The sequence below is a fragment of the Nycticebus coucang genome, unplaced genomic scaffold, assembly GCF_027406575.1.
Source record: "Nycticebus coucang isolate mNycCou1 unplaced genomic scaffold, mNycCou1.pri scaffold_75, whole genome shotgun sequence".
Classification (NCBI taxonomy): Eukaryota; Metazoa; Chordata; class Mammalia; order Primates; family Lorisidae; genus Nycticebus; species Nycticebus coucang.
The window spans coordinates 59,858-131,946 of NW_026515590.1; the positions used below are offsets into that span (position 1 = coordinate 59,858).

Sequence of the window (72,089 nt, forward strand, 5' to 3'; positions counted from 1 at the left end):
TTGAGATATTTTACTAACATCTTACCCTCCTACATAGGTATTATTCATCTCTATTGTACGTAGGCAAATAGAAATTCAGTCCTTTGTTCAGCTTAGCTGGTAAGTAACAGACTTGGGATCTGAACCAGGTTCTTTGACTCCAGAATTGATTTTTTTTTTTTTTTAACAGCTGATTTTTTGTTCTTGTCTCAATCTTTTCTTACTTAAGCTTACTTAAGGTTTCTGTTTGTCTATATTATAAAAGTAAGGAGAATTTAAAAAATCATAAAAAATCACATCTACTCTTAAACATACTGGAATAGAATTACAGATAACATAGATTTATCCTGAATACCTAGCAGAATCAGGAACAGATATTTAAAGTAAAGCCCTACCCCCCCCCACTGTGATGTTCTTTTATTTCTGATAAACATACTGTCACGATCCATGCTTCAGAGTATTACCTTTCTCTTAAGGTTCCATTGTGGGAGTCTTGTGCTACTATTTCCTTGAAGCAGTATGTGAGCATAAATTCCTCTCCACTTCTCAACATAATCAAACATCCTTCCTGTTAAATCACAGCTAAGATAATCTCTCTTAACTTTTCCTTTGATAAGGCATTTTTGTTGTTGTTATTGTTGCAGTTTGGTCGGGGCTGAGTTTGAACCCACCACTCTTGGTATATGGGGCTGGCACCCTACTCACTGAGCCACAGGCCCTGCCAGATAAGGCATTGTTCTTCATCAATACCAGTAACCCTCACGTTTGGCAAGTAACTAGCCAGTCTCTGTCTCAGGTTCCCAATGAGTGCATGTGAGAATACCAGCTAATTCCTCTTGTTCTCTAAGTTTTGCAAACGTTTTTCTTCTTTTTTTAAAAAGTGTTTCCTGCCTAACTACAGGGACCTGTATCCACAACCCTAGTACGCTCATCTCACCTTTCTTATGTATTGTCTTTTATAAAAGTGCCAATTATAGTTTTCATTCCCAGTGGCTATAGTGGAAATGTGGTCAACAACAAGAGAGCACCTTTTGTCAAGGCAATTCTTACTGCAACATTAGCTATTTTTTTCTTCTTGTTGGTGTTGTATTTGTGGCCTCTTGATAATTAATTAACGGCACCCATCTTCTTCTCATGGAGGTGGGCATGTGGACTGTGTATTTATCAATCACCGTTTTCCAAAAGTCCCTGTTCATTTCTACGTGACTTTCCTTGAACCTTGGGTCATAAGAAATCTACTTTATTTTTTCCCCAAGCTCCTTGTCTTTCCAATTTTCCTTACTTCCATGCCATTTATATACATCCCTGTGTGTCGATCCCCTTTATGATTTGTTTAATGTGGAGGAAGAGAGATGTTTTAACACAGTATCATGTTTTCAGACACCCAACAAGCCAAGTTCTACAAGGCCATTTAACAAGCTAAGAAGAGCTGCTGGAACAAACTCTAAATTTTGTGACTTAAAATAACTTTACTTCATGCTTATGTGGGGTAGTTCTGTTTCCACAGCACACTTCTGATGGAGTGGCTTTTTGTGTGGTCACTCAAGGAATCAAGTTTCTTATACTCCTGTGGTTTTGTCCTCCCCTTCATCCCTAGAGTCCTCATCATTCAGCCAAGGTAAAGAATGTGAGGGGAGAAATTACCTAGAGAGGTCTCCTGGGGTATGTAATAGCAGAGAGGTCTCCTGGGACGATGTATCAGGCCCAGCCTGAGAGGGGTTATCATGACTTCCGCCCATGCTCAGTTGGGCTGAACTCAGTCACTAGGGCATTCTTTGCTATAAGGGAAGCTGAGAAGTGGAGTTTGGCCAAGCGCTTGAGAGGAAAGGAAATGAGTTTGGCAAGTAACTAGCCAGTCTCTGTCCCAGGTTCCCAATGAGTGCATGTGAGACTAACAGCTAATTCTCTATTTATTTTTCTAATGATAGGAAAAGGAGAGTATGCAGATACTGGTTATTTGCCTAACCAAAAAAAAAAAAAATACCCATACCCTTTTTCCTTTTAACTTTGGTCTTTATTACAATCCTATTCTTAGTACGTATGGTCTGGGTGAGACCTTATTCCTACTTAAGGATTGGAAGATGCAAAACTGGTCTTTGCAGAGATGAGTGTTGACTCTTCCTGTCCACAGTAATTGTTTTGAGAACAGAATGAGCATGGAGCCCACTGGGAACCACTATGGAGCACTGAGATGCTTTGCTGCTTCTCAGTGGCTCCATTGGGCTGCATGCATGTCCTTGAACCAGTTCCTCTGGTCCAAGGACATCTCTCTGGACCAGGTGACTGGAACCACAGAGATGTCAGCCTGCCACCGAGGCAGCTGTTCTGCCACCCCAAAGTAAACCAAGAGCTACCAAGTGCCACCACATGTTACATGAGATTGAAGCCAACAGAAGGGACTGTAGGGGTGTGGTGGAGAGAAGCCAGGTCCTCTTGCATTGTTTGAGCCCATTGATCTAGCTATGCCTAAGATGGGTTTCCTGCCGATTTTATAGCTCTCTGGACTTAAGCTGGTTTGGGTTGGATTTTTATCACTTAAAGTCAATACTAATTAATTATATTAAGGAAAAAAGAGGAAAAAATTCTAGGTAAGAATATGAGGGGGCATCTTCTTGTCCCCTCAAACATGAGCTCATCTTATGTGTTGCTTTGGTTGTGAGGTTAACAATTCCACTCCCTTGCATTAAATCAAATTTCAGTCGAGACCCATTTGGAATTCCCCTACTGAGGCAAGTTCATTGCCTCCCTAAATCACAAACCCAAAGTGCTTATTTCCCCCAAAGCCTATCTCTCTTTATAGAGTTGTGGAGGGGAAATGGCTTAATTCTCTCTTCCTGGATTTATTCTGGTTTCTCCTAGAGCATGCTTTCCTTTCCAACCTCGCCACCCCTTTCTTCCCTCAGGCCTGCATCCCAGCTGCACCAATCTAGTCACCAATCGTGAAACTTGTTGTAAGAGTTTCCCCCCCACCTGCACGCCTTTGTTTACATTGCCTTTCTATTTGGTCTACACTGCATTTTTTTTATTAAATCATAACTGTATACATTGATATGATCATGGGGCATCATACACTCGCTTCATAGACCATTTGACACATTTTTATCACAGTGGTTAACATAGCCTTTCCGGCGTTATCTCAGTTACTGTGCCAAAACATTTACATTCTACATTTACCAAGTTTCACAAATACCCCTGTAAGATGCACCACAGGTGTGATCCCACCGATCCCCCTCCCTCTACCCACCCCTCCCTTTCCCACTTCCCCCTATTGTTAAGTCTTGATTTCTTCATGGAAGTTAGATGTATTTTCTCAAGATAGGAGCTATTCAGCTTCACTTTTTGTTTGCATATCAGGAGAAGATTTGATTCCTCCATCAAATACAAACTGTAGTTTGCAGGTTAAAGAATGCTACATTGTCAGAAATTTGTTGAAGTGCATTAAAGATAGGAACTCTTCATCTGGCCTACAAAGTTTCTGCTGGGAAATCAGCTCCCAAGTAGCTAGGGTGACAGGTGAGCCACAGCTGTTAATATGATAGAATTAGCCTTGTAGATCAGGTGGAGCGTATACAGGACAGCTTACAGCATTTTCTATTTTTTTTTTTTAACATATGATGCAGCTGTGGACAATGCCAGACAGAATCTTGGCAGGATTCTGTGGTGGAATATGTCTGCACATTGTTACATCCATCGGCTTGTCTTTAGGAGGCTGGTCCACCTGAACTAAAAGTCATACAGGAGGCTCTGAAGCTCATTTAGAATTCAAGGGCATCAAGGCCAGAGTCCAGAGACATTATAAGCGAGTCAATGCTTCCCTTCAATTGGACGCATTTTCTTTGGTTCATCACACTGTGGGCCAGCAGCACAGTCGCTTTTTTCTTCAAGCTCTCATATGAGGAAGCATTGCTGTCTGGAAAGCTAGATGTATCTGTCAAAAAATCAAACAGGATTAACACTCGTACTTAGCACAAATAAACCCATATTTCCTTAGAAATGAACTATAATCCTTAGTTTTATTGTCTTTTTAGGTAATGTATTTCAATTCCTACTGCCAATAAAGAAACTATTACAATATTACCACAGGTGTTAAAATGGGAAATGCCTGTTGAGATGTACTAGATTTATCTTAGGTCCTGATGAATGGTCTTTCTCTATGCAAAATTTTCCCAAACAATGAAAATGTCATTAGACTAAGTGGTAATAACAAAATAAAAGTAAAAAAATAATTCCATATACGTAGTACTGCATAATAATGTACCTTCTAACATGGGTTGCTGGATGTTAAACATAGCTTACTCTTGGGAAATACATTGACTTAAGTCTATTAGTTTCTTTTGCTCAAGTTTCTGTAATATCCATTACCTCATTTCATATTTACAGTAATCATAAAGAAACTTTCATCCACATTTTTTAGATTAAGATATTGATGCTCAGTGGCATAAAACAATTGGCCAAAGATAACATAACTAGCAGCTAGTGATATAGGAATTCATAACCTGGAGGTTTCTTTTGTCTTTGATTTTAACATCTGCCTATCTGCCAATAATGCAAATTGTTGTCAAATGATCTCATAGCACAGTAAAATGCTGAGAAGTGTCTCAAGAATCAGGGGGCGGAAAAAAGAAAAATAAGAACATCAGTCCTGCCTCTACTACTTCTGAGATTTCTATTCCAGTTTCAACAATATATACTACATAATTAGAATTCCTTAGCTGGGCATTGTGGTGGGCATCTGTAGCCCAAGCTACTTGGAAGGCTGAGACAAGAGAATCGCATAAGCCCAGGAGTGGGAGATTGCTGTGAGCTGTGATGTCACAGAACTCTACTGAGTGTGATAAATTGAGAGACTATCTCAAAAACAAAAATTTCTTATAAAGTTTAATTTTTCAAAAAAAAAGTTCAAACCATCCTACTGTAGCATGCTGCCTCTGATAACTTATGAAAGCTAGGAACTTATCACACACCTTATTTAACCCTACCATCCTGTTAAATACCCTGACCTGTTAGCAGGCCTTCTAAGAAATGATGGGAAACCCAGGGCTCTGTTGAGCCACATACCAGGCTTGCTTTCCTTCAGCTTGCATGGCTCTGAAGAAAACAACTGTGCCAGCATCTTCAGAGACATGAGTCAATTTTTCACAAAAAGCAACCCAATTATTGACAGTACCTGAGGGTTTTTCTTGAGTATTTTATATTCTGGATGACTCTCCAAACAGGGCAGTGACGTGTCCTCCAAAGATGTTGCGGCAGTTTTTTACCACAAATTCCACAAGCTGATTAACGTATAAAAAAAGAAGCATTTATTTTCCTATAACATGTTGATAAATTCCATTTTGTATAGTAAACTGAAATTTAAGAAAGTGTATTCTATTTAACTTCTATAAGACATTGTCTTTAAGACTAAATACCTTCCATTTCCTTTACAAATGGTGATTCAGTTCCCCAGCAAGTATAATACAAAAACTTCATTACCTTTTCTGCAGAGGCCATTTCTTCTCTGCCTGCAGAAGGATGCCAAATAATACTTGGAGCCATACACACCCCTAAGTGTAAAGCATCCATTTCATTTGCCGCGGAGAGTTCAGCGATACTACTTAAGACCAGGAACACGTACCATAAGAGCACAACGTTTGCTCTTGGTAGCTGGTCTAATAGCCTAAATACAGAAAAATGCACTCGGTAAGCAAGGCAATTTATTTCAATCTTGTAAAGGCAGGCAACACTAACTTTGCATGAGGTACAAGGCAAATAGGAACCCAGCTCAGATACCCAAGTTTCAGTTAATGTGGAACCCAATGAAGTGAGAACTGCAGGGAGACAATGAGAAAAGTAACACTGGAGATTGGGGGGGGGGCATATTTCTACACTGTCTTCACAACACAATGAAAACTTAGTAGAATTCAGATAAGTGTCATTTAAAAACGAATACCCTTCATGAAATACTTCCCTGAAACTAGCTCAATATGCTGAAGCTTAGGTAAATCTTGCAACATTTAGATTACTCTCAACCACAACCCACCAAAACCTTTCTGATGAAATTAAACAGTAATTAAATTTAAATTGCTCTTTTATTTTTAACTGGCAACACAGAAATGCTGTCTCAAGGTGAAGAACCAAATCCCAGCTGTAAAGACCACCCGGTCCATTCTGAGAGTTCATTGTCTGCTCCACCATCTTCTGTGGTTGATTTTGTTCCAAATATTGCCTCATTCCTTTTTTTTTTTTTTTTTTGAGAAAGAGCCTCACTATGTCACCCTGGGTAGAGTGTTGCAGTATCAGTTGTCAGTTGTCACAGCAACCTCAAACTCTTGGGCTCAAGGTACTCTCTTGCTCCAGCCCTTTAAGCAGCTGGGACTACAGCCACCTGGCACAATGCCCAGCCATTTTTTCTTTTTTTTGGCAGGTGTTTCGCCATTGTTTAGCTGGCCCAAGCCGTCTTCAAACCTGGATCTTTCAGTGCGTGTGTCCGGCGCCATAACCACTGTGCAACAGGATGCCGAGCCAAATCTTACCTCCTTTCTATCACTTTTTACATATGTGTCACGTTTTCATTACTTTCTTTTCTACTATTCTCATTTGGTAATTGCTAAGAGATTCTTTCTTTCTTTTCTTTTTCTCTCTCTTTTTATCTCTTAACAATTTTTTTTATTAAATCATAACTGGGTACATTAATACATTTATGTGGTACAATGTGCTGATTTTGTGTACAATTTAGAATGCTTACATTAAACTGGTTAACATAACCTTCACCTCACTTTCTTAATGATAGTGTTAAGACATTTATACTCTACTCTTAATTGATTGACACGTACCCTTGCAATATACACCCTAGGTGAATTTCCACCAATTACCCACCCTCCACACGTCCTCTTCCCTTCCTTCTCCTCACTCTCCTCTTCCCTCTTTCATTCTGGGCTACAGTTGTGTTTTACCTGATTATTTACCAAAATATTGTATTACTCCTACTCAGAAAACATGGACAAGCTGATATTCACGATTGTTGCTTTTTTAATAAAAGAATCTGCAACCTGAGGAAAACAAGCATGTCTGACTCCTGTTGTACAAATCCCAGAAAAGACTTTCTTCAGCATAATAGTCTGAAAAGAAGTATAATTCCTCTGAGGAGGAATTATGCAGGACTTTCAAATGGACCAAAAGATTACTGGGTGTATTCTATATAAAATAAGGCATCTAGTAAACGCTTTGGGGATACTATGGGATCCTTAAGCCTTTTCACAACCAGGACTGTTTACATCTCTGTCAGTTGAAGATAACTGTTAGCAGTGTACATAAAACATGGCAAAAGAATTGAAAACTCTCTGGTAGAGAGTCAACAGATTTCTCTGAACCCTTGCTCTGGTAGAAAGGGGGATATTTGCATCATTTTGTAAATTTATTTCAGTATTTCTGGCTCAATTTGGTTCAAATACGGAAGGTTTCATAATGTGCAATCTATAAAGATGGCTAAACTATCTTACTGATTCCCTTATTAATTATTAATTTAACTAAAAGCATTGATATGCATTTATTTCATATTTTCATGAGAGACATAGTATTTTATTTTATCTCACTTTATTTTATTTGTGTATATATGTATTTATTTATTTTGAGACAGAGTCTCACTATGTCGCGCTTAGTAGAGTGCTGTAGCATCACAGCTCACAGCAACTGCACAGCCTTGATCTTAAGCAATTCTCTTGCCTCAGGCTCCCAAGAAGCTCCTCAGGCACTCAACACAATGCTGGGCTATTTTTGTTGTTGTTGTTGTTATTGTTGTTTGGGACAGGCCAGGTTTGAACTTACCATTCCTGGTGTATGTGGCCATCATTCTGGCCTCTGAGCTACAGGGTCTGAGCCAACATAGCCTTTTAAAAAATATTTATCTTTTAATGGTACATAGGATAAATACATATATGAATGATATGTGTATTATAAATATAGATAAATGATATTGTGAACAATGACCAAACAAATATGTAGAATTTGATACTATCTAAATGGCTTACACCAAACCCTAATGGAAGTGGAGTTATGATTATGCCACATGGCTTAGTTTCTGGTATCTTCAATATCTGTACTATGTTCCAACAATCCCGAAAAGTATGCATATAATTCATATTTAAAAGATGTTTTTAAAAGATGTTCAAGGAAAAATATCTATACTAAACAATAACATGTACGTAAATGATAATGAGTATCCTGAATTTTCACAGAACGCACACTCTTTAGTCAGAGTAAATAAACATTTCTTTTCTATTCTCTTATCATGTAGGATATATCCAAGAAAGGACTATTGAATTGGTCCCAAAATTTCCCTTGACACGAGAAGAAACGATTTACTTTTTGTGATCATACTGACACTGTACAACTCCCTTTTTTACTGACATGTCTCAAGAAGCTGAGCTGAGTGATTCTCTGCTTTGTTCCCACAATATTCTCTAAATATCTCTTTTATAGGACAGATTATACTGCACTGACAGTAATTTCTTGGTTTATCTATCTTTCTCAAAATGAATTTCTTGAGAAGAGGAAATAAGTCATTTTCTCTCTATGATTGCAGTTCATGAATTAATAAAGTTGTTTAATTACTTTGATATTTACCAAAATTAAGATCATAAATTGTAGCCTGTGTTATGCTGCATTAATTCACTTCCAAAAACCACAGTTGACTCCCCTTTCTGACTCTTCCACGCAAGTTTCAATTTGCAAGTCTTATTGGGGTTTCTGGCAGGGTTCCATTTGATTCTGTCTGTAGAGATTTTACATTTCTTCATTTTTGTGTCTCTTAAAAATTTCATAGTGACTCACATAACAGCTAGTGAATTAATGAATAATAGCTCTTTTTATTCGTTAAAAGTCAGGTACACAGAAGGGGCACAATGTTCAAGCATTTCATGCTTATTGGATTAGTGAGAAAACAATGACAATGACAAGCTAATAAAAGCCAACTTCTAACCTGCTGCCCATGAATATAACTTTGAGTTTTAGTAGACAAATTATAAAATGTAAGGTATAAAATTAATTTTTGAGACAAAAATGTCAAAATAATTACCTTTTAATTTTTTCAATTTTCTGTCTGTCGCTGCTTTTCTCCATTACGGACAGCCACTCGTGGTAGAGCCTTTTTGAAAATATGCTTTCCGGAATGTTTTTTAGAAAATCCTTACACAGAGGAAAAGCAAATGTGTTAAGGCATTATTCTCATATCAAGTATATGCTAGAGAAGCCAGAAAGAATATAACTTGTTTCAAAGTTTAGTGAAGTCCTCCCTTCCACGAACTACACAGAATTCTGTGCCAATTCACCACTGATTTTTCAACAAAGAAATGAATGCTTTGATTTTTTTTTTCCAAATAAACCCGCAGGAATAACTAAAGTCAGAATAACTGTGAGAAAGCTAAAGGACTCTCTATTTGGGTGGAACCTCCTCTGTGTACACATTTTAGCAGACTTGTACGACATCCTATGTTCTGGTGTTAAGGTGGTCTTCATGCCATCAGTATATGATATGGGAATGTTAAAAGAGCAAGTTTGACTCCACTTTACTGTTTACTCTTTTTCTGTTATGTTCCATTAGCTTCAAAACCGGTTCCTCTTCCGTGTCCCTCCATTGTATAACTATGAATGCACCCCTCTAAAATTGTTAGTGATGTAAGTTACCAACTACACTGGTGATTATATCCTTGGTGATTATCCCTTTTTATGATCATGTTGTTTCTGATCCTCACCTGCGAGTCCCCCTCCCTACATTACCTTAGGAGATTGTAGATTGTATTTTTTTGTGAAAATGAATTACTAAGTGCTCTTGTGATCATAGCCTAATAAACTAACATACCTCACTGTCTGTTGCTTTCGCTTCTGGAATTATGCATGCTTGACCCCTGGAAAAGTTTTGTGTTCTAAAATTCAGAGCCTCACTCAATTCAGGGTTGCACTCAGAAACTTCATTTTAAGACACTGGGGCAGTTGCCAGCCCGCTCTTCAATAAAAGTTCTCCTCTTTAATTTGACTTGTCTGGTGGTGTGGTCTTTGAGGGGACTCCTGGACATAACATTATAGAGATTCCAGGGAGGGTCTCCAGACACTGACACTGCCGATACTCAGGCGGCCTCCAGGGTGAGCTTTCATTAGAAGCCCCCTGGAAACTTTCTAGGGACCCTATAGTACCCAGTGCCCTCAGGAGAAAAGCTGACAATCACTTATAAATTCTGCCAAAGTCCACCTCTGGAGGTAAGAAATTTAAACACCTATATCTGCCTAGTGTCTGCAAACATGAGTGTAACAACTTGTTGTGTACATTTCTTGTTGTGCTTATTTGTTCTTGTAGACCACTGTGATAATATATAACTTTTTGTTGTATTTGTTTCTTGTGAGTTGTGTAGGGCCTTTAGGAATCTCTGAGGGAAAGCCAAAGGGGATGGAGCTGTGGACAGGAACCCCAGGTTGCTGGGCTATTGGCCTGTAAGAGACTGTCAGAAGTGTGTGTCAGTAGAGCATTCCACCCCTGAAAATGCTGGAAGAAAAACCAATGGTGAGTTTTTTAGCCCAGCCAGAGACAGCAAGACATTTCTGCTGCTGAGACATCGTTGCTGTGGCCTCAGTGGAAATTGGGGTTCAGAGGGCAGGTGAAAAGGGACTTTGATTTCTATCCTCAAGAATGATGCCTGAGGTTGGTCCTGTAAACCTGTGAGACAGTGACCTCATACTCCCGGGCTTTGGGCCTGTCAGAAGCAGGAACCCTGGGTTACTGAGCTATTGGCCCATTGGGGGCTCCCACAGAACACTGGGATGCTGATGGGGACCCCACGCCACAGTTACACAAAAGTACATATTTTAGTTCATTCCTGTTCCATTTATGTCTTATGCATTTAGTTAATATATTTTAGTTTGTACTTTTGCTTTTTTACAACATAGTGTTTTCATCACCAAAACCAGACTCACCCCTAAGCTGTCTTATCAAACATTTGAAGGATATTTTTCCACAGACAGAGTTCTCCAAGGAACACCTTAGGACCCTTTGTGAACTTGAGTGATGAGCTTTTAATGTGGGATGCCCCCCTATCCATTCACAGGTGCTTTTGAGCCTTTTCTCTAACAAGTTTAGAAAACAGCCTCAGAGAATCTAGTCAAGATGACTGGTGGAGATGGATGAGACCACCTTGGGAGGGAGAGTTCAGATGCACCTGGTGGTTTCTGCTAATCCTCCAGGTCCCCTTGATGAGTCTTCGGGGAGTCAAAGACTGGGAGGAACTGGCATGCAGGAACTGGCACTTACACAGGCAGACGTCCAAGACAAGGTAAGATCCATCTGGGGTTCCCACAATTTGGGTGGAAGTGGGGGTCTGATCAACCTCTGAGTCTGTTGAGTGGTGTACGAGTGTGTGTATTGGTTCTGAGCGTATAGAAATGTGAGAGTAAGTGTGGACTAATAGACATAGTTCATGTCAGGCCCTTGTCTGTCTTGTTGTTTTATGTCATTTGTTCAGGGTTCATGGGAAAATTGGTCTTGGCCTGAAACAAACAGTCTTGGAGACATTTGTTGGTGGATTGCAGATCTTTTCATTCAAGGGATCCTTCAAGACTTTGCTCCTTCTGAGATCTCCTTCTTTACCTACTTGCTCTTATGTATCCTACAATGCTCACCACTTGGTGTGCCTTTGACCTGGCAATCACTGGTCTCTTCATCCGTATTATTGCTATTTGGCCTGGTAGTGCTGCCCCTCCAGAGTAGTCCTCCAAATGGTGTGTGGCTCTGACTACTTGTTTTGTCTCTTTGTGGCGACCTTGTTCATACTTCTGTCCCCACCCAGTGTATTTTTCTCAGCTAGTTCTAATTCTTCTGCATCTCCCTAGCTCATTGATGCCTCATCCTCACCAGACTTTGGGTCCCTCTTTTTTCCATCACCTGGGGAAGACTCTTCCATCATAGCAGTAGCTCTCGACATGAGGCCCTCTCTTTTTCCTAGACTAAGGAGGTCTCTATTGCAGGAAGTGATGACACTCTTGAAGTACATAAAGACCCTGGAGACTTGTCTGTTCCATTCTCCCACTATGCAGAGTTATTACTCAGAGTGTCTTTCCTTCCAGGATTCTTACTCTTAGCATTTGCCCCATTGTGGTACTCTTGGTTCCCATCAATCAAGAGAAAGGAATTGAGTAGTTTTTATAATATTATTATCCCCTGTTGGCTCCAAAATTTCCATCCTGTTGACTTGTTAGTCATGTATTTTGTCATCCTATCACATTTCCTGTAAGCCTTCATTCTTATGCAGGCAACAGGGTGGTTGCCGGAATGGCAATGACGACTGGTTAGAAATTCAGACATATTAAAAGGAATTCTGATTCCTTTCACTGCCTATAAAGACTAGCCCACTCCTTTTAATTGATACCTGCTATTAAAGGTGCCAATAAAGGACAAGAGAAGGCCACTCAACCTCAAGTGAGAATCTAAGGTATTTCAAAAAACATCAATGTCCTCATGTCACTCTAGTATTATACTTTTATTCTTGTCAGAGAAGTAATAAGAAAAAAAATAGATCGATTCCAAGGCATTGCCTGTTCTATCGTATCTTCCACTAGACATGTGCCTGGATGATTGTGATTCAGGCTTATTGTCACAAAAGCTAACCATTTGGGGGTTAGGCTATTGAGTTTTCTAATTCCAAACTAATTTGAACTATTGCACCCATTTTAAAAGTCAGATAGAGAAGGGGAAATTTTGTGATTGCAAAATAGGGCAATTCTTTTAAAAACCTCCATAGAGAACATACTCATGATTGCTCTTGAAGAACAACATTAAATCTTACAACTATCCTTGAATGAAAATAACTTGGAACCATCTTAACTAACTCTGCCACAGTTGGAATAACAACTTAGGAGAGGTTCTGAATTGCAGTCATGAACCCCCAGCACATGACTAAACATCTCTTGTCTTCAAAGCAGAACTTAGGCCTCAGAAGAATTTCACAATTCATTTGGGCTGAGATTTCACAGAACTAAAGAGAAATGTCTCCTGAAAAGTCAGATGTATCCAAGTTAGCAAATCTCAAGCAATTTTTGTCCAATCACACTGGGAAGACTTATACTTCTATTTCAGTAAAACCAGAAGACTATGTTAATTAGTCGCATGTAAGCACTCCAATTTCTACAGATAATCAAGACATTGAATCCCATCATGACAAAATTGTATTCACGATTTGTGTACAAATGACTTAATGAAAAAAAAATGAGTGAAAATCTAAAAGAATACTTAAGTACCATTTCAAAACAGACTTAAAAATAAGAAAACAGAAGTTTACAAAGTTGTGGTGAAAAATATATCCCTTTTCACAACCACTTAGAGAAAATGGGTGTAAAACGCAGTTGTACAATGAAACTTCAATTACCCAAAATCCATTTAACCAGATTCTTCAATCATTATGATTCTTTTTTTTTTGCCCCTTTAAAAAAATAATATTCTTGTCATTCGAATCACAATTTAGCACTTAAAATACCATTGTTCTTTGCAATAGCCTCAGCAATTTAGTACATTTTAAGAAGTGTATTTTTATGAAAAACAGCATGCTGAGACTATAGTTGGAGACAGCATGATTTTCTTAAAAAAAGAGATGGAAGGAAACCTAATTTCATGAAGAACAACTATTATGCCAATGTACATGCACAATATACATATCCTTGGCATATATAATTTACTTAAAGGACCATGTATGTCTGTATTATATCCAGGATGAAAGAGTAAGTACAAACCCTTTGCAAAACTGAATACATGACAATAAATCAAGTTCTCCATTTTTTTGAGTGATATTTATTTGAAAATGTCTAAATCAGGATTTGTTGAAGAAGAGACATGGCCCATGTATGAAGAAATGTGATTGATCATAAAGTCTTGAAGTAAGATTGTCTAACAAGAGGGCCACTCTGCTGAACTAGAGGTAGGCAAGATTCATTGTCATCATGTTTCCCTGAGATTCAGGCTGAGGGCTGGTCTCTACCACAGGCTATGGTTGATTCCAATCCTTTGGGAGATGAAGGCCTAAGAAAGTCCTGTAGAAGTTATTGCCAGGGACAGAAGCTGTGCTAAAAGCTGATTTTAGGTCTAGGTTTTCAAAAAATAAATACATGATCGACTTTTAATCTTCTAAAACAAACAAACTTTCAATGCCAAATCCAATATCCAGGTAAACTGAGTTTCATTTATGATGGAGAAAATAAATACTTTAATGACATTCACATGTTGAAGAAATTTGCCATAACCAAACCAGCTCTTCAGGATATTCCCAGAACTATCCTCCATAACGATAAGCCCAATCCTGTACCACAAAAGTAAACTCATTCAGAAACTTTTGATCAAACTCCAACTTCCACAGTGGTGAAAGGATTAAAAATGTCTACTGGAATTTTGAAAAACTCAATACCCAAAATTTTACCAGACTTATCAATATTCTCCATTAATGTGAATGGCTTAAACTGTCCTCTAAAGAGGCAAAGGTTGGCTGACTGGATACAGAAACTCAGGCCAGATATTTGCTGCACACAAGAATCACATCTTACCTTAAAAGATAAATATAGACTCAGGGTGAAAGGATGGTCATCCATATTTCAGGCAAATGGTAATCAGAAAAAAGCAGGTGTTGCAATTCTATTAGCAGATACAATAGGCTTTAAACCAACAAATGTAAGGAAGGATAAGAATGGTCACTTCATATTTGTTAAGGGTAATACTCAATATGATGAGATTTCAATTATTAATATTTAAGCACCCAACCAGAATGCGCCTCAACTTATAAGTGAAACACTAACAGACATGAGCAACTTGATTTCCTCCAGCTCCATAATGTCGGAGATTTCAACACTCTTTTGACATTGTTGGATAGATCCTCCAATAAGAAGCTGAGCAAAGAAATTTTAAAATTAAACCTAACCAACATTTGGATTTAGCAGACATCTACAGAATATTTCATCACAACAAACTGAATACACATACTTCTTATCAGCCCACGGGACATACTTCAAAATCAATCACATCTTAGGTCACAAGTCTAACCTCAGTAAATTTAAAGGAATAGAGATTATTCTTTGCATCTTCTCAGACCACCATGGAATAAAAGTTGAAATCAGTAACAGCAGGAATCTGCATATTCATACAAAAACATCGAAGTTAAATAACCTTATGCTGAATGATAGCTGGGTCATAAATGAGATTAAGAAGGATAACCTGAAATTTTTAAAACAAACGACAATGAAGACACAAATTATCAGAACCTCTGGAATGCTGCAAAGGCAGTCCTAAGAGGGAAATTTATAGCACTGCGAGCTTTCCCCAAGAGAATGAAAAGAGAGGAAGTTAACAACTTAATGAGACATCTCAAGTAACTGGAAAAGGAAGAACATTCCAACCCAAAACCCAGTAGAAGAAAAGAAATAACCAAAATTAGAGCAGAATTATATGAAATTAAAAAAAAGAATTATACAACAGATCAATAAATCAAAAAGTTGTTTTTTTGAAAATGTCAATAAAACAGATAAACCTTTGACTAACCTAACCAGGAAGAAAAGAGTAAAATCTCTAATTTCATTAATCAGAAATGACTAAGAGAAAATAACCATAGACTCCTCAGAAATTCAAAAAATCCTTAATGAATATTACAAGAAACTTTATTCTCAGAAATATGAAAATCTGAAGCAAATTGAAAAATACTTGGAAGCACCTCACCTTGCACAATTTAGCCAGAATGAAGTGGAAATGATGAACAGCCCTATATCAAGTTCTGAAATAGCATCAACCATACAAAATCTCCCTAAAATGAAAAGCCCGGGACCAGATGGCTTCACATCAAAATTCTACCAAACTTTAAAGAGGAAGTAGTATCTATATTACTCATCCTGTTCCAAAATATAGAAAAAGAATGAAGACTACCCAACACGTTCTATGAAGCAAACATCACCCTGATCCCCAAGCCAGAAGAAGACCCAACAAGAAAAGAAAATTATAGACCAGTATCACTAATAAATATAGATTCAAAAATATTCAACAAGAGCCTAACAAACAGAATCCAGCAACACATCTAACAAATTATACATCATGATCAATTTGCTTTTCTCCCAGGGTCTCAAGGATGGTTCAATATATGTAAAACTATAAGTATAATTCAGCACATTAAACAAATTAAAAAACAAAGAACATAGAATTCTCTCAATTGATGCAGAAAAGCTTTAGATAATATCCAGCATTCCTTCATGATCAGAACACTTAAGAAAATTAGAAAGGGGAAAGGGAGGGGAGGGAGGGGGGAGGAAGGTGGAAGGAGGGGCATTAATGGGATTACACCTGCGGTGCATCTTACAGGGGTATATGTGAATCCTAGAAAATGTGGAATGTAAAGGTCCATTTTCTTAGGAAAATAACTAAGAAAATGCTACAAAAGCTATGTTAACTAATGTGATGAAAATGTGTCAAACGATCTATGAACAAAGTGTATGGCGCCCCACGATCACACTAATGTACACAGCTATGGTTTAATAAAAATAAATAAATAAATAAATGAAAAGAAAATTAATATAGCAGGGACATTTCTTAAACTGATAGAGGCCATCTACAGCATACACACAGCCAATATCGTATTGAATGGAGTTAAATTGAAATCATTTCCACTCAGATCAGGAACGAGACAAGGCTACCCATTGTCTCCATTGCTCTTTAACATTGTAATGGAAGTTTAACCATTGCAATTAGGGAAGAAAAGGCAATCAAGGGTATCCATATAGGGTCAGAAGAGATCAAACATTCGCTCTTTGCAGATGATATGATTGTCTATATGGAAAACACCAGGATTCTACTACAAAACTCTTAGAAATAATGAAGGAATACAGGAGTGTCTCAGATTACAAAATCAACATTTCATAAATCAGTAGCCTTTATATATACCAACAATAGTCAAGATGAAAAAACAGTTAAGTACTCTATTCCATTCACAGTAGTGCCAAAGAAGAGGAAATATTTGGGAGTTTATCTAACAAAGGACGTGAAAGATCTCTGTAAAGAGAACTATGAAACTCTAAGAAAATAAATAGCCGAAAATGTTAACAAATGGAAAAACATACCAGGCTCCTGGCTGGGAAGAATCAACATTGTTAAAATGTCCATACTACCCAAAGCAATATACAATTTTAATGCAATCCCTATTAAAGCTACATTATCATACTTTAAAGAGCATGAAAAAAATAATACTTAATTTTATATGGAATCAGAAAAAAACCTCGAATAGCCAAGACGTTACTCAGAAATAAAAACAAAGCATGAGGACACATGCTACTGAACCTCAGACTATACTATAAATCGATAGTGATCAAAACAGCATGGAACTGGCACAAAAACAGAGAGGTAAATGTATGAAACAGAATAGAGAACCAAGAGATGAACCCAGCTACTTACCATTATTTGATCTTTGAAAAGCCAATTAAAAACACTTAGTGGGGAAAAGATTCCCTGTTTAACAAATGTTGTTGGGTGAACTAGCTGGCAACCTGTAGAAGACTGAAACTGGACCCACAGCTTTCACCATTAACTAAGACAGACTCTCACTGGATTAAAGATTTAAACTTAAGACATGAAACTATAAAAATACTAGAAGAGAGTGCAGGGAAAACGTTTGAAGAAATCAGTTTGGGTGAGTATTTTATGAGGAGGACCCCCCGGGCATTTGAAGAAGATACAGAAATACACTACTGGGACCTGATCAAACTAAAAAGCTTCTGCACAGCCAAGAACACAGTAAGTAAAGCAAGCAGACAGCCCTCAGAATAGGAGAAGATATTTGCTTGTTATGTTTTCTACAAAGGTTTAATAACCAGAATCCACAGAGAACTCAAACGTATAAGCAAGAAAAGAACAAGTGATCCCATCACAGGCTGGGCAAGGGATTTGAAGAGAAACTTCTCTGAAGAAGACAGGCACACGACTTACAGACATATGAAAAAATGCTTATCATCCTTAATCATCAGAAAAATGCAAACCAAAACTACTTTGAGATATCATCTAACTCCAGTTAAGATTATCCCATATCACAAAATCCCAAGACCAGAGATGTGGGCATGGATGTGGAGAAAGGGAACACTTCTGCATTCCTGGTGGGAGTGCAAATTAATACATTCCTTTTGGAAAGATGTTTGGAGAACACTTAGAGATCTAAAAATAGATCTGCCATTCAATCCTATAATTCCTCTACCAGGCATATACCCAAAAGACCAAAAATCACATCATAACAAAGATATTTATACCAGAATGTTTATTGCAGCCCAGTTCATAATTGCTAAGTCATGGAAAAAGCCCAAGTGCCCATCGATCCATGAATGAATTAATAATATGTGGTATATGTACACCATGGAATATTACGCAGCCTTAAAGAAAGATGGAGACTTCACCTTTTTCATGTTTACATGGATGGAGCTGGAACATATTCTTCTTAATAAAGTATCTCAAGAATGGAAGAAAAAGTATCCCATGTACTTAGCCCTACTATGAAACTAATTTATGGCTTTCATATGAAAGCTATAACCCAGTTATAGACTAAGAATATAGGGAAGGGGAAGAGAGAGGGATGGGAAGGGGAGGATTTGTGGATTGAGGGTGATTGGTGGGATTACACCTATTACAAGGGTACATCTGAAACTTAGTAAATGTAGAATATAAATGTCTTAACACAATAACTAAGAAAATGCCAGGAAGACTATGTTAACCAGTGTCATGAAAACATGTCAAATGGTCTATAAACCAGTGTATGGTGTCCCATGATCACATTAATGTACACAGCTATGATTTAACAATAAAAAATAAAAATAAATTAAAAATAAACCAAAAAATAAATATATGGCACTTCCGAGATTGTGTTGCAGAATGATTAAGTCCCAACTCTAATTATGAGGTTATAAAGTTTTCACTAATCATGATTGAAGCAAAAGAACCATATAGAATACGAAATGTCATAAAGGTAAAAGAAAACCCAAATGTTCAAAACATTCTGACTCAGCATTCAAGGGAAAAAGAAACAGGGGAGAAAGTATGAAGAAGATATTTGCATGATAACTATGTACATGAAAGAAATTGTCAGTGATCTCAGCAATTTTTGGCTTGTGTTGGTAGAAGAATATTTCTGTATTAAGGTACAATTCTGTATCTATTTTCAAAAGTTTCACCCAAGGGCGGCACCTGTGGCTCAGTGAGCAGGGTGCCGGCCCCATATGCCGAGGGTGGCGGGTTCAAACCCAGCCCCGGCCAAACTGCAACAAAAAAATAGCCGGGCGTTGTGGCGGGCGCCTGTAGTCCCAGCTGCTGGGGAGGCTGAGGCAAGAGAATCGGGTAATCCCAAGAGTAAGAGGTTGCTGTGAGCTGTGTGATGCCACAGCACTCTACCCCAGGGCGGTACAGTGAGACTCTGTCTCTACGAAAAAAAAAAAAAAAAAGTTTCACCCAAGATTAATTTTGAAATCTTTACCTTCACCAGGAAGAGAGTGCGATAGTGGAGACATCATCAGAAGCAAGGTGTTGGTTTTTGCAACATCTGTGAGTGGGTTTGGATTATTTTAGATTTGAATAAGATTGTGTTTTGTACATGGGGTAGGAGTAGCAGAAGTAAAGATGGGTTATTGTGAGATGATAATTTAAAAAGAACATTTGATATGTCGTATCATTGGTGGTGGCTTTTAAGGTCTAAGGTTCCTTTATGATAATTTTTTCATACATATTTGATTTTCAGTTTGCTATAGGTCTTTACAGACAAGAATAATTTTCATAAGGTAACAAAGAAAAGAAATATGCTGCTTCAGAGCTACACGGGGGGTGACAAACAGAGGATTTTTCCTACCTTTAGCACACATGCTAAGACATAGGGATTTTCACGCCCAAGATCAATTTCAACTCCTGCATCCAGTTTTTCAATAATGTCTTTGCAGGAGTCACTGTCACCAGGGACCCAGAAGATGCCAGCCGTCAGGGGTCCCTTGGCGTTGAGGAAAAAAAGAACATCCTATGGGGAAGCAAGGGAAAAAAAAGGCACTTCATCTCCATGAACAAGGGGACAGGTACATGCCCTCTTTGGCCCCCAGAGTCTGGGATGTGCTAAGATAAAGGCACTGTAGGACTAGATCCAGACAGATGGCTAGAAGGATTAAACTCAATTTCTTTTGAGAGCAGAATGGTAGTTACCAGGGTGAGAGTGGTAGTGAGGTTAGGGGGATTTTTGGTCCAAAGGTACACCATTTTAGTTAGATGGGAACATTAAATTCAGGGGCGCTACTGTCTAGCAAGGAGACCTCAGTTAACAAGAATGTGTTGTATTCTTAAAAATTGCTGACAGTATTTTAAAGGTGTTCTAGTTTTCTTTCCGTCTTCTACTTGTACTGGAGGAAGAGAATGGCTTTGGAGAAAAGCAATCCATGAGATTCAAAACATAATTATTCTATGTTATGTACTATGGAACCTAGGATAAAGTTTGGAGGCTCCAGAACATTTCTTATGTAGGGAGGATGATCTGATAATAACTGCCCCTTAAATGTCTTGTGAGAGCCAACGCCTAGTGGCTTGACTAGTGCCCAGCACTCATAGCTGTGCAATGTGGCATGCCATGCCATTGGTGTAGCACAGTGCTCACGGGTCACTCCGTTGTGTTTAGCAGTGATCCACTTCATGTATCCATTGCAGAGAATATAAACTCAGGGGCTTTCATTTCACCCATTTTGTGTTCAAAGTATAATTTCGAGAGACTGTGCTTTTATGGTTAGACACTTGAAATACAAACAAAAATGTCTTCAGTCTTAAGAATAAGATTCAGTAGTCACTGCTCCTAATGTGATAATAGAAAACTTTCACAACCATGAGAGTTCATGAAAGGATTTCTGAGGGATAATGAAACGTCTCTGTCTACAGAGTCAACTCATTAACACAAGCAAGTTTATGTGACTCTTTCTTGTGGTCAGTTGACTAGATTATCTTTTCATATTATGTCTTCCTCATGAATTTCCAGTATTTAAATCATATTTTCTTTCTTTCTTTCTTTCTTTTTTTTTTTTTTTTTGTAGAGACAGAGCCTCACTGTACCGCCCTCGGGTAGAGTGCCTTGACATCACACGGCTCACAGCAACCTCTAACTCTTGGGCTTACGCGATTCTCTTCCCTCAGCCTCCCAAGCAGCTGGTACTACAACGACCACAATGCCCAGCAATTTTTTTTTGCTGTTGTTGCAGTTTGGCTGGGGCTGGGTTCGAACCTGCCACCCTTGAAATTAGGGGAAGGCGCCCAACTCACTGAGCCACAGGCGCCACCCAAGATTCTCTTTTTGAACACAGAGTCTCCCTTTCTCACCCTCGGTAGAGTATTACAGCTTCATAGTTCTTAGCAACATCAAACTCCTAGGCTGAGGGAATCCTCTTGCCTCAGTTTTTCAATTTTTAGTAAACACAGGCTCTAAGTCTTCCTGAGGCTGGTCTCGAACTCCTTAATCCATCAATCCACCTGCCGAACCCTCCCAGAGTGTTAGGATTACCATTGTAAGCCACGAGGTGTGGCCTCCTACAACATTTACAACAGCTTTTTTTCCATTTATTGGCTGGGGCCGGGTTTGAACCCGCCACTTCGGTATGAGGGCCGGCGCTCTACTCACTGAGCCACATGCACTGTCCTACATCAGATTTTTATACTCAAAATTATTATTAATACAGATCCTTAGACAAAACTAAGAGTTTCTACACTTTATCCATTTGGGGAAAGATTTCTCTCCCAGAACTCTCGCTTGCCAAATCTCCTTCCATTATTTCACTATGAAAATGAGCCTTACGTAGAGAGGTAAAGGAATATCGCCATAGTCGCAAATGTTCGGCAGGGCAACTCCGAAGAACTTCCCTGGGGCAGGAGAAGAAGATGGTGGTGACACAGGTGAGTTCTCCAGTTCAGTGCCAGAATGACAGCAGCAGGCCCAGTTGATGATACATGTTCTTGTAGATATCATGTGATCCAAATCTAACAATGGAATTGGATATCATTAGCAAAACTAGTTCATCTCACTTTCCCTTAGTACCACAGTTTCCATTTGGAAGTATGTTTGCTACAAAGGCTCAAAGACAGAAAAACTTTCCTAGATCTTTTGTTGTTGACTAGTGAAACACTCAGGGTACATTACAATATTGTATAAATGAAAGAAGGCTCATAGAAAACATAATCAAATATTTGGGTTTCCCCTTTATTTCAGAAGCATCGTCATTCTGTTTACTTGAGTTTTGGTGGTAAATTGTCAAAGGTGAAAGAAAAGTTTTCCTTCGGGCTGAAACAACTTAAAAAGTGTTGCATATAAACACACGTTTTCCCATTTAAATGAGGACTAAGCATGTGAAAAGGTTTGAATTTGATCATAAATAAATAATGGGAAAAAGAAAGTGAGAAGAGAACTTGGGAAGGACAAGATGAAGGGAACAAAGAATTGAAGGAAGAGAAAGACAAAATGAATGGGAAGAGAATAAAGAATAAGAGGAAGAGGAAGGGAAGGAGGAGATAAGTTATTTCTGCTAAGATGTTCCACGGAAAGAGTGTTTTGTTACCTGATGTCCCACTCTACTATTAACAACACAGACAGGAAGTTAACGTCCTACAATTTTTTTACTTCCTTTGATACTACAAATACTTTCATGTTTCTTTTCAGTTACCAACATTAAAAAGTATGTTTCAGGAAGCAAGAATGGATGCAAACTTGAGACTTGCCGTTATAAATGAAGTTTTTTTATTTCACAGAAAAGGAGACTAATCATGGTGGGAATAAAAGCAAACATAGGAACAAATAAATTTTCATAAGGGAAGAACCCACTACCAAAGGCATTCAGAGGGACGTGTATCACCACTACCCAGTAGCACACAGAAGCACAATCTTGAAGGCATTTGCATGTGATTTGTATTTGGAATGGACAAGATTTCAACTGATAGAGAATCTACCATAGTGTCTTGCATAGATGAAATACTCAAGAAGTTACTATTCAACAAAACTAGAAAAGGAAGTGAAATTTTATTAAAAATATACAGCATAAACAAAATAGGCAGAAGGAAGAAAAGTCAACTGGAAGATATAATTTTGGGATGCCATAATGTAAAAGTGTTTTTGGTATCATCTGTGCCAAATTTTATTTTATCTGAAACCTAGAAGATATGCACAAGATTTGATACATAAAAAGATAGCTCTCTTGAGGTGCCACTTCCTGGAAAAGTGGGTAAGCCCTGCTACTTCCCCACAACACATAGAAACAGGTAACAAGTGCACGCTCTTGAAAACAAACACAAATCAACTCACTGGAAGGCAGTAAAGTGACCCAGACAACGTAGAACTAGAGGTGTAAGTTTGACACCTAGACAGGGGAATGTGATATCACTGGACGTATATTACATTTCTAGAGGTTTTAGTCTGAAGGCAGGCTTCAGGGTAGTGAGAGTGAATAAAATGCAGAGAGACCTCTTCTCTTGCAGGCTTGAAGATCTTGTGAAGCAAAACAGAGGTACCCACAGCAGCTGCAAAGGGAGGGGGGACCCCAGAAAGAGAACACCTGATACTGAAAAAGACAAACATTGTGAGTACATCCTGCCCAAAGCTCTGGATGACCCTTGAAGCTTGCATTTGTAGAGCAGATTCAAACTAGCCTGCAATTATGGTTCTTGGTACGAAAGTGTGAGGAGCCATATGACGAGGCTGTCCCCAGTCATGGGTGGGCCCTATTTCGCCAGTAGGAACGAAAGAAATGTTCAGTCATGAAACTCTGGCTGTGTGACATTCTTCTTTATGACACCAAACAAAGCTACCCAGAGAAGATCTTTAGCTACCACCATTCTCTGATAATAAAACAGTGAAGGAGATGGTCTTTCGGTGCAGGACATAGCCAGCAGTGTCAAATGCTAATCTTAAGAAAGTCTTCCGTATTGTTCAGAAGACTTGTTAATGTGTCTTAGCATTTCATATCCTCAGAATAACCTACTTAAATCAAATACTTGAAATGCCAAGTAGTGAAAAGATAAACATATTAATGTCATTTTGGTAGATGGTTTTAACATCATTCTGCCAGATCATCTGCACTTCCCTTTCTTGGGATGCAGTAAGTGCATCACCGTATTCATATACTCTGGTGTGTAGCTCTTTGCCCCTGGGTAAGGAATCCACATAGACTCCTGATTCAGAAACTTGTTTGGGCAATCGACTTACCCTCATTCCTCATTATTAAAATTAATTTTGAAAAGCAATTCTTCAGAGGCTTAATGGTAGGATTATTTTAAATATGTCTAAAAAGTACTACTTTGCCCAGGGCAAGGGTCACAGCAATCTTTCTTTCAGCTGTCAAGATAGGAATCTTCTCCTCATAAGACGACTTCCCCTCAGCATCCATTGGATTTCACAGCCTTCAAGAGCAATGCAGACAGGAAGGACTATCAAAACTGCTAATCCAAAGTGCTTTCCTCCTGCCTTAATATTCCTAAAAGCTACCTTTTCCAAAAGTAGAAAACAAAATCTTCTCAAATACAATAATGGGTTCCTGTGTCTGCAGCAATGTCAATCTGTGTAAATGTCTGTTTTCATATGTACATTAATGTGTACGTTTAATAGTTGTACTCAGTCTGGTTAGCTCATAGTTAACCTCATTTTGTTCTTTCTACAACTGTCAGAGTTGATCTTCTTTAACTTTCACAAACTTTTTAGGAAGAATGCTCTGATAACTTCTATGGCAGTGATAGCGTGAATGTTGACAGAAGATAAAGTGGAAATTGAATCCTTTCCTTTATCTTAAATATCTTTGCGGTATACGGTATGTGTTCTGAGAGTTCAGTTTGCCTCTGGGACTGAGAAAAGCATTCAGTAACATTCACTATCTTGCATAGTTTCTAATGCACAGCCTTTTCTTTCTCATTATCAACATTTGATAACAACTTGCTGTTACTATAAACATCATTCAGCTAACTGAATTCATGTAAATCTAGATTCCTTGAATAAATCTGGTAAGATTGAGAGTAGTGTTTGCTTTCATGTTTAAATAAGGGTACTGAATATTAGACAAGGCTTAAAACTTCATGTTTACATGACAATAATCATAAAAATTACAACTTTATTTTGGAAATTTATTCTGGCCATCTAAATCCCCAGAGGAAGAAAATCTCCAATTTTCTTAAAAGTGGAAAATACGAAAGAGAACCCTGCAATGACAGGGAAAGTAGATCCAAGGAACAGGTGATTTTATGCTAAAAGACAAATATTAAATGAGGAATCTAACAAAATTCTACAATCCAAGAGAGAAACATGCTCAACTAATGGTCAATTCTTGTAAAATGATATCAGTATTTGGCAAATCCTATGGGTGAAAGGTGTTTGCAAGATGAGGTTTCAAAAACTCATTACAGATGAGATTATTTGCCATCAATGTTGATGATTAGATCAACATTGAAACTCTACCTCACAAGCATTCACTTCTCATTTGTAGACCCATGCTATAAAAAGTTGCACAAAATGGTTAATATATTTTAAATTCCATCAAGCAAAGAATTGTGTAAGTATTTAGGTAAAATAGCTTTGATATTTTGTATTGACCTGCAGTTTTACAAGCTAGTTCTACACGGAAAACTTTGCCGACTTTGATTCAAATTGTGTTCTATAAAGCATTCTCTACCCAATGGCTTTATATTAAACAATGTGTAAGTGGCTGTATGGTTTTGCAGTTGCACAGGAGATGTGATCCTCTGGGAGACCTTGGCAACATCAGTCTATAAATATTCCATCCCTGAACCCATTTAGCATCAATCACCTAATGTGTGGTCACTATTATCCTAATTTCCAAGAGAGAGAACCAAAGAGAGGATGCTGTCAATTTACCAAATCATCAACAAACCTGAGAAAAACTCCTACAGTCCCTGACCCCCAGTTATTAGTCAAACTCATTAAAATAAAACTGACAAGGGATCTAAAAAGGTAGTTTTGGACAACATAGGTATTAAGGTAGAGGAGTAGGAAAGACTATTCTTCTGAGGCTAGCTATTTTCTTTGTGTGTCTTGTGAGCATATGGCAGGTCTATGAATTTTTTCATTCAATCAGTAAGTCCTTACTTGTATGTGTCAGGCACTGTTCTAGGTATTTGAAATATAGGAGTGAACAAAAAGGCCGAAACCTCTGCCTTCTTTGAGCTCACAATTTCATGGATGAAAAACCATAGTATCTCTATAATATCTCATCAAATGACCTAATAATACAAAATGACCCAAGAATGATAGGAAAAAAGCTAATGGTCCAAAAGCCCAATATGCCATCTATAAAAAAAGATGGATACTGCAAATTCAATGAATGTAAATATAGCTGAAGTCCGCAAGATGAGGACGTCCGTGATGGCTGATCTACTGATTTACACATGGCTTAAGTGAAACATACAGCATGAAGTCAGACCATCAATAGAAAGTGGCAGGTAGCTGAGTGTTTGGAAAGCACCTGTGTTCCCAGCTACTCAAGAGGCTGAGGCAAGAGAAACACCTAAGCCCAAGAGCTGGAGGTTGATGTGAGCTGTGATGCTACGGCACTCTACCAAGGGTGAAAAAGTGAAAGTCTGCTTGTACGAAAGAAAGAAAGAAAGAAAGAAAGAAAGAAAGAGAGAGAGAGAGAGAGAGAGAGAGAGAGAGAGAGAGAGAGAGAGAGAGAGAGAGAAAGAAAGAAAGAAAGAAAGAAAGAAAGAAAGAAAGAAAGAAAGAAAGAAAGAAAGAAAGAAAGAAAGAAAGAAAGAAAGAAAGAAAGAAAGAAAGAGGCAGGAGTTGGATGTGCATGTGTGTGGGGATGTGTATAATGAAGTCGATTCAAGTAGTAGGAAACTGCCTCAAAGAAATCAAACTAAGAATACCCAGTGGATTGTTCAACTAAAATTGGTCTTTAGTGATACCAAGCTACCCTGATATTGTATAATTTCTTCTAGTGGTGCTTAGACTTTAACCAGACATAGCATGTTTCCAGAAAATAATTAGGAAAGCAAGTCAAGAAAATACAGGTTATCTGGAAGACATAGAGTCTCATGATAATATTAGAACTCAAGCTGGCTAAGGAGGGAAGGAAAGATGGGAGAGGCTCACTCAGTAATTCAAGGGGCCACCTGGACCTTGTGATTTATGAAAGAAGAGACTGGTTGAAGAGGACAGATGTCTTTCTACATCTTCCCCAAGACATCTACATTTGTACTTCACACAAGTGAGAAATAAATAACTGCTCTGTCAGATAAAATAAATATGAGGGAACTAATGGGTGTAGAAAATGGTAGAGCTGAGTAGGTTGAAAAGGAGGCAGACGGAATCCAGTCTTTCCATAAGGAATAAGTCAGGGAATGACATCTGAGTGAAGAGAAGAGAGGGCACTTACAATGCTCTTTGTCCAATAAAATGTTAAAAACGTGGGGGGGGGCAGGGAATTAGATTCACTGTTGCTAATTATTAGATTCAATAATTGCTGTTGCAATTATTTCAGAAACTATAAATAATGTAGCACAATAATAAAATCATAAATTAAACAATTTAAATGTGCTAGAGGAGATAGTGTTTAAAAGGCCTCTGGTGTATATTCCCACTTAAAGCAAGAAAAGCCTTTACAATGACTTCTGATATAATCTGTTTTCTCTAAATGTGGATAGCACATAGCTTTTTATTAAAGTAGGGTTATTCTATGATAAGGTTAACTCACTATGAGAAATGTTTTTGTTAATGCTACATACTTTGGATATTAGAGAGATAAAGAACTTCCGAATTTCACCTGAAGCCCAGTTGATGATTATAATCTGTCACATGGCAGGAAGTGCTTCATGCCTTGTGTTTAAACTTCATATTCCTTGAACCTGAGTTTGCTCATTTGTAAAATGCAATGTCACTGTTCACTGGATAGCCTAGTTACTTCAAACCGACAAAGGACTGAAGAAATTCAGCATCGATATTCTACCCTCCCACTCATATTTTTCTGTTACTACTTTCTTCTGTATCTGATAGAATCTTACTTCTGACTGAAGTTTTATGTCTCATATATAGACTAGGATAAATTAGGATGTCGGTATGTTGAATATCACTTTTAGCATTCTCAACTTTGGATGATGTACATTGGCAATCCCTACTAGATTATTAGGCTTAGAAGAGACTTCTGTGGAAGACTCATCTTAGCCTCCACGTAATTATCAGTACCAGGGGCCAGGTTGGGCATCACAATCTTCTAGTACCCATCACTGACAGCCTCCTGTGAGAACGTGACCACTCGGGGGAACACACGGTAGGTGTGTATCACGGTACAAGTAGGCACAGAAGCACTGCAGAATTTACTTAGTGCCTTGGACTCTGCAGTAGGCATGAGGGAAAGGGAACAGAACGGTGAAGAAAGAAGGGAAAGATCATATTGCCATGAACTCCTCGTTATAAGCCAGGCATGCCTATTGCAGATGTGTAAAACTGTCCTGTCCTAAAACATCAGCTTTGCTTTAAAAACTATAGTATATTTGAAAGAAAAATGTACCTGATGTGATCTAACGAGATGTCTGAGTCGTTGCCTTTGTACTAAGTACGTGTTGTGAAATGACCTGCTTGATTTAGGCTTGAACTGGCTTGATTTAGGCTTTCCTCTTACTGCTTCCTGAAAGAGGACTCTACGAAAGAAGAGGAGCAACTCACCTCGGTGTTGCTGGGCTGCAGCCCGACATTTTGGCTTGAGGCTGAAACGGCACTGTATTTCTGGAGGTAGATCTTCCATAAGGGAGAGCTCTTGGAAGGTCAAAGTGCTGGTCGTGCCCTTTGGTCCTGTTCTCATGAGTTCACTGTCTCGAAGGTGACTCATCAGTATCCCGTATGGGTATTCGTGTCCTACACAGAAAAATCTAAATGTACATTTCAGACTGACTGGTGCTGTCACCAGGTGTGCTACAAACAGAACATACTGCCCTTACTCCTGGAACTTTTGTTTGAAAGAACCCTTTTGTTGACTAAATGATCATTTGCGTGCTTGCAGTTAGAGATGCCTGCATAAGGCTGGTGGTCCTTCCATAGTAGTCTGAAGAGCAATTAGGGAGGAATTAGTTCGTACCTTAAGGCTACCTTGTTTGGAATAAATATGGAGATTATTTTGGAAGTTGCATAATGTTGAGCCTTCCTGTGTTTGGATCTGAAAACATTGAAAGGTATTCTTGTTTTTTCTTTGACATTAACCAGACATTTACTCTACCTCTCACACTAGTATAATAAGGGTCCAAAAAGGAACCATTAGCGGCTAACGTTACATAAACAAAAGGAACAAGGAACATTACACTATGTCAAGCATCACTATCTTTACTATTATCTACCATATAATGTCTGTCTGTGAAAGACTTTTAATGACTCTTTATTGGTTGCATAATTAGTCACTCAAGAGTAATGGAACTGGCTTGATTTAGGCTTTCCTCTTACTGCTTCCCTTTGAGGTTGCTTTTCCCAGGTAATGATCAGAATAAAGTGATTAGGGCATTAGAAACACAATAAACAGATACAAAAACAAATTTACATACTAGACAAACTAAATCCTAGTCACCTGACTACAATGAGATTGTGGTTGTCACACTTTAAGTGATTGCATTGTCTTAGTGTCATCCTCAAATACCATTGTGCTTTGACATTTTAAACTGCAGAGATTAAGTTCCCTTCTATTCCTCTCTTATTAATGAATGTAATTCCCTGAACACTAACTCTTCCTTTCCACCTGGCATAGGCACAAAATGCAATGTTCCTTTCCTATCAATTACTACAGCAACATTCAGCAAATGGAGCACAAGGAGTTTTCCATAACAGCAATAAAACAAACCCATTTATCAAAATAGGAAGCTGGTAATCTACAAGAGATGTGTGCAAGTCACATTACAATTAAAATGTCAAATAAAAACTTTTGCAAACCCTTACCAACAAGGGGATATCCTTCCTTTTTCTTTCCAGAATTTACCCACAACTGGTAATCTGTGTCTGAGCCCTTGGAGATAAAAGAATTCAAAGTTATAATAAATCTTTCAAATGTGGGGACTAAATGAGGACGTAGTTTTGACATTGTATGCTTTGCAAAAGGAAAATTATGGATACTATAAATTCTTATCACGTTGAAGAGGATGGAGATGGATTCTGAAGATGTGAATGCTGATTCCTAGAACTAGTGTCTCTTTCCCAGCCCCCAGTAGAGGACTCAGGAATCCTGCTTTTCTCCATCCAGTGATGGCTCAGGATCCATGAGCTGCAGTGCAGTCAGGCCCTCATTGTATAGGCAGGCCATAAAATGTCAAATTGGAAGTCGGCTCACTAACAAAAAGAGAACAAACTTCCTGTTTCTAAAAGATGAATTTCCTCTTGAAAGACTGGACTTCTTTAATCTTGAAACTTCTCAGAGAATACTGGACATCCAGTACAGCCCTGAAAAGACAACCTTGTTATCCAGAAAGACACAAATGCTGCTGTGTCTGTGATGACAAAATAAAAAGGCAAATGCTGATTATTAGCTCAGCTACTTCTGAGCAAAAGAATTACCAACAGGCTTTGAGAAGATAGGTAGCTGGCACAGTTTCCACTGGCTTGAGTTTGGTTAAGTCCAGCACTGAGGACAGAAAAGAACAAGAATTCTACCTAGAAAATAACCCTAGTAGTCACGGAAAACAATACAATCGTTCACTGTTACAGTTAGGACCCAACAGCACTATGAACTCCACTTGAAAAAACATTATACTAATTCATCAGATTTTGCTGAATCCTCTAGGAAGGATAAAATAAAAATGGTTCCAATAAAGCTAGAACAGAGAAATCTGTTGGCAATATTTCATATCCTAGCCTTGAAATTCAGATTAAAAATCATGGCCTACCTTTATAATGGAGAATTCTAGCTATGATGAATATCTTACAACCACTCCCTTTTGCAACCACAAAATATTCAGTTTGTGACATTGTCCCTGCCATGTCTCCTAGCTAAAATTTTTAATGTATATATGAAGAGTGTAACTGGGTTATAGCTTTCATATGAAAGCCATAAATTCATTTCATAGTAGGGATGAGTACATTGGTTACTTTTTTTCCATTCTTGAGATACTTTCCTAAGAAGAATATGAAAATATGTCAAATGGTCTATAAAACCAGTGTATGGTGCCCCATGGTCGCATTAATGTACACAACTATGACTTAATAATAATAAAAAAAAACTTTAAATAAGAAATAAAATAAATAAATTTGAAGAGTAATCTAACACAATCTATTGTTTCCTGTGGCACCTGAAGACAAACTAAAAATCCCCTTCAATAGCTATCACCAAATATCCTCATTTCTTATTAAAAGTAATAGACATTTTTCCTGAAAAGCTTGACCATTTTATTCAAAGGTTAAGAGCCGGATAAGAAAATAAATCATGTCATTCATCTTCCTTTCTACTCCTGAAACTATCTCCTCCCTTAAATATAGGTGTACAGAGTAAAAATCAATGCAGAGGTGCCTGCTTTACTCAGTTCATATACATTTAACTATATTGCAAATCTCATGTAAGAAAGAAAGCAGATTTCTTATCCAAAATTTTGGTTGTCCTATGGTTTAGTCTTTCTTTTTTCAGTGTGATAATGAGGGTAATAAATAATTTGGTTACAATGTTTGCATTGCTTTGGTAAAGTCCCTGATGTAGTTGTGCCTTCCTATAGCACCACAAACAAGCAAATCAACATACATATAATGATATCATGGTGTATCTTAGGTGTGCATTATGTCATATAATAGCATTAGTGTGCTCTAATATCAGAGAGCCTCATTTGAGGAATGGCATTTTTACAGTGCTTCCTTTAGTTTCTTTTTTTTTTTTAATTCATTCCCTTTAACAAAAGGTACTCTTTCATTGTATGCTCTTTATATAATGGATAGAGACACAATGAGAAAACCTTCCAGTTCTCTTTCCTCTACCTCATCTTTGAATACTCTCATCTTCTCTACTACTACAATTTCAAAACACTCACCTGTGTCACAGAAAATGAAAAGGGACAAAAACTAAAGGCAAAACAGAAAGGAGTATGGTGCACACACTACAGCTCTTTGAATCTAGTGTCTAACACAAAATTTGTCTTTTTCTTTCCTGATTTATTAGAAGTACTAGCCAGTTCATTCTCAGGATGTGTGGTCACCTAATGTTACTTTATGTAAAATGGTACACTGAGAAAATCCTTGAGAATTGGCCTTTCTGAGTCTGATTGAACCTTGGAGAAATAACAGGATAGTTGCATGGAGGAGCAGTAGAAATATAGTGTCATGTAGGAAGGAGAAAAAGGAGTTCAAACTCTGTCAACACGGATCTTACATAAAAATATTATATTGTACAATTCTCATATTACAATCAAGGTACATATTATTTTTGAAAATTATAGTCCAATCTCATTCTGACCACAGTTTACACAAATCCAAAATAAGACTGGAAGAATGCCACCATGTATTAAGCTAATATTAAAGCTTATTCATTTTAATTTCTACATTTTAGGAGACAAAGTAATGGTATCTTTAATAATCAGGTGTCTGCTGATGAAAGGGATAAGATTATTATGAACTTAAAATATCAGTGTGTTTCTAATTAAGATCATCCAGCAGAGTAACTTACGGTTACTCTTAGAATTGACAAAACCATCTGCACAACTTCGTTGGCGGTGTGTGAGTTCTTTACTCTTATGGTTTTATACTGTAGGAAAAAAGAAATGAGAAATATGGCTCTGAATAAAGATTTTAAATCAACTGAAGAAGTAGTCTTGATTTTTTATGAAAAGAGTCAATCACAAGCTTCAGTAGAACAAAATTGATAATAATTTACATGTATTCCCTTATAAATTGTACCTTTTAATATAATATTTCTCTGAAATTAAAAGTTGTGTGGCCCAAAAGTATTAAAGCTTAAGCAAGTATAGGTTACCAAATGTATTTTTGGCTCAGTACAGGGATGCAGCTCCCAAAGTAAAATCAACAAACAAGGAAAAATCCACACTGCCTCATTGTATATTTGTTTTCTCATAATGTAATTGGGAAGGTACAGAGAAAGATGAACCTTTATTCTTTTCCTGAGTACTGGTTTTACAGTCCAGGCTTTTATTTCCTTGCAAGGCTTAAAGACAGTTTAGGCAAAACATGAATATTAACTGTTCACAAAAATATATTTATATTTTTATTGAGAATTTTCTATGTGTCAATCACTGTGGCTACTTTCAATAGCCAATCCCTCTCATAGAAAGAATTGAAAATATATCTCAGTTCTATTAACAACTCTACCATAGAGTCTATGATCTGTCTGTCATAGGTATATGCTAAACAATAGCAAGAAACACTTATTTAAAAAGGAGATTTAAAAAAAAAATCAGCAAAATTCAAGCATATCATTGGACCTTGCAAAATTCAAAAAAGGCAACAGTCAAATCGAGAAAAATGATATGTTATAAAGGAAAGAAATATTTTTCCATTTACATAAGTTTTACAACAAATCAGTTATTTGGGCTATGTTCATGATAGAGAGGGCCTTAAAGGTACAAATAAGTATCATAAATGAGAATATAATGATATTTTAAAGATATGATAATAAAGCTAAGGAAAATCTACAAATAATGTATCACTTATTTCTCCATTAACAGTAATTCTTTTCCATAAGCCAATTACTTGACATGACAAATTGGTTCTAAAGTTGTTTGTTAAGAAATTTTTATTTATATAAAGGATTTGAAATGTATCTACTTCAAATCAGAATCTTGGTATCATCAAGGATTATGCCAAATTGAATGAGAGAACAACAGGGAAGATTTGATTACACCTATAGTGCATGTTACAAGGCTACATGTGAAACTTAGTAAATGTAGAATATAAATGTCTTAACACAAGAAAATGCCAGGAAGGCTATGTTAACCAGTGTGATGAAAATATGTCAAATGCTCTATAAAACCAGTGTAGGGTGCCCCATGATCACATTAATGTACACAGCTATGATTTAATAAAAAAAAAAAAAAAAAGATTTGAAGCCCCAACCCAGAGACTTTTTTGCCTGACGTGTCACAGGAATGTTAAATACTGGGCTTTGACTTAAGAATTGATTTTAATAAAGGTTTCTGCTTTTTGTTAAGTCTAAATCCAACCCATTTAAAGAAATTATCTTATGGAGTTTTTTATAAAGTGAAGCATCTATCTTCCCAATTACCTACTTAATAATAGTTTTTCTTATTACTTGGCACACATGTTCAGAATCATACTTACAGAAAGTGTACACACCCACATGCCTTTGTGGTAGACTAAAAAAGTGAATTTCACCTGACAGAGCTCTCTAGCTAATGAATAACAAAAACAAACAAACAAACAAACACAAATGGATAAGGTGCTGTTTGGTTGCACAATAGCAGTATTCACTGACAGGTTGTGCCCAGCTAAAGGAAGAAGACAGTACTTCCCCTCAAGTGCTCCTAAGTGGGGGAATCCCTCTGCAAGCAGAGCTCCGCAGAGAGACGCTTGCCATGAAATCTGCTTCAGAGAGCAATGGACAGAGTGTGTCAAATCATCCACGACACTCTAGGGGACTAGTGGTATCAACAGAGCACACGACCCACCATATCTTTCATCTTTTCCTAACTGAAGAGTGGAACATCATTCCTTTCTCAAGAACTCACATTTTAAAAAAGTGTTTCAAATAATTTATGGGGTTTTCCTTGAATATCCTCTTGTGACAATAACAAACCACCATAACAATTGAATCAAATCAGGTGGTAATAACAATATATTTATTTCCACTTTTCTACAGAAGATCTCTGTACATTAGTGCCTTAAAAATTTGAGTATTGCACTCAAGAAATGATATCTGGCAAATGGGTCTTGTTCAGAACATTTGAATAAGTTTTGCTTTTTAGCCAAAACATAACCATTCTTCACTACATAGTTTTCCACAAATGAAACCATTTTGTGTGCTAGAGCTGTGGTGAACTATGACAGGATATAGTATCATAAGATTATTCATAAAATTCCATCTAATTCATCATGGATAACATCCTGGATTTTGTAGTAAAATCAGTCATCAATTATATATTATAACTACAGTTAAACAATATTTATTTGACCCATGTTGCAAAAAATTGGGGCAGAAAAATCCTAATCCCCTAAAAATGTCACCTTTCCCACATCATTCACTTATTAACCTGAACAATTCAATCCATAACAACTCAAAACACACACTTTTCAAAACCACTTTTTACTTCAGAATTGACAACTTGGAAAAAATTCTTTATAATAATAGGAAATAATAATAAATAACAATAGGAAATAGCTCTTTGTGGAAATAACTTTACGACCATTCCCTGCAGCTGCTGTTGATGAGATCCAGGAAACAGTCATGCACAGGGACTAAGGAGACCTCTGACAGGCGGTGTTCCTTCCGAGTGTAAATGTCAAATACTGTAGCTAAGATAAGCTTCTCTTGCTTCCTGTCCTCCAGAGTTCGCTTTGCATAGATACAAAGACATAGATACACCTAGGAAATTGCATTTTTCCCTGTGCTACACACGCACAGTCCACCTGTCTGCCTGCCTGTCTCTCTTTCGTGCAATATCCCCAGTAATGTGATTTATGCAGAAACCTGGAATTAAATGTACTGCCTGATAATCACTTACATGGGCACAATTGGCAACATCTTGAGTGTAGATTTTTAAGGGAATGTTCTTTGGGTCATCTTTGACTTTTTCCAGATCAATGTTCCTAATCAAATGCAAACACTGAGTTAGATGGAATTTGCTGAGAGATTATTTTCAAAATTAATCTGCTTTGCTAATATATTCAATATCCTCATGTGCCATGGTTATAGACATATGAGAAGACTCAGCAAAATCAGATCGCTTTCTAGGTTGGAAGAAAATAAACAGAAATTGGGATGTTGGACTAAGGCGCATAAAAGAATAGGGGCCTCCATGTCTAGTGAGGTTTAAGAAGCATAAGCAGGTTAAGGCAGCTCTGGGTAACATTTTATCCTTATAGCTTCCCTGCCTTCTCTGGACAGGTCCACACCATACTGATAACAACAGAAGCATATGTAATACTTTGCAAGGGCAAAGCAAAGCAATGACATTTTGCCTCTCATGTTGCTCTCCGACAGAGTGCAAATCTTGATACCTCTTGCTTGGGGAGGAGAAGGGGAGAGGAAGGAGGGAAGAACTATGGTTCTGACATATGAGCCTAAATCTACTGTTGAAATCTGTATACACAATGGTGGGCTAAAGAATTGGCTTTTGAGGTACTCAGCAAAAACCCTCCAGATATGGGAACTTAATACACACACTGAGGAAACTGTTAGTCACAATTAGAAGACAGGAGGTGACAGGAAGGGTGAGAGGATATTCTTGACTACTTTCTGGTTGACATAAAATAACTAGACCTCAATGTTCTGAACAGTAATAGTCTTCTTCCTAGAAAGTAAGCCAAACATGTAAGGAAGAAGATATATAGGGAGTAGTAGCTCCCAAATACTCCATACAGTACCTTATTTTCAGGACAAATGAACAATTTCTACTTAAGAGAAGAGAACAATCTGGGGCACATCTCTGCAGGAAAGGTTGAATTCATTTCTTGCATCGTAAAGATTAAAACTATATATGCTGAAAAACATACCACTGAAGAAGAGAAAGCCATTTGTCTTTTTCCTGTGAAGAACTGCAATCAGAGAAAATACAGGAAGAAAATCACACAAACTACTCAGGCTAGCATATTGAAGATTGTCAATCCTGATGAAAATAGAAACAGCCTGCTGTTACTGACATAGCTGCACATGGAAGATGCAACCTCAGCATAACTGTGTTCTGGACATGCCCAAAGGGAAAATGTCCTTTTGGAGAAATTTCAAAATCAACTCTAGTTATAGTACATTCATTTTTATGGATTCTACACAGATCCTCTGTTTCACTGAGTTTCTACAAGTGGTTTTATATGAGCAAGGGTGGTAGCTCTTAGAGTGCCAAGAATACTTGATGTATAATCCAACACTTGGTTTTCCCACATCTGTAAAGCTGGATTAGTTATCTCAATTGTAGTGTGTTTGTAGCTTAAAGCATCATACGATGGAAAGTATGCCTAATATCGAGATAAAAGAGGGGAAGGCGAAATTTGGCATATGGACAAAAATATCTTGGCTTAGCAATCAATTTAAATACATACTGAAGAATTATAATTTAGCAAATGAGTTCATAGAAAACTTTCCTTCAAGTAATACAACCTGTTCAAGCTCAATTCATTTCCAATTAAATGGCTATTTATTAATAGTTTTCTCCAGCTGTATTTAATTGTTTTTTTTTTGGTTTTTGGCCAGGGCTGTTTCGAACCCTCCACCTCTGGCATATGGGACCGGCGCCCTACTCCTTGAGCCACAGGCACCACCCTAATTCTTAAACTTATAAATAAAATGAACTTTAGACCAATTTGGTCTTCTCTGAAACCTTCTCACTAATCTCTTCAGAGAAATTGGAAACCTTAGTTATTTTCTTGATCCAACAAAATCCACTTCAGAAGTATTTGTATTTTTTTCTGATTTTTGTTGCTTTGCAACATTCTGCATAAGCAATATCTCAGAACTGGCCACCCGAAAGCACATAACATCTTGTCAACCAATAGTTAATGATGCAAACTCCATCTTTCATCAATTATTACATTTTCTTTTTTAAAACGCCCACATTTTCAGAGTTCATGTCAAAGCTCGGGTTTATTCAGTGTTGAGAATATATGAGACATATTCTTTATACCCACTCACTTTATTCAAAGAAGTTAAAAAATCTTTCATTTTAAGAGACTTAGTAATTTTGTAACTTTTATTTGACAAATAACATGTATAGAGAATTCTGCACAAAGCTGAAGTGTAACACACCTTCATGACCACCATCCAGATTATGAAACAGACAATCACCATGGAAGGTCCACTGATGTTCCTATTCAGCCTGTGGTTGTCACCATTCCTCTTTCCATAGCAGGGAATAGTTTGCTTGTCTTGGTACTTTCAGTAAATATAATCACACAGTATATGCTACTTTGGCCTAGCTGCTTTGATTCCACATTACATTTGTGAAATGTATCTGGATTACTGCCTGCAGCTTTAGATCATTACTTCTCATTGCTCTATGGTGTTCACTAGTTTGACAACATAGCATACATTGCTTCAAAAAATAAATTACCAACTATGTCGGGCAAACTCTGTAATCTTCTTATTTGTGTAAACTTCTTAGGTTTTCCCTTCCTCTTGCTCTATCCTACAATCAAGGAGTTATTTTCTTTCATATTTCTTAATATCATACAATTTTACAGGATAAAAAACAAAAGTGCTCTAAAAGGAACGGTTATCTTTGAGTTTATAAAGACACTTTAGCTCTCTGTTGGTAAAAGCATTTAAGACTATGAAAAATATAATACTAATATTCAGAAGGGAAAGAAGTTTGTCTTAAAGGTAAGAAAGTAAAGACATAATGGAAGATTATCTCAAAGATGGAGGACATAAAGTTCTGTCTTGCTGAGGGCAAGCTGGGGACCATGTCACTCAAATAAGCTGTCTTTAGGGGAAAAAGGAGCCCAAGGAAATGCTTTTCAAGAGCAATTATCAGAAAAGCCATAACTCCACACCTTTTTGTAAGAAAATAATCTTAATTTTAAAATAATGGCAGATTTTAAGTGAAGTTATAAAAATAAGATGGAGAGCCCCTGCATCCTTCTCACCCACTTTAACTTTCCTCTAATGTTATCCTTTTACAATATCATGACTATTTTTTAAAGCTAAGAAACAATATTAGGACACTATTCTTCAAATAAAGTAAGTTCTTGACTTTATTCAGACATCACTGGGTTTCCATTAATGTCCTTTTTCTGGCCTAGGAGCTAATCCAGTATCCATAGTACATTTAATTATCATGTTTCCTTAGAAATTGAGAGGGAGGGGAAGGAGGTGTGGAGGATGGGCAGAGGGTGGGTGATTGGTGGGATAACACCTGCAGTGCATCTTACAAGGGTACATGTGAAACTTAGTAAATGTAGAATATAATTGTCTTAATACAATAACTAAGAAAATGCCAGGAAGGCTATGTTAACCAGTGTGATGAAAATGTGTCAAACTGTTTATAAAATCAGTGTATGGTGCCCCATGATCGCATTAATGTACACAGCTATGATTTAATATAAATAAAAAAAGGCATTTAAATGGTGACATGTATTTATACTTCTAAATAGCCCCCACTTTTCTGTAGTAGGAATGAAAAGCTTGGGTACTTTAAAACTTTGTACTTGTCATTTTTCTGCATTACTTGAATTTTTAATCATGATTTTATGTTATTTTTATGAATATAACAAATAAATTATGTGACCAGGGCCAAAAAAAAAAAAAATAAAGAAATTGATCTATGACAGTTTCTCAGTCTTTCCCTGTTTTTGCCTCTTTACTTTTATAGTTTTGAGGTATACTGGTCCACGATGTTGTAGAATGACTCTCAATTTGTGTTACTTGGATGATTTTCTCATTATTACAATAGAATTATGTTTTTCTATGGGGGGAGGGGACCATGGAGGTAAATTGCTTTTAACATGACATATCAAGAAGTACATGATATCCACATGCCATCACTGGAGATATTAACCTTGACCACTTGGTTCAAGAGACATTGTTTGAGCAATGAAGTGTATATAAAACTTGTTTCCACATTCCCCAACCCCTCCTTTCTTATAAAGCTTCATGAAAATTATTTGATTAAAAAGGTTGTGTGGTCACAACAATCACAACAAATAGATTCTCTGTACATGGAACTCCAAGGAGGTCAAGCAATAGAAAATGAGGATATCTATGGATGCCTGCCATGAAAAACAAGACATGCAAGGAAAGATAAAAACATATGTTCTTTCCAAGTAAGTTCTTAAAATCTAAACTTAACCTCTTTCATGTTTACAGGGATGGAGCTAGAAAATATTTTTTCTTAGTTCAGTATCTGAGGAATAGAAAAAAAAATATCCAACGTACTCAGTACTACTGTGAAACCAATTTATGAGGACTCACACTTGCATATGAAAAATGAACCACAACTCTAGCCTATGATGAAGGAGGAAAGGAGAGGGAGAGGGGAAGGGAAAGGGTTGTGTTGATAGAGGGAGGATTAGTTTTAGGGGAACCACACCTATGGAGCACATTGCAAGTACAAGTTGGTTCTATCAGGTGAAGAACACAAATGTCTAAACATTTTAATTGGGTAAATGAAGTGAAGGCTATGTTGATTAGTGGGAGTAAGCATTCCAATTTGTACCTATACTCCACACATTGAATCCAAAAATGCCATAAATGTGTTCATGATTTATGCACCAATGACTTAATAAAAAAAAAAAAGGAAAAAACAAAAACTCTTGTGGATGGCACTAGTGCAGAGTAGAATGCCATGATATCCCTGTCTTTACTAGAGAAGGTTAACAGCTTGAAAAACTTTAGTCCTTTGGCTTTTGGATGAAGCCTTAACAGTTTGGTGGTGCTGGGCAGAAAAGCAGAATGAAAAGCATCAGGTTCATGTATAGGACCCTGCATCTTTAAGGGAAAAACAAATCCTGAAGGTGTTCAAATTCACAGCTGTGATTTTTGCCTCCCCCCAAACTGAAAAGTACCAACTAAGAACAGTCAGGAGAAGTGGAAACAAATTCTTTAATCCTACAATCCAGGAAATAATGAATCCTGAAAAACTGAGGTTTACTCCTTAAAATCTATACTTTGCTCTCAACTCCCACATTTCCATAGAAACTAAATCAACACTTGATACAAAATTCACAACCCTGTATGTCATGACATCAATTTTGTTTGTAGGATGAAAAACTACTTCTTTAGTGAAATTTGGAGGATAAACCAGTTATGCAAACTAAATCAGAATATTTTATAAAATTAGCTTCATGCATGCCATTTCAGTGGCTTCGAAAGACTTATGAAATTCAAAGGCTCCGTATGTAAAAACAAACACCTAGCCATTAGGAAAGGGGATGTTGAAGAGGGAGTTGAAGGGTTTGACCAATCTACTCCCCTTTAATATCCCTAGAAGTTCAAGTCCCCTTTGTTGTTTTAGTATGCAGGAAGGGTGGAAAACGAAGACTTCATTCTTGGCAAGGGAGAGCACCCCCAGAAACAGAGGAATATTAAACAATAAGCTGAGTGAGTTGGAACAAAGAAAAGTCAGCTAGTTTACATTTAAGCTAGCCAATGCTAGCAAGCTTCCTGCCTTTTCTGAAATGCTAGCCTGTTAGGGATACCGCTTTTAGACACCTCGGCCGGGTCTGTGAGCACTCTGAGGAAAAATGGCCACAGAAGAGACTATGACAGAGACCTAGAAAGATACATTAACTGGGTCATTTCCTGCATAGTAAACAGGCAAAGCAGAAAGCCATTTGGGATATTTGCATTTCCTTGGGCAGAAACCAAGGGAGTAGCTCAAACCCTGAGATATGGGTGGAAGAGCTTAAATCCCTTATCCTGGAGGAAGATCCTCTGTGATGGGGATGGGAGGAAAATTCCTGCCTCTCCCTGATTCCTCAGAGGAGATTAACACCAGTGGTGTTTTACTAAACAGGGAAGTAATGGAGTTTAACACCTCCTTAGAAATCTGTGTGTGCGATCTCAAGCAGGATGCTGTCTCATTATAACGCTCAGATTTCAGATTTCTCAAGTCTACTCAAACCTTAAAAAACAAATACAATTGGGGCTGATATTCTCACTCAAAGAAAGTGCTGGCATCTTTGTTCTCTCCCTCATCTTACCCTCTGGACAAATGAATATTTATGAAGCAGAATGGATCAAACACTCTGGGCCATTGCTGGAATCCCCCAAACAGTCAATGGACCCTTGACTTCCCACCTTTAATTCTGTTCTCTGTCTCATGTCTCTTTCTTTGCCATTGTTTCTAACATTATATTTCTTCAGTCGGTTGCTGCCACTTCCACAGGTCTTAGTGGACCCTGCCCCCATGGCAGGACACTGACACAGAAGAGCCCCTTTAAAAGAGATTGGCCAAACCAAGATAAATGACTACAAGAGTCCCCAGTAGTGGTGTTACTTTTCATATAGTTTAAGCCAAAATCTCTTAGGGGAAACATGTCACACAAGTGTATTGGTTTAATTAGGTGTAAAAATCAGTTATAGATTTCATAAACAATCAGAATAAAATGTTATCTTTCTACCAATTTGGGGAATAAAATTTGCCTGAAGTTTTCCCTCTCATCACAGAAATGACCACAATAGCTCAGCAAGGTAAATATAGGACAAGCTGTGGTTCTTACTTGAAAGTGGCCACAAAGTTCTGAGTGGGCCAGCCCAAGATGAAGGACTTCACAGCTTCGGTGTTGCCTTCTCCGTCTTCAGCCAAACAGCTGGTTGTCCACATATCTGATAATTTAATTGTGTTTTTTGTCTTGAAGTTCTTGATGCACCTAGAAAGATGAAAACAAAAGGACCTCTGGCTATTTTGTTTCTTAAATTTTATGGGAGATTTTGTACTTGTGATAATTGTCTCATACTCTCCTATGATCTTCAGGGCCCAGCACAGTCAACTGTAATGTGGTTATCTCCCTTTCCCCAAAAAAGCCTTTAATACATTTGGTGAAAAATTTACTCCTCATGCATGTACGTACAGAGAAATGGACATAAAATAGCCATATCATTTTTCTATTCATTGAGCATTGCATTTGGAGCAAATGTGTTAACTTTAAATTTACTACTTTTACAAAAAATTTACTCATTTATTATCTATGACTTATTTCCAAGAAGACTTCAAGGATGGTCACAAAACTGTACATGTTTTATTAAAATGTTTATCAAATTTTCATGTCAAAAGAGAGCCACAGAAAAAACCTGAGATTGGAAGAATTTATAATATGTTTTCACCTGAGAGGTTATAAGATTTTCTAGTCTGTAGCAGCATAGAATATTTTACATTTTCAACCTTAAGATTTTGGTGAAACTTTCTCCCCTTATACTCTTGCTTAAATTGAAAAATATAGGCTAAAAAGGAATAGAAAAAAAAGCAGGTTTGACAGAATCAATATTAATCTCTCAAGATGTAGAAGGTGATCTATTTTTAATACAGAAATGAAATTGCTTTCAGAAAATTCCCACCTAATCCTCCTTAGACCCACATGGTAGAAACCATCATATCCCTTCATTTCATAGACATATTTTCTGCTCAGAAAGACTGGAAAATTGAACAGAAGACACTGAGTAGGATGAAGTGAATACACAGGAAGACTTGGGTCCCTTTCAGAACCTTTGTGGCAAAACTAGAGTAAAATCTAAGAGACGTCATATATGCAAGTATCCCTGAAACTCTGATTCATGAGATATTTATGGCTCAAACTCTTAAACAGAATTTACAAAGATCACAAAGATACTACAGGAAGTATAGAATCCTGCATATGGATAATCTAGTTTGAACTGCTTCCCCTAGAGTGCACTGAATTTACCTGCACTCAGGTTGTGGTATGATAGCTTCTTCCTGTTGAATTGAAGTATTCTCCACCCTACTGCTATGAATCAGTAGATTTTTATAAAATAAAAAAAGACTGAATTACAGACTGAATCTTATTTCTTGATGCCTGTTATTTAGGTCATATAAAACTGTAATTACAAGTCTTTTAGAATGAAAAGACTCTTCCATGTGTGGTTTCACACATTTTGTTTCTATGTGGTCTATTTATAGCTATCTTGTGGAAACATCCACATATACTGTCCTGGGGAAAAAATGATAGCGTTTTCTATTCCCTAGATCAATAATATTCAACCACAGGTGCCAAAAACATGGAATTGTCTAAAAGTATGATCAATGACTTCCATCCTCATATACTAAAAATAATGGCTAGGCTTGGCATCTGTCGCAACGTGATTATTGCACCGGCCACGTACACCCAAGGCTGGTGAGTTCAAACGGGGCCTAGGCCAACTAAATAACAATGGCCAACAAAAAATAGCTGGGCATTGTGGTGGGTGCCAGCTACTTGGGAAAAAGAGGCAAGAGAATCAGGTAAGCCCAAGAGTTTGCGGGTGCTGTGAGCTGTGATGCCAAAGCATTCTACGGTGACAGTGTGAGACTCTGTCTCAAAAAATAATAACAATAATAGTGGCTAATATTCTTGAGAATTTAGCAGGTGACAGTCATTGTTGTAAGTACTTTACCCAAGTTATTTCATACTCAAACATTTTACAGAAAAGGAAATGGAGTCATGAACAGATTGACTTGCCTAAAGGCAAACAGCTCACAAGGCAGACCAAGAACCTGATCTTGAGCAGAGGTAGCTCCTGAACTTACTTAGGCTCTTAAGGAGCATAAAAAGCCTTGAATATTTCCAATTCTCTAAACCACCTGCATGAAAGGAAGTTTTGTTCATCTGTTCTCCTTGACCTACTTTTTGTTGTTGTTAAGCTCTCCTGAGCGTCAAGGCTTTCTGATGGAGCTATTAAAACCATCCAGCCTTAATACTTGCCTGATTATGTCTTCAATTTAAGCAAAAATCAATAAATACATAAAGAAGAAGGAAAATAACATAGATCACTCCATCTTTTATTTATTTTCAAATTCATATTCCACTCCAAAAAGTGCTGACCTTGTTCAAAGTTTCCACTATATTTCCTTACCAACAAAATCCCTTTGAGATGTTGAATATTATCCCTAAATCCCAGATAAAAATGGAGCAATAGAAATTATTTTTTGCTAGAGACAAAATTGTGTGTTCAGAAGACCTGACCCCGAAGGGAACACAGAGATTTGTGTACCATGGTCAGACAGAGCACACAAATATTTTGGGGAGATTCACTAAATTTATTCCCAATACGATATTCAGTAGTGAATGTCATTTATTATCTTCATCTCCAGAGAAAACACCGTGGCACAAAAATATGCATCAGCAAATTAGTTTCAAACCGCAACACTCTACATGACTTCTTTTTCTTTTTATGTATGTCTAGCTTAATACAGTAGCCACTAGCCATGTGTGATTAAGTGAACACAGAAATTAAGTGAAATTTTAAAATGGTTTCCTCAGCTGCACTAATCACATGTCAAATGAATAATGGCCACGTATGCTACCATAAATAACAGCAAAAGTTCAAAATATGTGCTTGTGACAGAAAGTTCCATGGCACAGGGTCATAGTACTAAAGCACAGCTGTGGGAGGAAGTGACTGCCTCTCCGTGGGCACTGAAGAGGTGGCAGTTCAGCTCCTGGCCCTAGGCCTCTTCCAGAGTCTGGTCTGAGGGACACCTGCGCGATCCTAGAGCCAATGCACTGGAGGGACCCTACATTGGCTCCCCTTTACCAGGGGAGAACCTGTTGAGAACCAGGTGAGAACAGGTTGAGAACCTGTGGGTCGCCACCCACAGGAACTGTATTAAAGGGCTGCGGCATTAGGAAGATTGAGAACCACTGCCTTCACCAAAAGCACCTGCTGCTCTTCCAGCGCCCTAGAGGTGACTGAGTAGGGAGCCTATAGGTGCGGCTTTCCCAGCTCCCCTGGCAAAGTGGCCCAGATGTGCAGGTGCAAGTTGCTCAGAGTCCTTAGAGTCGGACCTCGTGCCAGTGAGACGGCAGGAGCAGAAAAGGCAGAGAGGAGATGGGCACTGGCCTTCCACATGCTGGTGGCCTCTGGACGCTCCTCTACAAAAGACAGGGAACTCTGTGCTGGGTACTGGCAGCGGGGAGTGCCCAGTCTTGCAGGCTCCGCCATTCCAGGTCTGACCAGACCCAGGAGGTGTGGGAAGGCCCCCTAGCGGCAGCTGGGGTGAAAGAGGCCACACCTCCTGTGAGCCCTGGTCTCTATCCACCATCCAGCGGCTGCTGAGCCAGGACCGCCACACCAGGTCTGGACAGGCTGCTGGGGTCAAATTAGAACCCAGCAGAGGAGGAGCTCAGAGGCCTACCCCGGTGAGAATCTGCTCTTCCCTCAGGCAAAGTGGTCTCCCAGATCATCCAAAACTTCAAATATCCCCAATGGTTATAGAAAGTACTTCAACTTTCATAAATTGACTGTCCTCAATAACAGCATTTCAATGGATAGAGAGAAATTGTGTCACTTCCTAAAAACATTAGCCTGAACACAGATTTAGGTTATGTGTGGAAAAATAATGGAACCTGAAAATAATGGAATCTTAAACGAGAGATACTTAAAAGCAATAGAAGTAGATAATGGGTGCAAGTTTTGTCAATATATCTAAAAACAGCTGTTTTCAAGTGTTAAATCTATTGAAAATGTTTCTAGCAAACTATGAATGTCATGTTCATGTAAGCAATGTATGGAATAATAAATAATTTAAGGTAAAAAATATGAAACATTTCTCTATGCTAAATAGTGTTATAACTGCTAAGAAAAAGATACCAAAATCACAAAAAGGCACAAATCTTCTTCCCTAAGAGTTCAATGAGTGTTGGAAGTAGTCTTTAATGGCAGAGCTCAGGACATTTGTTGCTGTCTGCTTATCAACCTCCGGGCTAAGCTTTGCACCTAATGAATACAATGAATGCAGTAAGGAAGACTGATAGAGCCAGCCCTTGGAATTAAGATCCATGTACAAGCTCCAGCTCTGCCATTACTTATGATAAACTTCCCTAAACATCAGGGTTCAACATCTTAAAATTAAAAAAAAAAACACAAAAAACTTATCTCAGAGGGTTGCAGAAATGAGACCTTTGTGAGCCTACCTTGTAATGCCTACCATGAAGAACTCATCCAATATTTTAAATAAACATCTATTTTAAAAAGAAAATTAATGATTTGGTCTTCCATTAAAAGCCTCTGTACTTAGAATTTCATGTGGACATTTTCAAAGGCAATGCCTTCGGAAAACAACAAAAATGAAACTCCTTTTCATTCTGGGTATTACTCATAATACCATATCTGCTTCGAAAACTGCATATGTAGGCATCACTTATTTTAAAAATACTCTGAAACCCTTTTCTTTATGTTACCTTTCATTTTGAGAAGGACACTAAGCAATTCATACCTTTTCTTACTAAATGGCTATTTAGATGGAACTATTTACTCATAACAAAGGAAGGACTACTTTAATGATAAGAAAAACCTGTATGATTGAGTAACCTTCTATGAAATAGGTAACTAAAAAAAAAAGAGTTAAATAATTATAAAGGCAACAGATCACATGCTGTCTAAAAGAATGGACTTTGAAGTAAGATTGATCTAGGTCCAAATGAGGGTTAACTAATTAGTCTTTGACCTTGAGGAAATTGCTTAACTTCTCTAAGTATCAAGTTCTATTGTAAAATGAGACAAATATTAATGAATACCCATGTACAAAAATGATAAAATTGTTACAATTGTTATAAGTATCTAAGAGAGTATGCCTATAATATCCCAATAAATGCTTGGTTTCTCTTGTTATTAATGCCAGTCACATGAAATATAGTGTTTGTAAAATTATTTAGCCTTGTCCATGCCTTATATATGATGCAGAATAACATACTTGGGTGAGTGTGAGTAGTAGATAACAGTAACTACTATTGTTGAGTGACTGAAAATATCTCTCACAGGATTGGACTTTCAAAACTACTTTTCTCTTTCCTAATGTTTCATAAATTTGGAGAATGAGAATTAGAGCCAGTAGCAGCCACCATGTTCTAGGTTGAGTGTTAACTGAAGTGATATTTAGTGTTGAACAGAAAGTGACTCCTCTAGGACACCTCTAAAGAATATTCCAGGTATGTCTGTATCAACCTCTTAGCTGTCATTTCTCAGATAAAATCCTCACTATCTCTGTCATGACTCAAACAGTAACTGCCTATCAAGTCTATTGCTTCTATACTGGTCTAACTTCAAACCCAGTTTCTAACTAACATGAGCCAGAATTATATTTTTTTTGCAAAAAAGGAATAATGCTATGCCACTCCCTTAGCAAAAGTCCTTCAGAAAAAAAGTCTTTATAAAATGCTTTGTGGACCCACATCCCCAAGATGGTCCCCAATAATCCTTAATTCCTGTTATTCTCACTCTATTGTAGCTCCCTACGATGCCTTACCAGGGGTGGCCTGTGTGGCCCATTGCATACATCAGAAATGATGGTACACTACTTCAACAATTAGGTTATAAGAGACTGTGGTTTCTATTTTGGGTGCTATTTCAATTGCCTATTCTCTTGGATCTTCCACTTTGAAGGAAGCCACTGCCATTATGAGCAGCCCCGTGGACAGATCCACATGGACAGCAGACATATGACCAACAGCCAGTGGAGCACTGAGGCTGCCAGCATCCACTTCCAAGAGTCTTGAAAGTGGATTCTCCAGTTGTAGCTGAGCCTTGAGATAATTATATCTGTGCCAACAAGCTTGAGTGGCCTGAGGAGGCCCCGTGAACTATAAGAATCTAGTGAAACACTCCCAGATTTCCAAATCAGAGAAGATGTAGGAGATGTTTGCAGTGTTGTGCTGTTATGTTTTGGGGTAACTTGTTGTACAGCAACAGGTAATTAACATTCCTACAAAGGTCCTGATAAGCTAACTTTGCTTCCATTTTTTTTTCTTTCTGCTTCAAAGTATTACCACCCTCGTCTGCTCATTAGGCTCCAGTTACACAGGGCTTCTTTTTACTCCTCTGAGGGCCAAGCTCTCCCCACCACCTTTGTGCTTGTTGCCTCTACCTAAAATGTTCCTCCTCCCTATATCTATCTAAATGGCTATTTACATTTCTTCCTTCAATGATTTTCTCCTTGACTACACCTACCAACTATACACCTCATCTTTTACTTCACCCAGTACCCTATTTCTTTATATAGTAATCACAATCTGTCATCCTATCCCCCCAACACACACATAAGTTCCCATATTAAAATGGAAGTTACCAAAGAGCAAGGACTGAACCCATCACCTTCTCCGTTATATCTCCCACATAACTCAGGCATGGCACAGGAACTTAATGAATGCTTCTTGCATAAATAATTGACACATTTCTTTACCAAAAAAGGAAAGAATTATAAAACTCAATTTAGATGCTGGGCATAGTAACAGAGACTAGACATTGTGACCATAGGCACTGAGTCCATAGAGTGAAAGTGTATCTTTGCTAGTGAAAATGCAATTAGATAATGATTACCGATAGAGAATATTCAGTCCACTTACTTGGTTTTGGCCACAACAAACACATCATTGTACAAGAATATATGACGCTTCTGCTTCTTCAGGCCTCTTTTCAGTTCAACTGGGCCGTCGATCAGCAGAGTCCTATTGGAGCACACGGATGGTGACACAACAGGTGTTGACACTAGCAGATGGTCTTTCCCACAGATCAGTAAGTTAAATGATGCAATACAGGCTAAGTTTATGAGGACAAAACCCATTCTCTAGGGCGGTGCCTGAAGCTCAGTGAGTAGGGCGCTGGCCCAATATACTGAGGGTGGCAAGTTAAAACCTGGAACTGGCCAAACTGCAACAAAAAAATAGGCAGATGTTATGGTGGGTAACTGTAGTGCCAGCTCCTGGGGAAGCTGAGACAAAAGAATTGCCTAAGCCCAGGAGCTGGAGGTTGTTTTGAGCTGTGATTCCATGACACTCTACTGAGGGACACAGGGTGAGAATCTGTCTCTAAAAGAAAGGAAAAGAAAAAAAAAAAGCCCAGTCTCTAATACAAATTGAAAACTGAGCTAGATGTTGTGGTGTGTGCCTGTAATCCCCCCTACTTGGGAGTCTGATGCAGAAGGATCACTTGAACCCAGGGGTGTGGGTTGCTGTGAGCTTGGGGGATCCCATGTGCCCAGGCTGACAGAGTGAGACTCTGTCTCAAAAAAAAAAAAAGGAAATTTTGGTGAATAACACAATGCATATTTTTTTAGTATTCTTATTTTCAATTGTTTCTACAAATAAGCTTTAAACTTTGATAAAATGTGCAACCTTTATGTTTGAATACTATGTGATGTGAGGTACACTTTTGAATCACTTTGAACCCAACTGAGCATACACACCAGCTCTGAAAGGCTTTATGATTCCTACAAAATATAGGCCTTATAAAGTAACCTCAGGACAGGAGTCAAATTTTTCATTATTAAACAAACAATGCTGGTGCTAATGGAAAAAAACAACAATAACAAAATCCTCACCTACAAGAAATGTGACCCGAAACTCACCATGGAATATAATGTTCTAAGCACACACCACATGTGCAGTACAAAGCCTTGCACTTACCTGCCAGAAGGTGGCTGTTCTTCCAGGACTCTGTCTAGCAATGTGTTTGTTTTCTGTTTTGGAAAAAGTAAAAGAATACCATGCGGTTTATAAGAAAGTAAACACTAACTTTCAATCGAATTCAACAAGTTTTGTATTGCCCATCTTTACATACCAAGGACTCTACAATTTCATTATGCCAATAAAACTATAACATCTAAAATAGAAAAGTTTTTTTTTTTTTTTTTTAAAGGATAGCAAGTATGAAAGCTTGTATAGGAAGTAAGATTGGGTTGTATCTTCATTGAGTAAAGTGGTTAAATGTTGATCACAGTATTTGGGAAAAACACCATTATTATTGGTATGTTGTGCCCAGCCCTATGCTGAAGGCTGAACGTGGATTCCCTGATTAAAGTGTCATCCCAGGGACACTACTTCAAAGGCAGAACAGGTCCCAACTACCCTTCAAGGAAAGACCAGTACGGGGTGGACAAATAGTTAAAGAAAAGGCCCAGAGAATAGTGTTCTCATGAAAATAGAACGAACCTTGAAATCTTATTTTAAATTTAAATGTTTACACATTTGTAGATATTTCTTTCCATATCATTTTTTTTTTGCTGTAATTAAAAGGGACAGTTTTCTTTCTAATTTAAATATAATCAGGCTACTCTGTTTTCAGTGATCAAAAATTTGGGATAAATGCGGTATTATTTAACTCAAGTTATCAAGATAATTATGCTCTAAATTTAACCTGATGTACTTAACACCTCTAAAATCAGTCCCTAGAGATTCACGAGTAAAAGTAACAACAGAGTCACAAAGAACCATGAGTGGACTTTAGGCTGTATTACCAAACCCATTCTCCCTGCTCCACCCTCTCCCCCTGGCCTGGCCAGAGCTGTGACCCATTTTCTAGGAGACTAGACCAGCCCTGCATGACAGCTGCCTGTTGCTCCAACAGGAACCACAGAAACCCTACTAGCTACCGCAGGGTCATTATGCCAACCCAGGATTTAAAAGAACTAATTCTTAGCTAGTAAAATAAAACCTAGCTATGCCATTTAATTACCAATCATGCATTTATAAGGGGCTGAGAATAACGCTTTCTTGGGTGTTACTTCTTAGCTCACCACATCTCCAAGCCCCCAGAGATCTCTCTCAAATTGTTGTTTTCACCCCTGCTCTGTCCTCAGTTTTGCTGTTCCCCTCATTAATCTTTTGTCTCCCATGTAAAAACTATATACACAAATTCCTTTCAGGCAACTGTAGGAATTAGACACAACATTAATAAAAGGTTGAAAGCAAATAGGTTAAAAGGAAAATTATCAAATTTCTCATTCAAGAGTTATTAACCTTGAATTATGTTTAGCCTAACTTACTTGCAATATTTTTTAAAATTTTTGCCATGTTGTATATTTGGTGTATCTGTACAGATAAAGCCCATAGGTTCCATCACTTTCCCAGAATAGTCAAATCCCTCTCAAGTTCAGTGATTCAATAACCTAGTTTATACCTTATAGTGTGAAAGCCAAATGTCAGTGGTTGCATTACCCAAAACTCTTAGAACACAATCCTCAGGAATCTAACTCCTTAGGCTGATGTGACTACACAACTGGCAAGAAGAAAGGAACTCTGGGAGACAAGGATTTGCATTGCAATATGAAGTGTAGGAGAGTCTCAATGCTGGAAGACTGGATTGAGTTTACTAGAAAAGGAGGCAGTTTGGAAATACTTGATTTTACTTGTGAGCACACACACACACACACACCCTCCCTCCCTCAATCTCCGAAGGGAAAAAACACTGAAGACAAAATGTAGACTCAATGTAGACATCAAAGGATGAGGGGGCAGTACTGACTCTCACCCACAGTCAAGTCTTGGGAAGCTCAGACACTTCCAACCCCAGGGAAGGGCTCTCACCCCTCTTCAATGGCCCTCTGGCCAACACAAGATCCTGGAGGGAAGATTTAGGAAGGGCACTAAAATCAGGACAAGCAGAGAGCCTATGCAACTCCCTATGTCTCTGCAGCACCATGAGAAAGTTTAAGGAAGAGCCAGGTTATCCCTCTATCAGCCACTTGTTTCCAGAGAGTCTGGAAGTGTTCCACTGCCATAAGGAAACACAGGGCCAAATATTAGAGTGACTTATGCAGGGGGACAGGGAATTCGGAGACATGGACAGAAACACCAGTGCCAGTTCCTGAGTGAAGTGAATGGCTCTTATCGCAGGTACACTTGCTTGGAATCCTTCTACAGAGAACTGGACACCTTGGGAGACCTCCTGCTACCTGGTGGCTGAGTTATTCCGAAGGGAATGTACAAGATGAATTCCTCCTGCCACTTGGTGGCTGTGTTTATCTAGGGAAATCTTATAAGTCATTGCTCAGGTTGCCCCTCCCAACTATGACAGGGAACACATGCCACCCTAACACCCCCAACAACACCTGCACCCCTCTCTAGCCTCCAGAGTCCTAATTGGACAGAGGAGCAACAACACCAGGGATCACCACCTCTGCCCTCTCTACAGTACACCAAGGCCTACCACCCCCTGGGTGGCCCAATTTGGTCTAAGGCAGGCCAAACCTACATGTCCCCATGGTGACCAGGGTCATGATCCTGCACCCACCCTTCCAACTCTCACCACCACCTCCCGGACCTGGAGTCATTTCTGGGCTCCTGCAGTGGGTGTGGGATATCCCCCTTAAATCATACCGTGCAGCCACCAGTGGTCCATCCTATTTCCCAAAGCCCACCACCCACCTTCATCAAAGTTTGCTGTTCCCCCATGGCACGTGCTGCTGCTCTTGACATCTCTGAGCTGGCCTCACTGAGGGGTGGTTGCCCACATGTCACCTTGTAGTTCTTCTCTGGCTGTGGCATCTCAGTCCTGGCCCCGCCCAGGTTCAGTTGTCCATAGGTCAGCACTGGGATCTTGAGCTGTGGCATCTCCAAGGTATCCACACCAGTGGGAAGTGGTGCACACCTCAACTTAGGAATGGCCCCCACCAGAGGCAAATCTATGTCAGTCCCGCTCAGGGTCTGTAGCACACAGGTCACCTCAGGGATGGCCCCCACTGGGGTCAACTCTGTACTGGCCTCACCCAGGGTCTGTTGTGCACTGATTACATCTGGGATCCCCAAATGTCGTGTTTCCAAGGTGGCCACACTAGGGAGGAGTGGTGCACAGCGCACCTCCAGGACCTCCTGCTGTGGCATCTCCAAGGTGGCCCCAACAGGTTGGAGTGGTGCACAGGTTATCTCAGAGATGGCCCCCACTGAGGTCAACTCTGTACTGGCCCCACCCAGGGACTGTTGTGCACAGATTACCTCTGGGAACCCCAACTGTGGCGTTTTCAAGGTGACCACGCCAGGGGGGACTGCTGAACAGCTCACCTCCGGGACCTCCAGCTGTGGCATCTCCAAGGTGGCCCCAACAGGTGGGAGTGGTGCACAGGTTACCTCAGGGATGGCTTCCACCAGAGGCAATTCAGTGTCGGTCCTGCTCAGGGTCTGCAGCACACAAGTCACCTTAAGAATGGCCCCCCGTATGGTCATCTCTGTTCTGGCCCCACCCAGCATCTGTTGTGCACAGGTCACTTCTGGGATCTCTAACTGTGGCATCTCCAAGGTGGCCACACCACTGGGGAGTGGTGCACAGCTCACCTCAGGTATGGCTTCTACCGGAGGCAACTCTGTGTCAGACTCGCTCAGTGTCTGTGGCACACAGATCACCTCAGGGATGGCCCCCACTGTGGTCATTTCCATGCCAGCCCCACCCAGGGTCTGTTGTGCACAGGTCACCTCTGGGATCTCCAGCTGTGGCATTTCCAAGGTGGCCCCACCTGGGGACAGTGGTTCACAGATCACCTCAAGAATACTCCCCAATGGGGTCAACTCCGTGCAGGCCCTGCTCAGGGTCTGTGGCACACAAGTCACCTCCAGGATCGCCCCCTCCCAGGGCATCTCAGTGCCAGCCCCACCCAGGGTCCGTGGCACAAGTGACACCTTGGGGATCACAGGCCTTGGCATCTCCAAAATGGCCCCTCCACGGGGCAGTAGCTCATAGGTACCCACGGGGACTGAGGGCTGAGGACAGGGATGGACAAGGGAAGGACTTTCTGGACTCCCACCCCGGCCTGGGCTTCCCCCTAAGGGAGGAACCAGGCTGCGGGTCTTGCTGTTCATGGAGCCTTCAGGGTCTTTTCCTGAAGAAATAAAACTCTCTGGAAGTCCCCAAACTCTCCAGAAGATCACAGTGACTCAAGAAGTAGCGGGAGCGTCTCGGAAACCGTGTTGCGGCCAGTAGTGGCGGGAGCGAGAGTGCGGGAAAGTGTCCAACCGACGTGGTGCGTGGGCTGGGAGCCCACCGGTCAACCTCCGCTGGGGCTGCAGGCCCGCAGGTGCGGGAGCTCGAGACCCCAGGAAGGAGGGCGCGGGAGGCTGGAAGGATGGCACAGGACTGACAGCGGGAGATGGAGGTTGCAGAAAGAATGGGGCGAGAGGGAGGACACGGGAAGGATGGCGCAGGATGGAGGACGAGGGAAGGATGTTCCTGGAGGGAGGACGTGGGACGGTTGTCATGGGAGGAAGGATGCGAGATGGACAATGGGGGAATCACGCGGGAAGGAAGGCGCGAGACTGAGGACTCAGGGAGGATGGCACGGGATATAGGAAACGGTTAGGATGGTGCGAAAGGGAGGACGCCGGAAGGACAAAGGAAGCTGGAAGGATGGAGCAGGACCAACAGCGCGAGATGGAATATGCAGAATGTATGGCACTGAAGGGAGGACGCGGGAAGGATGGCTCGGGACTGAGGACGCGAGATGGAGGATGCAGAAAGGATGGCTCCAGAGGGAGGACACGGGAAGAATGGCTTGGGACTGTGGACGCCGGAAGAATGGCACAGGACTGAGAGAGCGAGATGGAGGATGCAGAAAGGATGGCTCGAGAGGGAGGACACGGGAAGGATGGCTTGGGACTGAGGAGGCGGGAAGGATGGCTCGGGACTGAGAGAGCGAGATGGAGGATGCAGAAAGGATGGCTCGAGAGGGAGGACGCGGGAAGAATGGCTCGGGACTGAGGACGGGAAGAATGGCACAGGACTGAGAGAGCGAGATGGAGGATGCAGAAAGGAGGACATGGGAAGGATGTCCCTGGAGGGAGGACACCGGAAAGATGGCGCTGGAGGGAGGATGCGAGATGGAGGATGGGGAAGGACGTTGAGGAAAGGAAGGTGCGGGACTGAGGACTCAGGAAGGATGGCATGGGATATAGGAAACGGTTAGGTTGGCGCGGGAAGGATGGAGCAGGACCAACAGCGCGAGATGGAATATGCGGAATGTATGGCACTGAAGGGAGGACGCGGGAAGAATGGCTGAGGACTGAGGACGCAAGATTGGGGATGCAGAAAGGATGGCTCGAGAGGGAGGACGCGGGAAGGATGGTGCAGGACGGAGGACATGGGAAGGATGTCCCTGGTGGGAGGACGCCGGAAAGATGGTGCTGGATGAAGTATGTGGGATGGTTGACGGGGGAGGGAGGATGCGGGAAGGACCACGCGGAAAGAAGGCGCGGGACTGAGGACTCAGGAAGGATGGCACGGGATGTAGGACGCCCTTACGATGGAGCGTGAGGGAGGACGCGGGAAGGACGGCACGAGGACCAAAAGCGCAAGATGGAATATGCGGAATGTATGGCACTGAAGGGAGGACGCGGGAAGGATGAGGGACTGAGGACGCGAGATGGAGGATGCAGAAAGGATGGATTGAGAGGGATGACGCGGGAAGGATGGCACAGGACTGAGAGAGCGAGATGGAGGATGCAGAAAGGATGGCTCGAGAGGGAGGACGTGGGAAGGATGGCTTGGGACTGAGGACGCGGGAAGGATGGCTCTGGACTGAGGACGCTGGAAGGATAGCTCAGGACTGAGAGAGCGTGATGGAGGATGCAGAAAGGATGGCTCCAGAGGGAGGACACAGGAAGGATGGTGCAGGAAGGAGGACATGGGAAGGATGTCCCTGGTGGGAGGACGCCGGAAAGATGGCTGGATGGAAGACCTGGGATGGTTGTCATGGGAGGGAGGATGCGAGATGGAGGATGGGGGGAGGACGTTGCGGGAAGGAAGGTGCGGGACTGAGGACTCAGGGAGGATGGCATGGGATATAGGAAACGTTTAGGTTGGCGCGGGACGGATGGAGCAGGACCAACAGCGCGAGATGGAATATGCGGAATGTATGGCACTGAAGGGAGGACGCGGAAGAATGGCTTGGGACTGAGGATGCGATATTGGGGATGCAGAAAGGATGGCTCGAGAGGGAGGACGTGGGAAGGATGGTGCAGGACGGAGGACATGGGAAGGATGTCCCTGGTGGGAGGACGCCGGAAAGATGGTGCTGGATGGAGTATGTGGGAAGGTTGGCGGGGGAGGGAGGATGCGGGAAGGACCACGCGGAAAGAAGGCGCGGGACTGAGGACTCAGGAAGGATGGCACGGGATGTAGGACGCCCTTACGATGGAGCGTGAGGGAGGACGCGGGAAGGACGGCACGAGGACCAAAAGCGCGAGATGGAATATGTGGAAAGTATGGCACTGAAGGAAGGACGCAGAATGATGGTTCGGGACTGAGGACACCAGAAGGATGGCGTGGGACAGAGGGCGCGGGATGGAGGTCGCGAGTAGCATGGCTCTGCACTGATAGTGAGGAACAGAGGGCCCAGGAAAGAGACCAGGGGGAGGATGGGGAGGGAAGGAAGGCGCTGGCAGCAGCTCCAGGGCCTCCTCATCTCTTGAACCTGTCCACACTCCCAGAGGCTCGAGTCACAGAAGACCAGCCCTGATGGCCCTTGGAGCCTCTTCCTTTAGGACCTTCCATCACCTCCAGCCAGGGAGGGACCTTCACTGTCATGAACACAACTGGCAAGAGAGAAAAGGGTGCTGGTAAGGTGTGGCTGAGGCTCTCAGGACAAGACACAGCTCCAGTGAAATCGGCCTCTTCGGGGACAGGCACCAGTCTGGAGGCAACACAGCTGTGACCGCCTTTCAACCCTCTGGCCTGTACCCCTGCAGCCCTCCTCCCTTCTCACACTCCTGCCTTGCCAGGTATGATGCTGGCTGAATGCCAGACCCTTTCCAGGCAGCCACAGCTGTGGAAGGTGGTTTGGGGACATATGCTTGAGAAACGGGGTGGTGACCTCAGTCTGAGTGCAGAAGCTTAGCCTTCAGTGTGGAACGGATGGGGCACTGGTTAAGCAGAAGCCGAAACTGCACAGCACTGCCCAGACTCTGAGTGGAGCTGGCCTTGGTTTCCACATCTGCCTTGGGAAGGCAGCCCCCAGGCCCTGTGGTTCTCAGAGGGTGGGTGCAGTCCCTGAGCTGGAGCTCAGAGGAACAGAGCAGGCTCTTGGATGGAGACGATCCCTCCTCCTATACCCCATGGTCAGAGGCAGGAAATGAGACGAAGCTTCCCCTTCCATAAAAGGTAGAAAGTTCCCTGATACTAGGGCTGTGCAAGCTTTGTGTCTGTGAGCTGGAGCAGCATGGATTGCTAGCCACCCCTTCTCTACTGGGGTGCGGAGGAGGCCCAACTTTGACCTGCCTTCACAGTGCCCCTAGATCCCACCCACCCTTTCTGTGAGCATGGGTGGGTGGGAAATGGCTGGTTCAGGTGTTGTTCTACACCCTGCTGATCACAGAATCCACTTCCTGCATGGCCACCCAGGGCCTGACAATGTCAGCTAGGACACCTTCACCTTCTGTCTGTGCTCTCTCTTCCAGGTCTTGCAGATTGTGGTCATCTCCACACCCTAGTCATGTACCCAGGCCATGCCATTTACTTTTTGGCCCCCTCTTTCAAGCAGAAGCAACAGTGTGCAGCTCCCTCCACAGCTGCATTCAAATCCCTAAGCCATGGGCACACTTGCCACCAGTGGTTGGGGCTGGCCAGGGCCAGCATGCTGGGCAAGGAGGAGGCAGAAAACCAGGGCACAGCAGAGTGACAGCATGAATGAGGAGAAGGGGGAGCGCCCAGAGGCCTGGAAGGGATTTCAAGGCAGCTGGGCCAAGCCAGCCCAGGCCACAGGACCACTGGAGGCACATCTGGGAGAGCCGTACCCAGCTGAGAGGAGCCACATGAAGATGCCAGCCCTACCTGCAGATCACCACATCTACTGCTTGTTGCAGCCCAAGGCAAAATGGAGTTCCTCCTGATCATGGACTTTATGGTGACACTTACTCCAGTTAAGCCTAGACTATGGTTTTTCTTTTTTTTCCTGATAATTTGTGAACTCTATTTTTAGTACATCTTTTTTTTTAATTGCCCTGTTTTGCTCAAAGTAAATAAACAATGATGTAGTTGAGTAACTTATCTTGAGTATTGTGGTATGAATAGCATTTTAGTCATTCAACACTAATGAAGTACAAATAACATTTTGTATTTATGAATGACAAAAAAATCGAAATAAATATGTAAAGGTCAACCTTATACAAGAATTTAAGATCATATATCAAGAGAGAACATTAAAATAAAACCTTTAACATCGCTCATGAAATAATGGATTTAGGCAAGGATCACCAAGGAATGTTTAAACAGGTAAAAGCTGGATGGAAAACTAAAACTAATTCACGAATCATGTTGAATCAATTGATCAATCTTGCCCATATGGGACAATCATACATATTATATAACCTCTTATAAAGATGCTTTAGGGCGGCACCTGTGGCTCAGTGAGTAGGGCACCGGCCCCATATGCCGAGGGTGGCGGGTTCAAACCCAGCCCCCACCAAACTGCAACAAAAAAATAGCCGGGCGTTGTGGCAGGCGCCTGTAGTCCCAGCTACTCGGGAGGCTGAGGCAAGAGAATAGCTTAAGCCCAAGAGTTAGAGGTTGCTGTGAGCCATGTGATGCCACGGCACTCTACGGAAGGGCGGTACAGTGAGACTCTGTCTCTACGAGAAAAAAAAAAAAAAAAAGATTCTTTAAGATGTACATACCCCCTCCCTGTGTGAGCTAGAGAAACAATGAAAAGAACAGCCAAATCCAAATCCTAGAACAATGTGGAAAATATCACAAGACACATTTTCTTCAACGAATAATCAACATAAAAATTAATGGAAGAGAACTAGCATAAACTGTGAAAAATACATAAGACATACTAGCCAGGGCGGTGCCTGTGGCTCAGTCAGTAAGGCGCTGGCCCCATATACCGAGGGTGGCGGGTTCAAACCCGGCCCTAGCCAAACTGCCACCAAAAAATAGCCGTGCGTTGTGGCGGGCGCCTGTAGTCCCAGCTACTTGGGAGGCTGAGGCAAGAGAATCGCTTAAGCCCAGGAGTTGGAGGTTGCTGTGAGCTGTGTGAAGCCATGGCACTCTACCGAGGGCCATAAAGTGAGGCCTCTACAAAAAAAAAATAAAAAGACATACTAGCCAAATGTAAGTGTGTGGATGTCATTTGAATTCAGCTTTGAATAAATAAACTATATATGAAAAATAAATCATGGAAGAAGTATTTGATGATGTTAAGCAAATATTGTTAATTGAGCAAATATAATGATGTCACTCTAGTTGTGTTAAAGGCTTTATTTATTATAAATGTACACTGAGTTATTTGTGGGTGGAATGACATATGGTGGTTGTAAGGAGTGGAATAAAGGAAACCCAATTGGCAAAAGTTGATGGAAATTTAGTACACTTTTGTCACTCAGTTGTATGTGATTGAAAATTTTTATATTCAAATATTAACATACTAAACTATTTCTTTGAACACGCAGAAGACATTTCTATCAAACTGATATGTTAGAAAATGCCATAAAGGACAGATAATATGTTGAATGGCAAATCTGGATTCTAATTGGCCATCATTGTTACAGTTTCAATCCCACAAGATGAGTTTTAACAAAAATAAATGCCATAGCAAATGTTCAGAATGAAAGAAAGCTTACTTCCTTGCAATATATGAGAGAGAACTAACAATGCTGATATGAAAACAGCATCTATGATTGAAGTCATGTTTCATATCGTGGATGCAAACAACTCATTTTTTTTTTTTTGTTCTCATTTCATAATAACAGGCTAGGATTGCTTAGTTCTACAATTTTTGTTATAAAAATAAACAGGCTTGTAAATTCTATTTTTAAGCTTACCTGTGATGAAACAGAATATATAGGGCAAGGTTTGTGTGTTGTCTTAACATGCAAGTCACTATTGCTCATCAACACTAGCTGTAGTATACTTTGACAACCATGGTGGATACTCAGGTAGGTAGAAGGCTCTGCTGTACAGTGGCTGGCTGTGTTATTCTTATATTTATTTTCCATCTTTTTTCTCTTTTTGTTGCTGTTTTGGCTGGGGCTGTGCTTGAACCCGCCACCCCTGGTATACAGGGTGGGTGCCCTACTCCTTGAGCCACAGGTGCCACCCCTGGCTGTGTTTTATACACACACACACACACACACACACACACATATATGTATATATATATGTATATATATATATATATATATATATATAATCATAGCTGTGTACATTAATGCAATCATGGGGTAAAATGTGCTGGTTTTATATACAAATTGAAATGTTTTCATTTCAATTATTATTATATATATATAAATACATATATATATATATAATCATAGCTGTGTACATTAATGCAATCATGGGGCAAAATGTGCTGGTTTTATATACAAATTGAAATGTTTTCATCAAACTTGATAACATAGCCTTCACAGCATTTTCTTAGTTATTGTGTTAAGACATTTATATTTTACACCTAGTAAATTTCACATGTACCCTTGTAAGAAGCACTGTAAGTGTGGTCCCACCAATTACTCTCCCTCCCCCCCTTTCTCCCCCCTCCCCTACCCTCTCTCTCTCTCCTTTTCCCTTCTTCCTGGGATATAATTGGGTTATATAAATAGGTTTTATCAAATAATTTGAGTACATTGTTACTTTGATACAATGAATATATTGGACACTTTTGCTTTCATTCTTGAGATACTTTGCTAAGAAGAATATATTCCAGCACCATCCATGTAAACATGGAAGAGGTAAAGTCTACATCCTTCTTTAAGGCTGCCTAATATTCCATGGTGTACATATACTAAAATGTATTGATCCATTAATGGGTCCATGGGTACTTGGGTTTCTTTTATGACTTAGCAATTATGAATTGAGCTGCAATAAACTTTCTGATACATAGATCTTTTTTATAATGTGATTTTTGGTCTTCTGGATATACACCTAGTAGAGGATGGTAGAATTGAATGGCAGGTCTACTTTTAGATCTGTAAGTGTTCTCCAAACATCTTTCCAAAAGTTCCTATTAGTTCGCATTCCCACCAGCAGTTTGAATGTGTTCCCTTTTATCTACATCAATGCCAGCATCTCTGGTTTTGGGATTTTGTGATGGGGGCTAATCTTACTAGAGTTAGATGATATCTCAAAATAGTTTTGATTTGGTGTTTCTCTGATGATTATGGATGATGAGCATTTTTTCATATGTCTGTAGGCCATGCACCTGTCTTCTTCAGAGAAGTTTCTCTTCAAGTCCTTTGCCCACCCTGAGATGGGATCATTTGTTCTTTTCCTGCTAATACTTTTGGGTTCTCTGTGGATTCTGGTTATTAAACCTTTGTCGGAGACATACCTACAAATATCTTCTCCTATTCTGAGGGCTGTCTGCTTTCTTGATTTACTGTGTTTTTGGCTGTGCAGAAGCTTTTTAATTTGATCAGGTCCTAGTAGAGTATTTTTGATGCTGTCAATTGCCCTGGGGGTCCTCCTCAGAAAATATTCGCCCAGACTGATTTCTTCAAGAGTTTCCCTGCAATTTCCTCTAGTATTTTTATAGTTTCATGTCTTAAGTTTAAATCTTTAATCCAGTGAGATTCTATCTTTTTTTTTTTTTTTTTTTGGCTGGGGCTGGGTTTGAACCCACCACCTCCAGCATATGGGACCGGCGCCCTACCCGCTGAGCCACAGGTGCCGCCCAAGTGAGAGTCTATCTTAATTAATGGTGAAAGGTGTGGGTCCCATTACAGTCTTCTACACATCACCAGCCAGTTCACCCATCACCGTTTGTTAAATGGGGAATCTTTTCCTGAGTGAGTGTTTTTAATTGGCTTGTCAAAGATCAAACAACAGTAAATAGGTTCATCTCTTGGTTCTCTATTCTGTTATATATATATATATATATATATATATATATATATATATATATATATATATATATATATATATATATATATATACTTCTCTGTTTTTGTGCCAGTACCATGCTGTTTTGATCACTATCAATTTATAGTATACTCTGAGGTCTGGTAGCGTAATTCCTCTTGCTTTGTTTTTATTTCTAAGTAATGTGTTGACTATTACAGGTTTTATTCTGATTGCATAATAAAACTAAGTATTTTTTTTGACATCTTTAAAGTATGATAGTGGAGCTTTAATAGGGATTGCATTAAAATTATATATTGCTTTGGGTGGTATGGACATTTTAACGATGTTGATTCTTCCCACCATGAGCATGTATGTTTTTCCATTTGTTAGCATCTTCAGTTATTTCTTTTCTTAGAGTTTATAGAGATATTTCATGTCATTGGTAGGTACCCACACAAATGTTTCATCTTCTTTGGCACTACTATGAATGGAATAGAGTCCTTGACTGTTTCTCCAGCTTGACTATTGTTGGTATATATAAAGGCTACAGATTTATGATTGTTGATTTTGAAACCTGAAATGCTACTGTATTCCTTGAACACTTCTAAAAGTTTTGTAGTAGAATCCTTGGTGTTTGCACATATACAATCATGTCATCTGCAAAAAGTGAAAATTTGATCTCTTCTGACCCTATATGGATACCCTTGATCGCCTTTTCTTCTCTATTGGTGAATGGCTAAGACTTCCATTACAATGTGAAAAAGCAGTGAAGACAATGGGCAACCTTGCCTGGTTCCTGATTTGAGTAAAAATGGTTTAAATTTAACTTCGTTGAATACAATACTGACTGTGGGTTTGCTGTCGATGGCCAGTATCAGTTTAAGAAAAGTCACTTCTGTACCAATTTTATTAAGTGTTCTGATCATGAAAGGATGCTGGATATTATGAAAAGCTTTTTCAGCATCAATTGAGAGAATCATATGTTCTTTGTGTTTTAATTTGTTTATGTGATGAATTATATTGATAGATTTACGTATATTGAACCAGTCTTGAGACCCTGGGATAAAAACCACTTGGTCATGTTGTATAATGTGTTTGATGTGTTGCTGGATTCTGTTTGTTAGGATCTTGCTTAGTATTTTCGCATCAATATTCTTTAGTTATACAGGTTTATAATTTTCTTTTATTGTTGGGTTTTTTCCTGGTTTGGGGATGAAGGTGATGTTTGTTTCATACAATGGGTTGGGTAGTATTCCTTCTTTTTCTATATCTTGGAAAAGGTTAAGTAATATAGTTACAAGTTCCTCCTTAAAGGTTTGCTAGAATTCTGATGTGAAGCCATCTGGTCCTGGGCTTTTCTTTTTAGGGATACTTTGTATAGTTGGTGCTACTTCAGAACTTGATATAGGCCTGTTCAACATTTCCACTTGATTCTGGCTAAGTCTTGGAAGGTAGTGTGCTTCCAAGTATTGGTCAATTTCCTTCGAATATTCATAATTCTAAGAATAAAGTTTCTTGTAATATTCATTAAGGATTTTTTGAATTTCTGAGGAGTCTGTTGTTATTTCATCATTACCATTTCAGATAGATGAAATTAGAGATTTTACTCTTTTTTTTTTTTCTTGGTTAAGTTAGCCAGAGGTTTCTCTATTTTATTGATGTTTTCAAAAAACCAAGTTTTTGATTTATTGATCTGTTGTATAATTCTTTTGTTTTCAATTTCATTTAATTCTGCTCTAATTTTTGTTATTTCCTTTCTTCTACTGGGTTTGGGTTTGGAATGTTTTTCCGTTTCCAATTGCTTGAGATGTCCCATTAAGTTGTTAAATTACTCTGTTTATGTTCTCTTGAGGAAGGCTTGCAATGCTATAAATTTCCCTCTTAGGACTGCCTTTGCGGTACCCCAGAGGTTCTGATAATTCATGTCTTCACTGTCATTTTGTTCCAAAAATTTGGTAATTTCCCTGTTAATCTCATCTATGACTCAGTTATTATTCAGCATAAGGTTATTTAGTTTCCATGTTTTTGTATGAGTGTGCAGATTCCTTTTGTTACTGAGTTCAACTTTTATTCCATGGTGGTCTGAGAAGATGCAAGGAATCATTTCTATTCCTTTAAATTTACTGAGTTTAGACTTGTGACCTAAGATGTGATTGATTTTGGAGTATGTTCTGTGGGCTGATGAGAAGAATGTGTATTCAGTTTTGTTGGGATGAAATGTTCTGTAGATGTATGTTAAATCAAAATGTTCAATGGTTAATTTTAAATCTAAAATTTCATTGCTCAGCTTCTTATTGGACGATCTATCCAACACTGGGAAAGGAGTGTTATAATTTCCAACTATTATGGAGCTGGAGGAAATCAAGTTGCTCGTGTCTGTTAGAGTTTCTCGTATAAATTGAGGCACATTCTGGTTGAGTGCATAAATATTAATAATTGAAATTTCATCATATTGAATATTACCCTTAACAAATGTGAAGTGACCATTCTTAACCTTCTTTATTTTTATTGGTTTAAAGCCTATTGTATCTGCAAATAGAATTGCAACACTTGCTTTTTTTCTGATTTCCATTTGCCTGAAATATAGAGGATCATCCCTTCACCCTGAGTCTGTATTTATCTTTTAAGGTAAGATGAGATTCTTGTATGCAGTAGATATCTGAGCTGAGTTTTTGTGTCCAGTCAGCCAACCTGTGCCTCTTTAAAGGACAATTTAAGCCATTCACATTAATGGAGAATATTGATTAGCCTGGTAGAATTTGGGGTATTGAGTTTTTCAATAGTCCAGTGGACATTTTTAATCCTTTTGTCACTGTGGATGTTGGAGTTTGATCAAACGTTTCTGAGTGAGTTTACTTTTGTGGTGGAGGATTGTGCTTGTCATTATGAAGGATAGGTCTGAGAATGACCTTTAGAGCTGGTTTAGTTATGGCAAATTTCTTCAACATGTGAATGTCATTAAAGTATTTAATTTCTCCATCGTAAATGAAACTCAGTTTAGCTGGATACAGGATCCTGGGTTGAAAGTTATTTTGTTTTAGGAGAATAAAAGTTGATGACCACCCTCATCTAGCTTGAAAATTTTTAGCAGAGAGATTTGCAGTCATTCTAATATTCTTCTCTTTGCAGGTTACAGTTTTCTTATGTCTGGCTGCTTTCAGAATTTTCTCCTTCATATTAACTTCAGTGAAGTTAATTATGATGTGCCGGGGGATGTCTTATTCAGGTTGAGTTGTGCTGGGGTTCTGAAACTGTCTGCTATCTGAATTTCAGAATCTCTTGGCATGTCTGGAAAATTCTCTTTCATAATTTCATGGAGAAGAGTCTCTGTGCCTTGCAAAGCCACTTCTTCACTTTCAGGGATTCCTATGAGTGGAATATTAGTTTTCTTTTTTTTTTTAATTTTTTTATTAAATCATAACTGTATACAATGATATGATTATGGGGCATCATACACTTACTTCATAAACCATTTGACACATTTTTATCATAGTGGTTAACATAGCCTTTCCGGCATTATCTCAGTTACTGTGCCAAAACATTTACATTCTACATTTACCAAGTTTCGCAAATACCCGTGTAAGATGCACCACAGGTGTGATCCCACCGATTCACCTCCCTCTACCCACCCCCCCCTTTCCCACTTCCCCCTATTGTTAAGTTGTAGCTGGGTTATAGCTTTCATGTGAGAGTCCCAAATTAGTTTCATAGTAGGGCTGTGTACATTGGGTATTTTTTCTTCCATTCTTGGGATACTTTACTAAGAAGAATATGTTCCAGCTCCATCCATGTAAACATGAAAGAGGTATAGTCTCCGTCTTTCTTTAAGGCTGCATAGTATTCCATGGTATACATATACCACAATTTATTAATCCATTCGTGGATCGATGGGCACTTGGGCTTTTTCCATGACTTAGCTATTATGAATTGGGCTGCAATAAACATTCTGGTACAAATATCTTTGTTATGTTGTGATTTTTGGTCTTCTGGGTATATGCCCAGCAGAGGAATTACAGGATTGAATGGCAGATCTATTTTTAGATCTCTGAGTGTTCTCCATATATCTTTCCAAAAGGAATGTATTAATTTGCATTCCCACCAGCAGTGCAGAAGTGTTCCCTTTTCTCCGCATCCACGCCAACATCTCTGGTCTTGAGATTTTGTGATATAGGCTAGTCTCATTGGAGTTAGATGATATCTCAGAGTAGTTTTGATTTGCATTTCTCTGATGATTAAAGATGATGAGCATTTTTTCATATGTCTGAAGGCCATGCGCCTGTCTTCTTCAGAGAAGTTTCTCTTCAAATCCCTTGCCCAGCCTGCGATGGGATCCCTTGTTTTTTTCTTGCTGATGCGTTTAAGTTCTCTGTGGATTCTGGTTATTAAACCTTTGTCAGAGTTATACCCTGCAAATATCTTCTCCCATTCTGAGGGCTGTCTGCTTGCTCTGCTTACTGTGTTCTTAGCTGTGCAGAAGCTTTTTAGTTTGATCAAGTCCCAGTAGTGTATTTTTGAAGCTGCTTCAATTGCTCGGGGGGTTCTCCTCATGAAATACTCACCCAGACCAATTTCTTCAAGGGTTTTCCCTGCATACTCCTCTAGTATTTTTATAGTTTCATGTCTTAAGTTTAAATCTTTTATCCAATGAGAGTCTATCTTAGTTAATGGTGAAAGGTGTGGGTCCAATTTCAGTCTTCTGCAGGTTGCCAGCCAGTTCACCCAGCACCATTTGTTAAATAGGGAATCTTTTCCCCACTGAATGTTTTTAATTGGCTTGTCAAAAATCAAATAGCGGTAAGTAGCTGGATTCATCTCTTGGTTCTCTATTCTATTCCAGATATCTACTTCTCTGTTTTTGTGCCAATACCATGCTGTTTTGATCACTATCGATTTGTAGTAAAGTCTGAGGTCTGGTAGTGTGATTCCTCCTGTTTTGTTTTTATTTCTGAGTAATGTCTTGGCTATTCGAGGTTTTTTCTGATTCCATATAAAACAAAGTAATGTTTTTTCAAGATCTTTAAAATATGACAGTGGAGCTTTAATAGGGAGTGCGTTGAAATTATATATTGCTTTGGGTAGTATGGACATTTTGATAATGTTGATTCTTCCTAGCCATGAGCATGGTATGTTTTTCCATTTGTTAACATTTTCAGCTATTTCTTTTCTTAGAGTTTCATAGTTCTCTTTATAGAGATCTTTCACGTCTTTTGTTAGGTAAATTCCCAAATATTTCATCTTCTTTGGCACTACTGTGAATGGGATAGAGTCCTTAACTGTTTTTTCAATTTGACTGTTGTTGGTGTATATAAAGGCTACCGATTTATGAATGTTGATTTTGTAACCTGAGACGCTGCTGTATTCCTTGATCACTTCTAGGAGTTTTGTAGTAGAGTCCCTAGTGTTTTCCAGATACACAATCATATCATCTGCAAAGAGCGAGAGTTTGATCTCTTCTGACCCTATATGGATACCCTTGATCGCCTTTTCTTCCCTAATTGCGGTGGCTAAAACTTCCATTACAATGTTGAAAAGCAATGGAGACAATGGGCAGCCTTGTCTGGTTCCTGATCTGAGTGGAAATGATTCCAATTTAACTCCATTCAATATGATATTGGCTGTGGGTTTGCTGTAGATAGCCTCTATCAGTTTAAGAAAAGTCCCTTCTAGACCAATTTTCTTGAGTGTTCTGATCATGAAGGGATGCTGGATATGATCAAAAGCTTTTTCTGCATCAATTGAGTGAATCATATGGTCTTTGTTTTTTAATTTGTTTATGTGTTGAATTACATTTATAGATTTACGTATATTGAACCAGCCTTGAGACCCTGGGATAAAACCAACTTGGTCATGATGTATAATTTGTTTGATGTGTTGCTGGATTCTGTTTGTTAGGATCTTGTTGAATATTTTTGCATCTATATTCATTAGTGATATTGGTCTATAATTTTCTTTTCTTGTTGGGTCTTTTCCTGGTTTGGGGATCAGGGTGATATTTGCTTCATAGAATGTGTTGGGTAGTCTTCCTTCTTTTTCTACATTTTGGAACAGGTTGAGTAATATAGGTACTAATTCCTCTTTAAAGGTTTGGTAGAATTCTGACGTGAAACCATCTGGTCCCGGGCTTTTCTTTTTAGGGAGGTTTTGTATAGTTGATGCTATTTCTGAACTTGATATGGGTCTGTTCAACATTTCCACTTGATTCTGGTTAAGTCTTGGAAGGTGGCGTGCTTCCAAGTATCTGTCAATTTCCTTCAGATTTTCATATTTCTGAGAATAAAGTTTCTTGTAATATTCATTAAGGATTTTTTGGATTTCTGATGAGTCTGTGGTTATTTCGTCTTTGTTGTTTCTGATTGATGATATTAGAGATTTTACTCTTTTTTTCCTGATTAGGTTGGCCAGAGGTTTATCTATTTTATTGACCTTTTCAAAAAACCAGCTTTTTGATTTATTGATCTGTTGTATTATTCTTTTGTTTTCAATTTCATTTAATTCTGCTCTAATTTTGGTTATTTCTTTTCTTCTACTGGGTTTGGGGTTGGAATGTTCTTCCTTTTCCAGTTGCGTGAGATGTCCCATTAAGTTGTTAACTTCCTCTCTTTCCGTTCTCTTGAGGAAGGCTTGCAGTGCTATAAATTTCCCTCTTAGAACTGCCTTTGCAGTGTCCCAGAGGTTTTGATAGCTTGTGTCTTCATTGTCATTTTGTTCCAAAAAATTGGTGATTTCTTTCTTAATCTCATCTCTGACCCAGCTATCATTCAGCATAAGGTTATTTAACTTCCATGTTTTTGTATGGGTATGCAGATTCCTGTTGTTACTCAATTCAAGTTTTATTCCATGATGGTCCGAGAAGATGCATGGAATAATTTCTATTCCTTTAAATTTACTGAGGTTAGACTTGTGACCTAAAATGTGATCAATTTTGGAGTAAGTTCCGTGGGCTGATGAGAAGTATGTGTATTCAGTTTTGTTGGGATGAAATGTTCTGTAGATGTCTGCTAAATCTAAATATTGGATGGTTAGGTTTAAGTCTAAGATTTCTTTGCTCAGCTTCTTTCTGGAGGATCGATCCAACACTGCCAAGGGAGTGTTGAAATCTCCAACGATTATGGAGCTGGAGGAAATCAAGTTACTCATGTCTGTTAGAGTTTCTTTTATAAATTGAGGTGCATTCTGGTTGGGTGCATAGATATTAATAATTGAGATCTCGTCATATTGAGTATTACCCTTAACAAATATGAAGTGACCATTCTTGTCCTTCCTTACTTTTGATGGTTTAAAGCCTACTGTATCTGCAAATAAAATTGCAACACCTGCTTTTTTCTGATTACCATTTGCCTGAAATATGGATGACCATCCTTTCACCCTGAGTCTGTATTTGTCTTTTAAGTTGAGATGTGACTCTTGTATGCAACAAATATCTGGCTTGAGTTTTTGTATCCAGTCAGCTAACCTATGCCTCTTTAGAGGACAGTTTAAGCCATTCACATTGATGGAGAGTATTGATAAGTCTGGTGGAATTTTGGGTATCGAGTTTTTCAAAGGTCCAGTGGACATTTTTAATCCTTTCGCCAGTGTGGAAGTTGGAGTTTGATCCGAAGTTTCTGAGTGAGTTTACTTTTGTGGTATAGGATTGGGTTGGTCATTGTGGAGGATAGGTCTGAGAACATCCTGAAGAGCTGGTTTACTTATGGCAAATTTTTTCAACATATGAATGTCATTGAAGTATTTAATTTCTCCATCATAGATGAAACTCAGTTTAGCTGGATACAAGATCCTGGGTTGAAAGTTTTTTTGCTTTAGGAGATTAAAAGTTGATGACCAGCCTCTTCTTGCTTGAAAAGTTTCAGCAGAGAGATCTGCAGTTATTCTAATATTCTTACCTTTGTACGTTATAGTTTTCTTTCGCCGGGCTGCTTTGAGAATCTTCTCTTTCATGTTAACTTTAGTGAAGCTAATTATGATATGTCTGGGAGATGGCTTATTGGGGTTGAATCGTGCTGGGGTTCTGAAGCTGTCTGCTATCTGAATTTCAGATTCTCTAGGCATGTCTGGAAAATTTTCTTTCATAATTTCATGTAGAAGGGCCTCTGTGCCCTTGGCAGCCACTTCATCAGTCTCCGAAATTCCTATAACCCTTATATTGTTTTTTTTCGAATTATCTGAGAGCTCTCTGAGTGAGTGATCCGTTTTTGCTCTCCATTTCTCTTCCTCTTTGAGAGATTGGGAGCGTTCGAAGACTTTATCTTCAATGTCAGAAATCCTTTCTTCTGCTTGCTCCATTCTGTTACTGAGGGATTCTACTGTATTTTTCATATCTTTGAGGGCTGTAAGTTCTTGTTTCAGTGTGTCTAAGTCTTTGGTGGTTTTGTCTTTAAATTCGTTAAATTCTTGAGACAATTTTTGAATTTCTCCTCGAATTCCTAATTCCATTTTATTAATCTTGTCTGCAAACCAAATTCTGAATTCGACTTCTGACATCTCAGCCAGTTGTTTGTGAATGGGATCTTCAATCACATCTGCCGTATCTTTTCTTGGGGGGGTTGATCTATTCTGGTTATTCATGTTACCAGAGTTTTTCCGCTGATTCCGCCCCATGGTTTACTCCCTTTGGTTTTTCCCCTGGGGTTTTATCGAGGGCCTGTACAGTGTTGTGGCCTGAGAAACTGGGGCCCTGTCTGGTGTGGTGGAGCAAAGTGGTTCTGTCTTGTTTTCAGCTGGTTTCTGTTCGATCCTATTGCAACTTCTACTCTGGCTTGAAGTCTCAGCTGTGTGGAGAAATCAGCAATTAAGTCACCCCGCCTGCCCACCTCTGGCCCCAGTTGGAAAAGGAGAATCAAACCTTCTTACAATCGCACACCCAGGGCACCACCTGAAGAGTCCTCAGTCTATTAGCCCAGTTCAAAAGGTCTGAATCAACTGTCTCAATCGGCACTTGTCTCGGGTGGAAGGGTTCAAGAGGTCTCTGGGAACTGGATCACAGGGGCCTGATGACTCCTCTGACACAGCTCACCCCAGTGCAGCGTGGAGTCAGGAGGAGCCACCCAGCAAACAGAGCAGTCTGGGAAGGTTGACGTCTCCTTCCCCACTTTGCCCCTCCGTGGGACCCAGTCACTGGTATCTCTGCAGATGGCTAACCCAATTGCCTGCAGTGAACAGACACTCCAGGGGTTTGCACCTGCCTGAATCGCAAGGAAGTCTGCAAGGCCCCCGCAGACTGCCGCTATCTAGCAGGAGGAGATGGTGCCTGACATCTTTGAGTGTTTGATGCAGGTGATGGGAAGGAGGTGTTCACTCAGGCTTAGCCCCGTCCCTGATGGATGCTGCTAACAGAACAGAACAGAACAGACAACTTTGTGAGGTTCTGTCTCTGTTCCTGTCGTCGCCTACAGGAGACGGGCTGTTTTGAGTTCAAACGTCTTTGCTGCTGGAGAATTGCGTCTGAACACCTCTCTGTGTCGGCCCCGCCCTGGAAGCTTCCCGGGTTTGTGAGCCGTGTCGCCGGTGGCCTCCTCTGGTTGCCCAGGGAGACAGGGGGTGTGGCCTCAGAATATCCAGAAGTGAGCGTTCTGCCGTTAAAGAAAAAACGGCTGTTGATCTACCTCCAGGGAACTGCTGCTCTGGTGTGGGCACTCAGGCGACCCTTTTCTCCTCTGTCCCGCGCCCCAGAGTCAGCACTGAGCGCCGCAGTTTGTGCTGGGTCCACACCCCTTAGGAGATCCCCCAAGAATCAGAACTCTTGGGGGATGGGCCCCCAGACCCCGATTGGG

The 72,089-nt window shown here is 39.6% G+C and overlaps 1 protein-coding gene across 1 annotated transcript; it reads right to left on the bottom strand.

Annotated features, from left to right (window-relative positions):
* Nucleotides 1–3,246: 3,246 nt before the first annotated feature.
* LOC128579546 (rho GTPase-activating protein 20-like) lies at nt 3,247–54,353 on the bottom strand. The gene is made up of 15 exons (XM_053581577.1): nt 52,929–54,353; nt 50,190–50,242; nt 49,131–49,232; nt 42,297–42,446; nt 36,639–36,680; nt 35,648–35,732; nt 32,620–32,697; nt 29,919–29,985; nt 28,665–28,853; nt 21,807–21,988; nt 19,839–20,000; nt 9,032–9,141; nt 5,452–5,635; nt 5,147–5,252; nt 3,247–3,907 (listed from the first exon to the last, which is right to left on the bottom strand). The coding sequence occupies exons 1-14, from the start codon at nt 54,351–54,353 to the stop codon at nt 5,169–5,171; spliced, it is 2,913 nt and encodes a 970-aa protein (XP_053437552.1). The 3' UTR covers nt 3,247–3,907; nt 5,147–5,168.
* Nucleotides 54,354–72,089: the final 17,736 nt, after the last annotated feature.

What these genes read in the sequence shown, in the direction of transcription:
- LOC128579546 (XM_053581577.1), bottom strand. Translation starts at nt 54,353, where the DNA reads ATGAACAGCAAGACCCGCAGCCTGGTTCCTCCCTTAGGGGGAAGCCCA. An exon ending in ATGTTGCCAATTGTGCCCAT is followed by an intron (nt 32,698 to 35,647) that starts GTAAGTGATTAT and finishes TTTTTCCTACAG; the next exon opens with TATAAAACCATAAGAGTAAA. An exon ending in ATATTCCTTTACCTCTCTAC is followed by an intron (nt 20,001 to 21,806) that starts GTAAGGCTCATT and finishes GCTTCCCCATAG; the next exon opens with GATGTTCTTTTTTTCCTCAA.